This window comes from Argiope bruennichi, chromosome 8 (assembly GCF_947563725.1).
Source record: "Argiope bruennichi chromosome 8, qqArgBrue1.1, whole genome shotgun sequence".
In the NCBI taxonomy this organism is placed as follows: domain Eukaryota; kingdom Metazoa; phylum Arthropoda; class Arachnida; order Araneae; family Araneidae; genus Argiope; species Argiope bruennichi.
In genome coordinates, this window is record NC_079158.1 from 72,000,315 (window position 1) to 72,057,821 (window position 57,507).

General features: G+C 27.5%; 2 protein-coding genes across 3 annotated transcripts; both read right to left on the bottom strand.

Annotated features, from left to right (window-relative positions):
• Nucleotides 1–14,280: 14,280 nt before the first annotated feature.
• Nucleotides 14,281–24,672, bottom strand: LOC129981088 (uncharacterized). The gene is made up of 2 exons (XM_056091739.1): nt 24,479–24,672; nt 14,281–15,729 (listed from the first exon to the last, which is right to left on the bottom strand). The coding sequence occupies exons 1-2, from the start codon at nt 24,507–24,509 to the stop codon at nt 15,296–15,298; spliced, it is 465 nt and encodes a 154-aa protein (XP_055947714.1). The 5' UTR covers nt 24,510–24,672; the 3' UTR covers nt 14,281–15,295.
• A 4,275-nt stretch (nt 24,673–28,947) lies between these two features.
• Nucleotides 28,948–55,903, bottom strand: LOC129981089 (U-scoloptoxin(01)-Cw1a-like). Of its 2 annotated transcripts, none has more exons than XM_056091741.1 (4): nt 55,726–55,903; nt 41,868–41,944; nt 32,324–32,346; nt 28,948–29,559 (listed from the first exon to the last, which is right to left on the bottom strand). In XM_056091741.1, exons 2-4 carry the CDS (start codon nt 41,932–41,934, stop codon nt 29,278–29,280), a joined length of 372 nt encoding a protein of 123 aa, XP_055947716.1. In that variant the 5' UTR covers nt 41,935–41,944; nt 55,726–55,903; the 3' UTR covers nt 28,948–29,277. The 2 variants fall into 2 exon arrangements, with proteins under 2 accessions (XP_055947716.1, XP_055947715.1); XM_056091740.1 differs by lacking the exon at nt 55,726–55,903 and adding an exon at nt 47,649–47,817.
• Between the last annotated feature and the right edge of the window lie 1,604 nt (nt 55,904–57,507).

The window sequence follows — 57,507 nt, forward strand, 5'->3', positions numbered from 1 at the left end:
TTACATAGATATAACTATTCAGGTTGGTTTGAAGGCAGATATTCATTAGCTTAGTACACATTTAATCTTTGATATTCATTATATATGTATTTTTTCACTTTACAAATTTAACAAATTTCAATTTTTATATGAAGATATAAAAGAATAAGAAATAAAAATTTCATCAAATTTTCCACAGAACTTTAACAAATTACAACCAGATCATGTGGCCCAATAAACTGATTTTTCAGAAACGAGTGTAGTAAAATTAACCACCGCATTTTCTCATTTTTTATTTCTTATTAGTTGTCTAAATAAAAATCTGTTAAATTGATGAAAAATCAGAAAAATTCATGTTTCTTTTTCAATTTATATTAAAATAAGAAAAATATATTTTATTCTGTTCGTAGAATATTTCTTTAAAAAATTATATTTCTGATCTCAATAAAGACAAATGTATTTAATTGAAAAATCAATTTTGAATGTTAAAATATTCAAAACCTAATTTTTATAAAAAAGTATTTAATTATTTCCCTTAAAATTGTTTTTAAGTGCATTATTAATGTGATAGATTATGCTGCATTTTCTAGGCAAATGAACTTGTTATGAAAACTTATATTCTCTTATCAAAACATATATTCAAGATTTTTGCTGCTGGCGTATTTCTATATAAATCACTAATCGTCGAAGGATACATTACACAACATATTTTTTTTATAATCACAAAAAATGATACATTGACTGTTATCAAACAATTTTATGAATAAAAACATATATACATAGAAAAATATATTCTGTTAAATAAAATAAATATTATTCAAAGCAAACGATTCTTTCAACTTAAAAAGCTATCATTCTAATTATCATTATAAAACAATCATTGAATTTTAATAGCATGTCAAATCAATGTTTGTACAATAATCTGTTACTTTACTTGCTGAATTTAATACACTTCTGAGCAGATAAATAGTTACTATTTTAAATTTCGAGCCTGCAGTTGTATTTTTAAAATTATATTCAGATATTAATTAATAAAAATAACTATTAAATGTTGAATATTCTAAAGATTTATCAGACATTTATTATTCCTAAAAACCATCACGCTTTAAAAGCCAGTTTATCAACGTTACTAAAATATTACTGTGATCAAAAACATACAATTTAAAAATTTAATCTAAGTATGTGTTTTTAAATTTAAACTTTCAAGTTCATTGGCATTCCCTTAAAAATTCCAACAATCCTCATATTCTGAATTTGTATTCATATCACTACTTTCAACCAACAATAACTATTATTTTTATTTTTCATTTTTTCAAAAGAATTTCAAATTATAATCTTAACTATCTCATATGTTCACCCATTGTTTAAAGAAAATTTTAAAAAGAATTTTTACGTTTGATTTTAATCTTTAAACTAGTTTTGGGAGTAAAGAACCATAGTTAATATTAAGGGCATACGGATTTAGCAACAAATGAAGTCAATGTTTTCTAAAAATAAAATGAGGAACGAAAGTCGGCAATGAAATCGAATTACATCATTGGGTGTAAAAAGACAATTGCAGTAGAACACACAAAAGCGCGCTTGTTACGTTATCGCATTATCGTCTGCTACATGACGCATGGCATTATTTTCTCATTGTTTTTCACCCCTCCCTTCCCCCCTCCACATCGCCTGGATGAGTTTTTGAATGCTTTCTGTTTGTTTTCCTGTGAGCGATGAGCATATTCCGAAAAATTCGTTTAATGGGTAATTGGACCGAGAATAATCGTTCCACTTTTCACTGTTACATTACAAAATATAAACATTCTTTTTTTTTTTTTTTTTTCTCATGCTTAACTTCTAAAAATCATGTTCACACGTTTCTTTATTCTCTTTTGTCATTTTTTTTTACAAGAACATTTTTGTTGTTTTAAATAATTGAAGGGATTGAGTTAATTTATTATAGTTTTTTTTATGACGAATACCAGTTGTTCCCAATTATTGAATGTTTAGCATCTCTTCATTTCAGGGTTAAATGAGGCGGATTTGCTTTGTTGCCATTTACTACTACATCATGAATTTAGAACTTTGAGTTTATAAAAAGATCCTTTGTTTTTCCCAATTGTATTTACTTATTTTTAAGAAGACATTTTATTGTTCTATTTACAGAACACACCAGAATCGTTCTGACAGTTCCTTTTTCCTGACATTTTTTGTCATGCTTTTTCCACTTCCTTTAAGCGAATAATATATATGTAGCAATCAATGTGATTAGTCGGTTATTTTAATAATAACCGTGATTAATATTAATAATAACAGGTAATTATTATCAATGATCGTACAATGAGATAAACTGATAAATCACTTAGATTAATATCTCTACTAATAATAAAAATTAATATGCATATATGCGTATGTACTGGCGTTCCACAGGCCAGGCTGTCTGATCTACAACTACCAAATTTGGAAGAGAGGATGGAAATGTGAATCTCGGAGTTATTAATTAGAATTTTTATTAATTAAAAATTAAGCTACATTTTGACTTTTTTGCGCCATAACTACCGAAAAAATTATTGCATAAAACTCAATTTTACACCATTTCAAAATTTGTAGCTAAATTGTCTAAATAGGTGAATTTTTCACTTTTTCTTTTTAATGATACCAATTTAATAATCGTTTGAATTTTTCCTGAATTTTGGCAATTTTTTTTAAATTTTTTTTTGCCTAAACAATATACACATTGTTGCCTTGAAATTCATAATACTTTGATTGCTTCATAAAATATTTAATCGCGTGATTTCTTTAAATTGTTTTTAAAGCTGAAGAAGGAGTATTCTGTTTAATATATTTTGTAGTTTACTCAAAAAACGAAAAAATGAAGTTACAATATCGCGAAATGTAGAAGAAAGATGAACAGAATATTTTTGTTTTTAAAGCGCTATAATATTTTATGATTGGTGCATTATAAAAGGTGATATGCACAATAAACAAAGTTTAAATAAGGCAATTAAAATAATATACTCAATATCAGAAAAATTTGCTGAATTATCTGAATATAGCCTTATCTTCAAACCAGCAAAAATAAATTCGAGTTACCTTACTTTTCGTTATAAACATTATGAACATAGGAATGAAGAAAAAAAAATAAAATGATCTATGAGTAGGAATTAAAAATATTAGCCAAAATCCATTGGATTAAAAATTTGTGAAAAAAAAAAAGATTTTGTTCTTATTCTTATGTATTTCAAACCTTAATGAAAAAATATTTTCTAGTTCCTCTCTAAAATATAACAACATTTATTTTTTTGAAAAATGGTTCTTAATAAAATCTGACTTAGTAGAAAATTATGAGTTTCTTTTATTTATATGTTATAAATTAGGTTAATTTAAGAAAATTATAATATATTCATATTAATAATTTTATTCATATTTTGGAAATTAATGATAGTTAGAAGCAATCAGATTTATCACTAATTTATGCAATTTATCCCCTTTGAACCGCGAAACACAAAGAGCCGACGCATTCAGCTAAAAAATGATAAGTAAATAACAAATTTTAAGAAGTGACAGAAATAAATTTTTCATATTTTAAGTCTTTCCTTCGAATAAGTAAAACTAAATTCGAGTTTATCCTACATTTTAACCTAATATTTCTTTATCAACATTATGAATACAGGAAATAAAAACGATTAGAGGAAAAAAAAATAGAATTATCGATGAGTAGGAATTAAAAATATTAGCCAAGATCCATTAGATTATAATTTGTGAGAAAGATCTTCTGTTCATATTCTTATGTATTCCAAATTTTAATGCAAGAATGTTTTGTCGTTCGATTCTAAAATATGACAAAATTTAATTTTTGTAAAAAATTGTTCTTAATAAAAACTAATTTAATAAAAAATTCCGAGTTTCTTTTATTTACAACCTAATTTATGAAAAATAATATTTGATGGTAAGAAGCAATCAGATTTCCCATTAATTAATGCTTCATCTCCATTTAGTTCTTTATTTACTTCCTCTATGACTTAAAGCAAGAAACTTGAAATGGCATAGAGCTCACAATTTGAAGGCGGAAATTTCAATTTCAAAATGTGTAATTATTCTTACGCAATACCCAATTCTTGTAGGAAGCAATTGTTTCAAATTTGATTGAGTCAAGACAGTAGACATTTCCATTATACACATCTTAAATCTTTTATATTTTTATTTTAAAACTTCGCTCTCGACAATTATTATTTTTTCATTGAAGAATTTTAATTATTCTCATGCTATTGTTTCATCATGACAAGATAATTTGGGTTATATTGTACATTTCCAAGCAATGCATTTAAAACGGAAAAAGAGCCATACGTGCAGTATTATTAAATCTAAATGTCTGAATAAACTTGTCTCGAAGACAATGCTGTGGCCCAGTTTTAGTGTTTTTCTTCAACATATTTGGCGCATCTTGCTGAAAAATTTAATACGGAAGATAGAATAAAGTAAAAAGCATTGAAAAAAAAAAGGCGTAACCATATTCGACCTCGGTGCACGAGACTTTGGAAATACAAAACAAACTTCAACTCAAAGTTTTCATCCATGAAGTAGTTAAAATATTTGGATAGGACATGTTGAACGAACAGAAGTGATGACTTGTTTGAACATCGAGGTCGGTGTCAACATTGAACTGACTGGATTTTATTATGGAAAAGAAATTTATGCAAATATTTTATCTTCAGTTAGTTCTTTTGTTCCGGAATGACCTCCAGTTATGAATAGCCAACAGCATTCTACATGATTTAAAATTCCTTTTGCTTCGAGATAAAGAAAATATATACACAATTTACTTTTCGAATTTTGAATTCTTTTATTCCTCCAGGATATTCAAATAAAATTTTGGACAAAAAAAAATGGATCTAAATTTTGGAAATTTTTGTCACTCGTAATGAGGCAAACATATTTATGAGAACATTGGGATTTTAAATTTTGTATTTCCCTATTCCATATTATGAGCATAATAATTAATATAAAAAAATGAGTATAATATTCCCCATACTCGATTTGACTGATGAATGGAATTTATTATATATATATATTTTTTGTTTTATTCAAATTTTTACAAAAATTTCCTTTTATAAAAATACATACCATTTTAATAATTCCAAATCATTCCTTTATCATTAAATAAATCTATATTAATAATAAAGAAAAATGTGTGCATGAGTACTGGTGCTATAAAAGTTGGACCATTTCATCTAGAAAGTTCGTCAAAGTATGTCATGCCATATTTGACACGGGCATACTTTGGAGATTACATACCTAGGAGCGATTTTTTTAAAGTTTTCTTATCTTTCTTAAAGTTATATTAATCAATCAAAAAATAAACGAAATTTTCATTTGTTGCAAAAAAAAAATTCTAAAAGTATTTCAAAATTCCCACAAAATTGCTTTTCACACCGTTTTGAAGTCCAAAAAATATATTGTTATGAATCTGTGATGCGGCTTCCCAGCATAGTGGGTTCCATAGGGGGTCCCAGAGCTTGGCGACCATTTTGCGACGTGGCGACTTTGGCGCCAAAATAGATTATACCCGGAACATCGAGAATTTTCCCCAACCGTCCAGTAGGAAATGAGTTACGCCTCGAACGTTCCTGATTGGTTGACAAGCTTCTAGCCCCGCCTCCTGAGATCTATAAAAGGAGAAGCCTGCAGCTGCCGGGTGAGGTGAACCAGGAGTAGTCGGAAGCGACAGAGTCGAGAGTAGTCGGGATCGACGGTGAAGAACTGGCCTCCCAGGGATAAGCGACGTGAGTCAAGCTAGTGCTGAACTAAGCTGTGCGCTACTGTCTGCAGTAGAGACTTGTTGTATGTTGCCGTGTATGCTGCACGTCTCGGCTGAAGATAATCGTCTTCTGTGCTGTATATAGTTGTAGTCTTCGTGTAAATAAACGTCTTTGTTTTATTTTCTACTGCCGCCTGCTGATTGAGCGTTCTCCACACCATATAACTCACACTATTCAAACGAACCCCGGGGAAATTTCGTAATAATATGTTTCAATGATTTCAATTTAATTGCTATAAAATGTTTTAGTTTAGATTTAATTAACTTTATTTGCTGTGCGATTTACATTTAACTGTAAGATTTTTATTATTGTGAATAAAATTCGATATTTCCATTGTCTCTTCAAATATTTAACCACTTGATTTTCTTCCATTGTTGAAAACTAAACGAGAAATATTCTGTGCATTATCTGCATAGTTTATATGAGAAATAAGGAAGTGAAGTTGGAGTATCATGAAAGTTGGAAGATAGACGGACCGGATACTTATGTTTTTAATAGCACTATAATGTTATGTGATTTGACTCGGATCGGATATGAGGAGAATGTATATATAATGCTTTTAAAATAATACGGCTTTAATGTTTATCTGCATGAGGGGATCATGGACATGGAATTATGTCTAAGAGAATTTATTGAACTTAAATATGATCTATATCCCCGACAAACCAGCGGTTGCCGTATGTGTCTAGTTGTTAATAAACTAACATGCTTTTTGGCATAAGAGCTCCTTAAATTATTATTAAAGCCTTAAAATTGACACCACGTGATTCTCATTTCGTATGATATTGCAATCAGCTGGAAATTATAACTGCATTGTATTACGCTGTTCTTTGACGTGCCATCTGCGACGTGAAATGGATTTTACATTTAATTTAGCAATTCGGTAATTATCAAGTGAACGTGAATTTATTCTGCTGATATTAAGACTTCCCTTATCAGGAATGACTAGCAATCACCTGCAAATTGTATCTGGAAAATGTGGCGTAGTGAAGGTAACTAGCGCCTGAGGCAGAATTCCCCACCCCTTTACCAACCATCGATGGCGCCTGTGGCATGGTCTACATTTTCCCTTTAAAATATGATATTAACGTTCTGTTTATCTTCTTGGCACCCTCTAAGACTGGCACTGGGGCATCTATATCACATTTCTCCTCATCACGTAGGTATTCCATAATCTAAATGCATTTCAATTGATTTATAATCGAATTTCATAAGAAAAAATAATTAATGTATTCATCTTTATTTGAAGTATTTTATGAAAACTATCTAAATTGAATTATTAAATACATTTTATACATCAATAAATAATCTTACTCTTGGTATTTTATTTTCTAACTTGTATTTAAAATAATTAGAATGTCTGCTCCTTACTGTTATGTCGTACATGAATGAAATAAATTGTTAAAATAATTTTGCTTGTTCATATTCTGAAAAATAACACAATAGTTCAATAAATCTGAAAACTATAAAAATAATTATTTAAAGGAAAATATTTAGGTTTTATTTTTAAAAACTATAAAAATATTCCTTGAATTAATCAAACATTTAAAAACTCAATCTTATTTCATTTTTGAAAACATTTTAGGTAATAATAATTCTAGTTACAAATTCGATCAACGATTTTTCATTTCTTGAGTTCTTTAATTTACCAAGAAATCGGAAAATCGAAAAAAATGTATGTCAATCTTATTAGGTAAGTTAACCATCTAACTCTCCGACCCGCCCTAAGGCACAAGGATTTAAACCATAAAACTGAATGACCGGACCGCCGCAACAGCAATTGGCGGGAACTGTGGTTGAGTCCTAAGGGCCACGTACAACCCTCCCCGAAGGAAGTACGTCCCGTCATCGATGGGAGGAGCCAGATCCCCCACCTATTAGTGTACCCTCCAGGGTGGCGAGGTCCAACCACCATGCCGGAAGCATCTCATCCTCATTTCGAGGTGCCCCCCCCCCCAAGGGACAATCTTATTAGGTAAAATATATTTCGTTAAAATAGCAAAAAAAAAAAAAAAAGGTACTATAGAAAAGCTAACACAGTGAAAAATGCATATAAAAATTACAAAGGATTTTATTAAAAGTTTCAGAGATTTTACCGAATAAAAAATTAATATTAAATTATCTTCTGTGATTTTAATCCCCTTTGTATTAATTTTGAAGCTTCAAGACTTTATTGAAAGTTGCAAAATTAATTCGAAGATGAATAAAATGACAAAAAATAATTTAATATTGATACCTTTTTTAAATATTCCAAAGCTCGGAAGATGGGGAAGAAAATTCACCCAAAATAAGAAAACGGTAGGCACTATAAGAATTAATACGGAAGAACGAATTTCATTTATTAAAAGGTGCCAGAATCACCTTAACAGATTAATTTTATTTTCAAGCTTTACGTATAGTGGTTTGTATCCAATTAAAAAGGATTCGCTACTATACTACTTTCATACGAACATATTGATTTTCTACTGAATCAAAAATCTTTGCTTATTTTAATTTGCTACATTTTTCTTTATTCGTGTACCAGTTACTTCGAACCTGAATTCATAAGAAATTATTAAAGTTTTAATTTTGTGATCGAAAAATGCTTTTAATATTTTCCACCTCGACTCAATTAAATGACAAAATTCATCGTTGTGAAAATCAATATGCTACTGAGTGTGTAAAGAGACGAAATCGTTAAAATGCGCATAAACAAACAAACAAAATTACGAGTAATTTTTTTCCTGGAATTTTACTTGAAGCGTTCATTGCTATCTGGTAATCATACGATCATTTGCAAATGAATTATTTTTTTAATAAATGATAAACGTTTTCTTTAGTGAAATTAAAGTTTCAGTTACAGTTTGAAAATTTATATATTTATTTTGAATTGACTATATTAAAATATCGTTTGGAAGCAACACGAGAGATATTTTTGAACAGATTTTGTAGTTTTAAATCACTGTTATATGGCGTGGATGATATTTAAACATGCAGAGCCGTTGTTGGAATTTCCACACATCTTTCGATGGAAAACTTTCGATTTTTGCCTTCATTCTTATAAGTTTAAAACCAAATACTATGTCGATCATTGGTGTAATCAGATTTTAAATCTGGAACCATATCATTTGGCTCTGATTTGTTTTCACAATTAAAATTCAGATGTGGAAGAAAATATTTAAGGCTGGTTTTCTAGAAATGCAATTTCATTAAGAAAAAAAGAAAAGAAAAGAAAATGTCCTTTTTAAAACATTTTAGAGTTACAGATCTCGAATTTCTATCATCTTGAAGATTTTTACTAGGCAATAATAGTATTAGAATATTTTTTAACGTTCCTTAACATTTTTCTTTAAATGTACGAAATGTGACAACATTACTAAGAGATTACAGCAGCAAAGGTATAGTTTCTCATATTGTTCTTGAATTTTCGTATCACAATTCAAGTAATGTAGCTTTATAAGTCCCCAATTCTTCTAAAATTAAACTGTACAGTCATACTTTTAATTCCCACATCTTTTATTGAATAAACTGATGCCATAAAAGGGAATTTTCTATTAAATTTTAAATGGTACACGAAAACATATTTAAATGTTCCGAAAGCTAGAAAATTAAAATACTGGAGATTACTTATTTTAAAGACATTTACTCCTAAACAGTGTATAAGTTTTTCAATGTTTTATACCATAAACATGTTTTTTTTTACTGTACCATCCTCCTCTCATTAATATCTTTTGGATATTTTTTGTTTTAATTAATTAATCGAAAATATCATACTAAGAATGATGCACATATATAGTGAGAATGTGTCAACGAGTTTTTTTTTTTCTTTGAACACATGCTCATGCGAACACATAGTAATTTCCAGTTAACACCAAGGTTATGCATAAATTTCAGACTTTCATTGTTAGTCAATAGAGTATACAACTGTGCACATTTTCGCTTCAATCTTGCAAAATTTCACCTTATTCTTTAAAAAGAAAAAAAACCAGTGTCATTTACTTTTTGACTGAGAAATTATTCCACTGACCCATATTTGGAAAATGAATTTTTGAGATATATTCATTTAAAAAACAAGGAAATTATGATCTACTGAATAAAAAAAATGAAATTTTCATTAAATCTATTAATATTTAAAGTTCGTGTGACATTTTCTAGATTTAGATAGATTTCCGAAATAATTTAATTACTTATATTGAGAATTACTTATTGAACGATATTACTTATTTGAGCGATACAGTTTAATCGATATAATGCCATTTGGTGTAGATTATACTAATGAGAGTTCAAGAATCAGTGACTAATAGTGAAATGGAGCTGTGACATCTTCTGATTTTCAAATATTCTTCTAACACATTAGGTATCTTCTGGAGTAGGTATCGACTAGCTGTTATGTAGAATTTAGTAACAATGTCACAAATTATTGTTAAACAAGCTGCAAAGACAAATCATTGTTCAAATGCATTTGAATCTACCAATTTTTGAATAATGTTTAAGAAAGGAACAGTCTAAGTATAGAGGCCAGGCCTTCAATATTCATGATCAATGGTTTCTTTAACTGAAAAATCGTTTGATCTTACCTAGAATCAAACAGCTCTGATCGTTTATGTATTTACTTATTACTAAGAGTTCCAATGTATAATTAAGTTAATATAATTAATAAGGATTACCTTCTGAGCTATCTACTCTACTATGTAAATAATTATTTTTTAAAGAAATATTTCAATTATTAAATAATTTACTGATCTATATTTAATCATCATTCACAAAATAATTCTTGTCGACAACAATAATACTGTCTACAATAAACGAATACACTGAAACAGACCACTAGTAAATGAATTCTCTAGACTATTGACCAAGAAGCTGAATTATTTATAGAATCATTTCCAATGCTTTTGGACTACGGTATTATTTTCCCACAACAGCTGGTTAGGGTGAAAGTCCCTCGATTTTCATTCAAAAGCAAAGGAAGTAAAACGGGAGGTTCAGTCGCACAGGGAGGATGCGGATGGAAAAGAGGACGGTGTCAGTGAGGCGTGGCGGTGGGCCTTTGTTGGCGGGGGAGTGCGTGCTACCAACAGCTGATGCACCTTCCGCCTCTGGGAGTCAAGAGGCGTGACACAGGGTGGGCGCTGTTTTTTATTATCGGTTTTCTATAATGTACTGGTATCTTGGATCAGCTGTGGTTTCACTTTATGCTTTAGTAGATAGTGTAGCAAAAACAGCTAAAATTTGAATAAAATATGTATGTACTGGTGGGAGAAAGAGTTTAAAACAAAAAATATTAAAGAAATGAATGGAACAAACTTTAAAGTCACTTTAAATGCTATTAAAACTGGCGGAATTTTCTTTTGTTCGATTTTCTTGCATACTTGCAAATGAACTGCATTCCTAGTTTATATTTGTAGTAACGGGAAGAAAGTTGAATATATATTTATGATTATCCAATTAGATTCAAAATTTGAAATAAGTCGTCACTTTTGTCGTCAAAATCATATATCAAATTTTCTTTATCTAACCTCTGCATTTTTGAATTTCCTGGTTAGCATGTACATGAAGTCATATATAAAATATTTCATTCTTGCATCATATTTATACTTTCTCGTATATAAATAGTTGCAGTTGTCAAAAAATTCGACCTCGGAATCTTCTTCTTTCATTTCTCAATGAAACCAAAAAATATACAGGGTGTTTATAAAGTCCCGGACCCATTTTGATGTTTAATAACTCATAAAATAATAAAGATATAAACACACTTATGACATTTATTGATGGAATAACTCATATATTTTCCTTTTCAGGTTTGAATATTTTTACTTTTGTAAATATCGTCTGCGCGTGTGGTTAATTTCAGATAATTTCATTTTCCAGTCTAAATATCTGTACTTTTCTAAATATTGTCTGCTTATTAATTGCATTTTTCTCTCTTTTGTTTTTGTCAACTATTGCAATGTTATGTTTACTTTTGATGTGTTTGTTCTATGTAGTACTTTTGTATGTGATGTTTTATTCGAGCGGATATTAAGGAGAATGCATACACCACAAGAGAAAGCACAGATTTTATGGTGATTCATAGAAATGAAATCGATAGTGCAACCACAGAGAAATTTCAGAAGAATTTACCAAAAAGATCCTCCATCCAAAAACAGCATCTTGCGGTGGAAAAAGAATTTTCTAGAAATTGGAAGTATCGAAGATAAGAAACGTTCCAGACGTCCTTGCACAAGTGATTTTGATGTTGAGCGTGTCAGAGAGACATTTTTACACAATCCTAGAATATCTGTGAGATCAGCGGCAACAGAATTGGATATGCCACTTTTGACGGTGTACAAGGTTATTAAGAAAAAATTAAGACTGCATGCATACAAAGTTCAAATTGTTCAAGTTTTGGAACCGAACGATAGACCTAGGAGGATGGCCTTTGCAACAGATATGCTAAGGAGGATAGAAGATGCTGCAGATTTTCTGAAGGGCATTATGTTCTCCGATGAAGCATCCTTTCATGTTTCTGGCATTGTTAATCGCCATAAAGTGCGCAAATGGCTCTGTGGATGCCGACATGTTTGTCGCTACCTGGCGTGAAATTGACTATCGACTTGATATTCTCCGTGCGACGAAGGGGGCACACGTGGAAGTTCATTGACAAGGGTCATGAAACTTTTTGAGTCTATTTAACCATTTATGTTATTAATTTAAATCTATCTTTATTATTTTATGAGTTATTAAACATCAAAATGGGTCCGGGACTTTATAAACACCCTGTATATTTAAAATTATTATTATTAGCGGAACTGTGTTTTTTGTTCGATTTGTTCAGTCTTGCATAGTTGCAAGTAAATAGCATTTTGTGTTTAGTTTTGTAGTAATGAGAAGAGAATTGATTATATATTTATGATGCTTTGACTTATCCAGTTGGATTCAAAGTTGAAGATGTATGTATTGAATACATCGTCAACTTTGAAACTCAATTATTTTTCGTCAACTAATTTTCTTCAACTTCATCGTCAACTATTTTTCTTAACAATTCGACTGGACTAGAACGCTGAATTATCAAAGAATGGTGGTTACTAAGAACGCTGAATTATCAAAGAATGGTGGTTACTAAGAACGCTGAATTATCGAAGAATGGCGGTTAAAAATTACTAAGGAAACAAACCAAATCAAACAAATTATCGCAAAACATTTATGAATGGAGCTGAGAAAGCTGTCTCACTTTAAATCTTATAATTAAAATTTACTGATTACTTTTCATAATTAATTTAATTTTTCGAAGGTACTATTATTGATATTATTCATCGTATATGACTATACAGCAATGCGACAAAATTATTTGATCAGAAACTAGTTTACTAGAGAAGAAAAATTAAAGCGCTTCTTTTTCCAGCACGTAAAAGTCATTTAATTTTCACTGAAAAAGAAAACAACGTTAATACTTCTGCTCCACAGTGTTATTTTTCTTCCTAATAATTTTGTAAGAATAATATAATCGATCGCTTCTCTAAACTGCCATTTTTATGTGAACTGTCTAGGAAGATAATAGCTGTTGGAATTACTTTTATAATTACATTTGTTGAAAATAACGTTTCTCATTAAAGTTATTCTACACGGGATGCTTCAATTATCTCTTTAAAGCCATGATGGTCATGGGCGCTAAGTAATAAGATTGAGAAAATGAAATAATAATAATAATAAACAGCAGAAGGAAATTTCAATATAAAAGTAAAAATAAATAAGGCTTCCATTTCAAATTTCGGAGCTTATTGTGAGTATTTACCTTTCGCATATTTTTCCTTAAAACAAGTAATCTATTAATGTTTCTTTCCTCTGGAAATATTTCGATTTTGACTCGTAAAACTGAAACCCAAATAAATTTTTTTTTTAATAATTTTTATTTTTGTTTCAAAAGCAATGTTGTTTGCAAAAAAAGTAAAATATAAAATAAGATTATTGTTTTTAAAACATTAGAACTTTTTCCGTTCGAATAAAGATTTTTATTCTTTAAGGTTTCACATTTAACATCCTTGATTAAAATAATTTGGAATACATATGCCAAATCTCAAATTCAAAGATACTATTTTAATTAAATTACATATAGTGTAGAAAATTGTCAAAAGAAAGACAATTTAATTTTTATTTCAGCTACTTTTAAAATAGTTTTGGAAGCTCAATCACTCACAGAAATTTTAAAAAAATTAATCGTGTATCTTTAAATTCAAAGTGGAATTTCCTTTAAAACGAGAATTCAAAAAAGCATTTTGCATTGATTTTCTTACTTATGAGTATTTTTATGTTTAATTCAACATTTCTTTAAATATGCCTTTTTCAAAATTTTTGTCTATTACATATACAATATTTATAAAAAATAAAAAATATTTACTTTTGCGAAATAAAAAGTGTAGCACCAAATAGAAAGGATCAATAAATGGATGCAAAATTATTTAGGTATTTCGCACTATCATTCATATCTAATATCTAATACTAAAAATGAAGACATCCATACACAAATAAAAAACAAAAAAAATTGGAACATTATATGCTTCATAAGAAAATAATAAGCTTCATAAGAATGTTATATTCTCTGTTCATACAAACACATTAATAAACAAAAACAAAGCAAAACCCTATGTACATTAAAAAATCAAAAATTTACAAAATAATGATTTATGGTTCACAAATTGTCAGAAAATTTTAAAAGAACTTTCAGAATCAAAAAATTCTAATAAAGTGTTTGAGCACTTTATTTGACTGAGTGACTTATTCGCCAAATAATCAGATGACTTGGATCAAATGTCCTTAGTAAAATACACCAGGTTTTTATTTTTTCAAATATCCAGCCTTATCAATCAAGTCTCTTGAAATGACAATGAAACGTTATAATTATCAAATGTGTTATATTGTTGTCTTTCTTCGTTGAATTTCTCAATTTGTTCTACGTTCGCTTTCCGAATATCTTCTATAATACTTGTACTTATAAAGATAAATGCTTTCGTTTCTGAGAGGAAACTGAAATTCCACGACTAAACAGGTGACAAATCTGTTGGTAATTTATCCATTAAAACAACTTCTGATGAAATATAATTGATTACCTTATTACAAATATCAGACTTCTTTCATTTCAATCCATTATCACGTGTTCGAAGCATCCATTTGTTCTTCAAATTCTTTATCTTAAGTGAGTAAATCGTCTTAAAAGTATGTTGGTTCGTTTAAGTTAAGTTTTGTTATCGGTTTTCTACCTTGACCATATCATTTGCATGCCTATGCATATCTGCCGTAGTCGTTCATTTATTTCATGTCTATGGATGATCGAAATGTCTCATATTTTAAGGAGATGACTTTTACTAATTCATTCTGAAATTTGAATGCGATAAAAAATATTCATGACTTGGTAGAGAGCAATTATTCTAATAAAGCGAACATTCTATCTGGGAATAATTCCTCAAAAGGAGCCCTGGTCAACAGAATTATCAATAACTGATTGACTAGCTGTTACACTACTGATAATATGAACACTTTGGAGCTCATTGGACATCAGCTTATCGGTTAATCGATAAATATGATGGTGGATCTTCATACAATGGGGGACTGTCGACCCCAGTATCGCCATGATCTCCTCTTCCAAGATTTAAAGAAACATTGTCGTATTCAGAATCATCATCTTGAGGCAGCCCGTAAGTCCTATTATTACCATCTAAAATTTCAACATCAGGATCGAGTTCATCTACCCTTTGACGAATACGGTTTTGTCTATCATGACGAGGAATAGCACCATATCCAGAACCGTCTTTCTTCTTTTTCCATGACTTTCTAATACTCTGTACAACAATCATTATAATGATTAAGATTACAAGCACAACAACGATGGCGTATATCGCCACGATGACGTGCATGTACCCGGCTGATATCTGGAATGCTGACGTACTGTTTGCTGCTGGAAAGGCAGTGGCCTTACTTTCCTCCGCAGAAGGATCTGAAATTGAAGCAAATTGAAGCATTTACTATAAAGCTTTGAAGCAAAATGGTATTAAAGCATTAATAAGACGAACAAATAAAGAACTTGTAGAGAGAGAAGATTATTTATAACTTCATTATGATGAAAATGAAAGTAATAGACGAGTTTCAGGAACAATTATTTCATTATTTTCTAAGTTCTACATTTCACAAGACAAACAAATACGAAAATACACGACATTCACTTAGAATACAATCTAATAATGGCCCCCAAGAAGGATCATGGGAAATATATCTTGATGTTAATAAGGTAACGCCATCTGCTGTATCAAAAGGGAAGGTAGTAGAGTTATGTAACCGCTACAGACTTAGTTTATAATATCACGTGCAAGAAAATGAGAGAAATTGTATCGCTAGTCAGATTAATAATTTGATTGCTATCATTTAAATTAACAAAATTAAATACATTTTTTCAATTTTTATTTTTATTTATTTATTTATTTTGATAGATTATGCTAAATTTATTATTTAATTATCTACCAATTATTTCTACCAATCTACCGTTGTATTTGATCAAAATCAATTTTTCCTAACAAATGATTTAATTCGAATTTACAAACACTCTTCTTTTTGAAACAATATAAATAATCTGTCCACGGCAATATGACACAGATAAAATTGACAGTGCGTTGAAAGAATAAACATTCGCATAAATGTGGAATGATGTAATGTGCGTTTCAAGCATTTGTGGACTAATACAAGATGTTCATGAAACTAACTAAGCTCATTTTAAATCCAGAGATTTTTAATATAAGACACCAAGTAGTGTTTTTTTTTTACGCATTTTTTATTTAATTTGACTTGTTTCTTGTTTGCAAAAATGGTATTTTGTAATCATTTCTTAATGAGAAGGGAATTAAAATTTTGTAGATTTATGCATTTTTATTACAATATACTACTTTAATATTTTCAAAATTTAATTATTAATCATTAATTATCAAATTGTTATTATATTTATGGCGCCATCTATTAGCAAGCCTGAAAAACAATTGATCCCAAGATTAAAGAATAGAATGTAATTAGAATTAAAAATTTAATGTTGTTGAGTATATTAATAAAAGCGTACTTTTAAAGACTTTCTTTAATATTATTAAAATTACATTTTAGCCTGTTAGATCTTTTAAATATATTATAATTACGCTCAAGAGTTTCCACTAAATGTTAGGATAAGTTTCGCAGTTTTATTCCTGCTAAACAAGAGAATTTTTAAAAGAAATTAAAGATATATAGTTATTACATTACGAAGAAATTTTGTTAAAATAGTATTCTAAATTTGGTTTTTGCTTTCCTAAAGCAACGTGGTTACTTCAAAAATATCGAGCCAGAATTGGAGATAGTGCAAAGTCTCGAAAACACCACACAATCGGCAGAAGAATTATTTTGTATTAATTTATAAAAATTTAAGAGTTATATGAAATCAGGTAATGGTTTATAAATGAATTCCTCAAAAAAGGATATGTTTAAAGGTATGTTATTTAATTTGATGAAATTAATTGCACAAAAACAATACTTGATTATTTTAAAGATTGTTTGGAAAATTCGCTTTGAAATATAAATTTACCAAAAATAGTTGCTTTGAGATTTAAACAAAGTTTAAGTAACGTTTAAACAATAAGTAAAGTTGTGGCTTTTTACTCGTTTCTATCCAAAAAGTTAAAAAAATTTCTAATTTTCAAATATTATTCTTAATTAGTAATGATTTAGATTAATTAAAAAATAATAAAAAATGTTCGCAAAATGCTGGTTTATAAATACTAAATGAGTTTAAGTACATTGGCGAAATTACTTTACAAACGCTAACATTTAGTTAAAAATTCATGATTCATTCGATATCATTCAAAAAAATTTTTCTATTTCCCATTAATATTTTACTTATTATAAATCGCTCGTGATGCAAAAATATAAATTCGCTTGGTTCTTGTATTTTAAAATTTTTCATTTATTTTGTATATAACTAATAATTTACTTTCTCGTGATTGTCAAAAAATTCGAACTCGTGGTTTTGATGAATTTTCGCAATTCGGAAATCCTTGAATCCGAAAAACGAATCTTTTGAATTATATATGTCTGTGAATATGATAACTCAAAAACGCTTTGAGCTAGACGGATGAAATTTGGTGCATAGTCTTTATACCAAATCTGTAAATTTCTAACAAATTTTGAACGAAATCCATTGAGTGGAAATCTCTTTTCGGCTGTCCGAGAACAAGCGAATACTATAAATACAAAACTAAATAGATAAAATTTCAAGCACACTTTTAGTCGGGTAGATCCGTATGTCAAATGTGGAACCAAATTTGTTAAAGAATTGACCACCTGTCTATATTTCCGCATGCATGTAAACGCGTAAATTGAATAAAAATCAACGATCTAAATAAATGGAATTTGGTATGTGGTCTTTTTATTACAACTGTAGTACTGCATCAAATTTGTTTCAATAAATCGAAAAAAGGTGTCCAAAATACAAATTCGATTTTCTGGTTTTTATGTATTAACTCGTGCCATCGCGATGTATTATTCGAGAAAAAATCGGCAAAGATCGTTCTCTGACAGGGTCTTTCGTGTCTACTGTTTAGTCAATGGCATGCTGTTAGTGTACGAGTACGATATTTTTTTTACTCTATTACGAAGCATACAATGCAGGGCTTTGAAGTTAAAAATCTGAGCCCTCATGACATTCATGTGTTTGCTCATAAGTCTACAATTTCATGCGGGAGAAAGGGAAAACACTTTTATTAGATTTCATGCGATAAAGCTTGAGAGAGACCAAACTCATTCGTTTTTAATAAATTTGCAGTAATGTTCGGGGAATATGCTAATCAACTACGGAGAAGATTATATTTTCAGCGTATACTTAAATAATAATAATAATAGTCAATAATACTAAAACGAGTTAATTAATGAAGTTATTAATAATTAAATAATGATTCCGACAATATACTCAAATTTTAAAATAAGCTAGTACGAAATATTTAAAAACGTGACTGATTTTCGTTTTTTCTTTTTTAAATTTCATATCCTGAGAGGATATTTACTTATTATAATACCAATATTTTACTCTCATCAAATTATGTTTTCTCATCAGTAATTCTAAGTAGCTTTAAAATTACAAGAAAAAACAGAAAAAAAAATGGATAAATCCTCAATTAAAAGAAACTTTAAAAAATTGTTGTAAGTAGTGGAGTAAAGATTTCAGAAATCATTTCAAACATTGTTATTCCAATTAATTAAAAATTGCTTTAAATTTTTATAAATATCAGATGAAGATTCCTGCAAATACTGATTTATCTAGTAGATTATTATTTAATTTCAAGAAATTTTAGGACACATTTAAATATTTCTAAAACATAATTCCTGATTAAAAATTAAAAATATAATTTTTTAGTTTATTGTTGCTTACAAAATTGAACTGCTGCCAATATTTTTTTAATTTTAAAATAAAAAATGTGGTTAGTTTATTTCCACTTTGAATAAATTTGAATAAATTTATGAAATATATTTATGAATATATTTTGCCTTGAGACGTCTTTTCAATTGAGTTTTTATTTAATGTTCATTTTCAGTGATAGATGGCGACACATGCCATCAATTCTGTTTCCTTTTTTACATAATTGAATTGCTGTCAATAAAATTTTATATTCTGCAATAAATTTTTTTGTGTTTATTTTATTTGCATCTTGGTTATATCCAAGAAATATCTGTATCTTGCGAATTCAAGGTAATTTTTATTTAATATTCACTCTCATTACTAGATGGCGGCACGAACTATGTAGTGTTTTCATTCTGAAAACAAAGCTTGAACTTTTTCCAAGTTCTTAAAGACGAAATGCGTTCCAAATATGACAAATTTGCCAACTTTATAAACTTGATAATATTGTAGTTCTTTAATTTTTAATGTTTATGACTTCGATAAATAAATAGATTTTTTTCGCTGAAAATATTAAATATTTTTTAATTTAAAAATTTTATACTTTTGAGCAATTATCATAAAATCGTTTGCTTGTTTTTCTAAGTTCATTCTTTGAGAAGTTACATTGATCCTGATGTTTACATAACGTACTTTCTAATGCTATTTAGCATCGTTAAATTTTATTTTTACAAATTCTAAATTAAGCTCTGCTGTATTTTTTAAAATGCAAATTTGATATATTAATTTCCCATTATGTTTTCTGAAGTTTATGTATTAGAGAGTAAGTAATCTGTTTGTTCAGAAATATTCTATGATTTCTTAATTTTCAAAATGGAAAAAAAAGCATTGTAAATCTTTTGATATTTATCGAACCAAAATGAAAATGGAATAGTAGAAACACAGCTTATTTTTTAGTTCAAGAACTAAAAAGTAAATTATCTGCAAATTTTAAACAAGTCATTTGAAGAACTTGAACTGGAAAGTTTTTGCTTTATATTTTTTTAACCCCCTCCTTTCCCCGAATATCCAATTTTTAGAAAACATTTGACATTTAATTTATATTTTTTGTTGCATATATACTTTTTTGTGTGCATAATCTGTGTTTCTATTTTGTGCAAATATTGAAAAGTATTTCGTGGGAAAGGGGAAGAATTTAACTATTTTATAAGGTTTTACCAAAAAAAATATCATTCCGAAACTAGTTAGATATCTTTAGGGGAACTTACATAGTTAATAATATGTATGTTAAATAAGCTAAAAATTTTATACATTTTTTTTTCTTTTTTTGCACTTTATACAGTTTATTTTTGCAAGAGCTCTATACAATTAAAGCACAAGTGCTGCAAATTCTTTTATGAATAAGTTCTCTAAAAATTTTAGAAATAAGTTTTTTATAAAACATTTTTGGTATTTGTATATATTTATGATGTAATTTATTTGCCCTCTCTTCAGGTCAATCACATTTATCTTCCAAAAAATAAATTACTAGGTAAGTTGTTGAAAATCAGATGTCAGGAATTATGAATTATATTTGTTCTTGGGGTTTTTATGCGAAGTATTTTTCTAAAACTGTTACATTTCATAAAATTAATTAGAATTCTTATGGTTTATCGAATGCTGTAATTTTATTCACAATACGACAGCATAGAAAGAACAATTGAGATGAATTAAAAAAATATCTTAGATATCAATAGAAAAGATTCAACACAATATTATGACATTAGAATGTAAACAATTCCCATTTCAAATAAAATATATAAATTAAAAAAATTCTGCCAACTTTAATTTCGATACTTATTTTTTGCCTCATTGGAAACTGAAATTGGAGTACAATACGTATTCTCTATTGAGTTTAGTGCAACTTAATTAAAGATGTGTTTAACTTTATATGAAAATCAAACAAACAGCAATCTTTTGCAAAAGTGTTTCATAAAAGATATTAATTTTACGACGTTCGTTTATATCATGATTAAGACAGAATTTCCTTAGCTACTTTTACTTTAAAAGAATGATATCAAGAGCATTAATATGGTTATATTTCTGTTGATTTACAACACATGTACGATTATCTATTATACTGACATTCCTTAGAATAAAGCTTAGCTTCACAAAGTTATAAAAAATCAAATTAAAATAGAATTTTCGTAGTTTTAAAGCATGTTTGAATATTAAAAATAACATCAGTGTAAGAAATACTCTTCCCGAAATATCCATATAATGCAAATGGCAAGTTATGAGACCCAGACAGATGTATCATGTCTGTATATATGGTAAATATCTTTGTTTATTTAAAAATTTGCAATATTTTTAGATATCACATCTTTAACAAGATTTCTATAATCTGAAGTTTTTGCTGTCGCGTTACTGAGAGAAAATATAGTGATATCTAGACATATTTGACTCAGCACTTTTTTGGATTGGCAACAAAAGCATAATTTCAAGGATCTTGGAAATCAGACGATCTGCTTTATGTTGGACAGATTGTTTCAGAGATAAGTAGAAATAAAATATATGGATTCTTTTTTTCAGTTTTTCTAATGACACATCTTTTATTTTAAAAAAGAAAATTTAAATTTTATCAATGAGATTAAGTTAGTTTCTATTTTAAATGATTGTAAATGACATTGATAAAATTGTATCTGCTTGAATTATCTTTGCCATGAAAGGGCATAGTAAACATAATTTTTCTCTCTTTTTCATATTTTCTTTAATATTTTATTTCTCATATTTCCCTACTTTTTTCTTCTTCTCTTTTCATCTTTCTAATAACATTTTGTTATTTTGAAAAAATTCAACATAATTAATTTTAAATTAACTGAGTTAATCTCAGTTAGTTTCTGAATTTAATACCGAATATCATAATTAAAATAGCTTGTTACTCAAAATAACATCTAAAATACATTTTTTCTTTTAAATTCTTTTTAAAAGTGCAAAGTTAAATACTTCTAGTAGAATTATACCAAGAACATTTAGTATGTGTTCTTTGAATTCACCATATAAATAAAAATTTATTGACTTTTCAGTAGCTGTTAATTTTAAACCAATAATATTTTTGTTAACAAGCATGAAATGAAAGCATTTAAATAAAAAAAAAATCGTCTGTCTTTCTTCTAATTTATTATATGTATTAGAAAAATCGTTTGAAGAATTGATGAACAAGCATTTATTATCTGTGAAAGTTGTAATATATATAATATATTCTTAGAATATTTGAGCTCATTGATGAATTCTTTGCGCCTTTTTATAATGAAGCGTGATTAAGGTTAGTTTTTTTATTCTATTTTATCTTAAATATTTGCTATATAAATTATGAATTTTAAATATGCTATATTACAAATATGATTTTAGAAAAAGCAATAAAAATTAAGCCTAAAAAGCCTCCACATTTATTTAAAAAAGCAATAAACTCATAAAATCATAAGCAAATGAAAATGAAATGAAATGAAGGCTAGACGAAATCGTGGATACTGAATTCTTAAATAGAAATTATATGCAGTTGTAATATTATTTATATCTTCTATGAATTTAACTATTCTACTTTAGAATTTGCCAACTACATTTTTCTTCTTAAAGGGAAAATATAACTTAATAATAAAAACCCTTCCGAAAAAAATTAATAAGGAATCAAGAATTAAAGTATTTTATAGAAAAGTGAATAGATGGTAAGACTTTTTATATAAATAAAAATCTTTAAGTACACGACAATTATATATAGAATGTGAAAATTTACAGCTAAAATTTGTAACCCTAAATTTCAATTAATCTAAATTAACTTAAAATTTTTTAATATAATTAAATTTTCATTTCTTTAAGATTCTAAAATAGTACATTTTAGAGAATATATCCAGTTGGATCCTTTTATATAACACTGAAAGCATAAAGAAAATTCATGGAAAAAATAATATTTTATTGAAATATTCATATATTATATAATGAAATTTACATCAACTTTTTAAGAAGTTGCATTTTAAATTGAAGAATCTTGTAATTACATTTAGTTTCATTCCTTAAATGTAGGGTTCTAATTATATTTAATTATTCTGCAGAAATATAATAAGATCGTCATTAATATCATTTAAACATTAGTTAAAGAAAATTCCAAGAGCTATGTTAATGATATATTACGTTAATTCATGTGTGCATTAAATTTTCTAATGAAATCTTTTAAACAGTTAATCATATAATCTGTTCTTAAGTTTGGTTATATAAATTGAGAACCTATTATTATTTTTTCGTATACAAACAGTGCAAAGTGGAAGTATTATAATTGTCAAAAAAAACTGGAAATCAAGATTTTGACGAATCTAATCTTTTCAGATATTCTTCAGCCCTGAAAACTTATTTTTGGACTATGTCTGCCTGTACTGATAGTTCTAAAACACTTTGAGCTAGAAAGAAGAAATTTGATATACCGTCTTTACACCAAATGTGTAGGATTTTGTCAAATTTTGAACGAAATTCATTCTGAGAACGTCTGTCCGGCTGTCTAAATATAAGAGATCATGAAAAATATAACACAAAAAGAGTCAGATGTATGAAATTTAGAACACAGACACATATAATCCAAACACATATAATCTCGCATATAATAAGAACCCAGACACATATAATCCTTACATATAATCCAAAAGGATTATATGTGTCAAATTTGGAACCAAATCAGTAAGGGATTGATCGTTTGTCGATCTGTACTTTCACAAGCATGTAATTGAAAACTGCGAATCATATTTCAGATATTTCAACTTAAATATAAGAAATTTAGAATATGATTTTGTGACTATAATTGTATCCAGTTTTAATTTCAATAGGCCAGAAAAAAGGCCTCGTTCGGTGTTCTTGTTCCTATGCATCAACCATACTCTAGCGATTCATCGCCAAAGATTGCACACAAAAAGGCCTTTTGATAACTAATGTCATACGGTTAATAATACGCAAGTGCATTTAATAGAGTAAACAAAAATGTATCGAAAAAAAAACTTCAACTTGAATTTCAATAATGATAATAATACAAATAAATAATAATAATACAAATAAATAATAATAATAATACAAATAACAATCATAATTAGTTCAATTAGGAATTTATAATTTTAGTATCGCAATCAATATTTACCTACAAAATTTTGTTTAATTAATTGCCTTCTTTAACAATACGATATTCATTGCGATTAACTATCAGCCCATATATGACATATTCAATACATAAAATGTATAAGTATTTATTTATTTACCTCGATATATAGAGAGCAGTCAATATATTTTTATCACTATGCAATTTTTAAAAGTAAAAGTTACATACCTTCAATGAACGACTGTAAAAGTTCATTCATTTCCTTTTTTCTCTAGTAACTACACACTAGATAAACTTTATTAACCAGAGTAGAATTTTTCTTCATATTTTCCAAAAATACCAATGTTCAAATGTATTTGACCTACAAATTAAGCATCTTTCGTAATCGAGACCTTAAAGCCTTTGCCGCAATGATCGGAGAGTTTGAGAGATAGAAAATAAACAGAGCTCTCTCGTTATCTCGGTTTACGTGCGTCGATGGTCACGAGTTAGTAGTGCATATCAGCAAAGTAGGGATAGGTGAACGTAATTTGCTTTTCATTTTTTTATTCAATTTCGCATGTACAAGAAGTGATTGTATTTGAATTTTATGATGATTTAGAACTGTTGAAATATTGATTTTTTTTCATTTTTTTCACTAATTCTTTTTTTTTATATATAAATATTTACTGCTAATATATTTAATATATTTTACATATATATATATATCTTGGAGCGTAAAAATATGCAACTCGTAGATGCAATATTTTGGAGATTTTAAATAAAATTTAAATTAATTAAAAACTTAGATGAATTATGGCCTTTTTTTGCAATAACTTAAGAAAAATAGTTTTGGACAATATTGAATTTCACGCAGTTTCAAAATTTAAGAAACTGTCGTTTTTTAATGATGCCAATTCAATAGACGTGCACATTTTTACTGAATTTTTAAAATATATATTTTTTTTTTGGTACTGAAATTCAAATTATTTTCATTATTTTATCAAATGTTTAATAACGTGAATTTTTCACATTGTTGAAAGCTAAAGAAGAAGATTTCTGTTTGATATCTGAGTAGTTTGCAAGATAAATAAAAAAAAGTGATGTTGCAATACTGCGAAATTAAAAAAAAATAGATGAACCGCATATTAGCATTTTTAATAAACATCAGGGTCTCATGACATCATAGTAATATTTTTAACAGACATTTTTCTGACATTATGGTTCATGTACACATAATGAGAACTTATGTAAGACAGTTAAAATATCATGACTTTAATATCTGAAATCTAATTGAATCATGGATATGAAAATCTGACTAAAAGATTTAACGAACAAAACAGAACTAACATCCGCTACAAACCAACTGGTCGCCAAAGGGGATAAGAATAAAATAAGTTTCATTAATAAAATGGTATTCGATTAAATAATTCTGGGAGAAACAAAATAAAACATTTGGCAATTAAGTCACATGACTGTTTATAATGTTGTTGTTGTGGTAAATTAGTGAGGCCCAAAAAAATCTCTATAAAACTGAAAGCAGATAAACTCCAAGTGGATTGAACTCTACATTAATACTTACAAAAAGTAGAAATTATAATATCCATAAATTAAATCGAAAACAACAAAAATGAAAATCCTTTTGGAAAAATAATGCATATTGTATAAATTTGGAAATCAACTGTATTTAATCTTAGGTTTTGTGATTCATTACAACAGAACTCTTTGCTACGAGGAAATATCACTCCTCTTTTGATTTTAAATTGCACCTTTTAACTGAATTTCTAAAAATCGATTTAGTTAAAAATAATTTAAAATTAGATGTGCTGGTGCGTTTCCTCAGTATATCGAGTAAAACTCCGAAACAAAGACTATGTTTTATTTGTTGAGTTAATAATTTCACATGACTTGAATAACTTGCTCATTCAAGTCATAAAAAATAAGCTTAAATCATAATAAAAGTTGATAGCATTTTAATCATGTTATTATTGGTTAAAACTTATAAGTGGATACTCGGATACTTTTTACTATCCTTTAAAAGTAATCCATTTCAAATTTTAAAAAAAATTAAACCAAGAGGGCAGTATTTTAATCATGGGAAAAATATGTTTTCAAGCCATTATTTTCTTTGATTTCAGAAAAGGAAGAAATCAAACTTTTTTGTGTCAAATTTTTTAAGTAAACAAATTTTAAGTATCATTCAGAAAAATGATAAGCAATTGCTTTGCTTAAAATCAAGGTTTTTCAAGAATGTCAAAATAAAACTACACTTTATATAAATAATGACAAACACTAAAAGAATGGAAGAAAAACAAACTTTAAACTCAAAAGAAATTTCCTTGGAGAAACAATTAATTCTTCCCAGACGATTTTTTTATATCTGCTACAAAAAACTGAAGTAAGATATTTGAATTGTGGCCGAGATAAAAATTTATATTATTATAATTTCCAGAATAAAGTTTTTTAGATTAAATAAAAATTACAAACGAAAGATAATTTGAAGTCTATCTTCAGAAGTCATATATCTAACTGAAAAATTTTAGCATAAAAAAAACCCAGATGTTTTCGTTAAAAAATTTTTTTAATTATTTTTGTAAAATTGTAATCTTTTGAAATGTACATTCTAATCAAAATGTGTTTCTAATCAAGCATTAGATAGCTTTATTAAGAAATTTTAAGTATTATTGTTATTATTATTATTTAATAATATCTGTCAAACATAGATTATCTGGAATATTTTCTTCTTAATTGCACGAATCAACAATTTTTATAAGTGTTAAATCTTTTTTTTAAAACTTATTTTGCTCTTACAGAAACTGGAGAGTAGTTTAAAATTATAATTTTACTTTTGCACTTGAGAAAAACTCCTATATTTTTATAATTTTCTTCTTTTCTAAACAATCCTGCTCAAATAAAAGCGTTTCTCAACTGCAAATCAATTATATATATATTGCACAAAAAGGAATAGAACAGGTGCTGATCTGTTGCATCTGTATTACATGTCCCGCTCAATACTAAAGAAGATTTTTTTTAATAAACATATTTTTTGTTTTCACATAATGTATAAGTTTCAGCAATGGAAGTTTAATGTTTTTCATTAAGAGATAATTACTTCAACGTGCATTTGTAATTTTGAAAGGTATTGCATTAAAATCAATTTCTAATTTTAATAAAAATGTTAGGAAACATTTTTATCAAAACATATATAGAATAATCATAACTGAGTATTGCAGAATTGTCTACTGCAGTACTGATTAGTAAAATCAGTTTTTCTTTTAGCAATTTATAATATGACTTTTTATTTTTTTTATTTCATATATATATATTTAAATTATTCTGATTATTTGAAAAAATATTTATCTGTGATATTAATAGCAATTTATGTAGCTGAAGGAATTAATGTTTATAATAATGAGGAAATATATCCAAACAATGCAAAAAATAAAAATACAAATAAATGAATGTATTTGGTGAATCAGATGCTTACATGAAATATAGCTTTAAAATAAATCCATTTTTTACACTGTTTTATGGACTATTTTATATTATTTTTTATAACTTAAACTTTATATAAGCTTTCTTTGAATTATAAGCTGGAATTCAGATTTTTAAAAATATGTGAATTGTAAAATTTCTTTTAAATGCTAAAAAATGTTGCTCTTGTTGCGTTTTTATATACTTACAGTAAAACTTCTTTAGCACGTCATTGAAATGATTGCACCTAAGCGATGTATTAACAGAAATAATGAATTATCAAATGTTGAATTAAAAGTAAACATTATAATATATTTTTAATTAAATTTTACAAGCATGTTAGTATATTATTAAGCTTAAAAATTAATGTAGAATCTTTTTTAAATCTTAAAAATTCTGTTTTTTAAAATAATTGAAAAACACGTCATAATATTTGCAGAACTTTTCTTCAAATAACCCTTCCAGAATAATCACGGCTATACATATTATTCTTCTAATAGAATCCAGAATAATTATTCTATTAATATAGCCATATATTTCTTCTTTCTTGAAATTTTGCAAACTTCAAATTCTATATATAATTCTACACGCATTTAATAATTTGTATTGTATTGACAACATATCAAAAATTAATGTTGAACATATTTCGATATTTTAATTGATAAAAATTAAAATATGTCTTTTATTCGATGTTTACTTTGTTGTTTTATTTTAATTAATTTAGATTCTACAAATAAATTTCAGGCATAAATATTTTCTGCTATGATCATTTTGTTGAATAAATGCAGTATTATAAGGATTCAATAAGTTTTGATATAAAAAAAAAATCGAAGATTATAATAAAATGGCTTGTTAAACAGATTTCTTTATATAAGCAATTTAGTGTTTTCCTTTCTTTGAAAAAATGATTATCTTTTTTACAGCCACTTCTGTCTACTTTTTTACATTTTTTTCTATCTTTTTTACATTCACACTATCTAAGTATTGAAAGGAATTTGAAAATAGAATTTAAATGAAAGGAAACCCTACATTTGTCTTCCAGCTTGCCGAGAAAATTTTTTATAACCTTTTATTTTTTTTATAACTCCCAGTATTATTAATACTATCAATAAAATAAAATAGATACGACAACTTAAATCTAGATAAAAGACACATTAGAGTTTTAACATGTTTAATAAATCAACACACAAACATTCACATTTACAAAGAAATTAAAAGGCACATAACCTTTAACTTTTCTCGAACAATGAAGGTCAAAGTTCATAACATTGATAATGACATTCCTTTAATTGGCCCATCCAAGGATTAATTTAAAGAAACGCCATCATCATGGAAAATGATTCTTTTTCCTCAAAAGTAGCTCTACAATAAAGAATTTATTGTCCAACATTTCTTACATTGAAACGCTAATCCTTTACAGCAATTGATACAATATCCGAATGCATTTCAACTGATAATTAGAAAGCATTTTCCTTGAAATGGATAAACTTATTCAATGGTAAAACCTTTTCTAACCTTGCATCTTTGGAATTATTACTTGTAGTCCCTCATGTCGTTGTTGTTATGAATTTTCCTTACAAGTCGTTGTCTTCCAGTGAAAAAAAGTTGTTGTTGATGGAATACAACCCGTCGGCCGTCGAACAATCTACGTTGTAGGGATGGTCGCAAACTAAGTATGCTTGATTGAAGACTGTTTGGTTTGGGCAAAGGAAAGAGTAGTGTCCTACTCCGTATGCGCCAGGACAAATGTGGAAGACTTGACAGTTAACTTCTGGATCTGCGTAATACCCGTATGTTCGTCCTTCGCAACTGAATGAAGTTTTGGGTACTGTGTCGTATTCTGGCAAAATTTGACACTGAAAAAGAAAATGTAAATTAAGTAGCCTAAGATGAATAAAAAAGATAATGTCCTTCTCTCTAAAATCAGAAAGATGAATGAAAATTATTTAAAGATTCATTTTATTCATATTAAGATTACTTAAGAGTAACTATAAACGAACGTAATATATTCTAATGGGTATGTTATTTCAGTATTCTTTTCATTATAAAATTCTAAATATTTACTTTTTTAAGAAAAAAAACAACTAAGCATTAAAAATATTTTTTTTTTTGTTCTAAAATGCGTCTCAAATAAAATAAATTTGATTGATAACTTTATCCTATGCTTGTTCTTAATAAAAGTTTATAAAAACGAGAAATTAATATTTCATATGCTTGGAATGTTACAACAGATATAAATTATTTGGAAGTAATTGGGACAATGTAATGATGAAAGACAGCATTAAGACTGATTCGGTGCATTATTGATTTCATACTGCTTGATGCCAACTAGCCAGAAGAGGATAAAAGAAACGTATTTTTCTCCTAATTTTTACAGAAGCCAGCAATTATTTATTTAATTGGGGAAGATTGTTACAAACCGAGTTAGTAAAATTAAATAAACTAGGACAAATAGAAAACAGTAAGGAGAAAATTAAGGTTAGAACCAGTCTGTGTCAGAAAATATATTCAATTAAAGAATACACTCAAATGGTACACGCTCAAAAGGTCTAAGAAAAGTAAAAGCGTCTTCACTTGTTTATTGATAAATGAAAATAAAATATCCAAGAGCATCTACGGTACACCATATTCATACAGTGGCTCAAAAAATTGAGAGTACACCTTACTTTTACTTGATAAATCCGACTTCCAATGTAAATAACCCATTATCGGGAAGTGTAAACATGTTTTTATTTTTGCACATAACAAATGGTTTAATTTAGAGTAAAAATGAAGAAAAATCAACGAAAAACTTCTAAATCGAAAAGTTTCAGAAGCATTTTAAATAAACATACGTAGAATTTTGCCTCAAAAAATTGAGAATACACCAAGGAAATTTTTGTAATATCTCGCATAGAAACAAAGTGTCACTATTAAGTTGCATGTCTTTTGGCTCCCATAATGGCCTCTAAACGCTATGGTACCGATTCGACCCCTTTTTGATAGTATCTGAAGATATTTTACCCCATTCATCTTGCAACACTTGTTTCAAATGGGTTTTGTTTCTAATTTTGTGTTTCTGAACCACTTTTTCAAGTATGGCCCATGAATATTCAATGGCATTGATGGTATCGTGGTGTGTGTACTATGGTGGGGGGGGGGTAACTGCTGTTTACAATGAAAAAGACGCCATATTTTGGACGTTACGTGCATTCTGTTTAGAGTCGTTGCCCTGCTGGAAAATGAAATTTCCATCTAAATCCAAATTTTTAACACTTTTCTTTAGATTGCTGTGACCATATGATTCATCCAACTTGTTGCAGAAACTTTTTAAATCATAGGCAGAAATGTAAGTGTTGAATCTGTGCGAAATGCCATTAGACAAGCTGGGTATAAAAGTCCCATTGTTAAAGAGAAATCGTTTATCAGCTTGAAAATTCAGAAAAAGCATTTGAAGTTTGCAAAAACTCATCAATTGAAGCCCAATAACCTTTGGAAGAAAACCATATTTAGTAATGAAAGAAAACTCAACATTTTTGACAGTTAAGCCATCGTACTGTATGGAGAAAGCCTAATACTGCTGCGGATCCAAAAAAATGTACGTCCTGCAGTTGAACATGATAGTGACTCCGTCATGATTTGAGGTTGCATGGCTTCATCGGGAGCAGGAAATTTAATTTTTATAGATGGCATTATAAACAATATGGTTTACTTGGATATACTTCGCAGCAATCTAAAGGAAAGTGCTAAAAATTTGTGTTTAGATGGAAATTTCATTTTCCAGTATGATAACGACGCCAAACAGAATGCACATAACGTCAAAATATGGTGTCTTTTTCATTGTAAACAGAAGTTACACACACCATCACAGTACCCCGACATCAATACCATTGAATATCTGTGGGCCACACTCGAAGCGGCAGTCCAAAAACACATAATTAGGGACAGAACCCATTTAAAATAAGTGGTGCAAGAAGAATGGGGTAAAATATCTTCAGATACTACCAAAAATTGGTCGAATCGGTACCATAACGTTTAGAGACTATTATAAAAGCCAAAAGACATGCAACTAAATATTGACACGTTCTTTCTATGCGAGATATTACAAGAATTTCACTGGTGTATTCTTAATTTTTTGAGGCAAAATTCTGCGCATGTTTATTTAAAATGCTTCTGAAACTTTTCAATTTAGAATTTTTTCGTTGATTTTTCTTTATTTTTATTCTAAATTAAACCATTTGTTATGTGTAAAAATAAAAACATGTTTGCACTTCCCGGTAATGTATTATTTATATTGAAAGTCGAATTTATCAAATAAAAGTAAGGTGTATTCTCAATTTTTTGAGCCACTGTATTTTCCTATTTTACCAGTCGTTTAGCTTAATTGCTAATAAACGCAAATTTTTAATAAATTCTGAATTAAAAAAAATTTGATAGAAAAGTTAGCTCGCGCATTGAAAAAGAGTTAGGCATTAAATTTATCGACTTTTTACCAAGCCCAAAAATAATATTTCATTAAATTTACAGTTTCATATCTTAGCATCAGATCAGAATATAAACGGTTAACACATATTTCGTATTTTCTGAAAACAAAAAGATATTTAAAATATAAAGGTGAATTTTGAAAAGTTTATTACTTACTTTAGAATTCTGTAAAACTGCCCCTAAAAAAGAAGAAGAATGGATATAATGTGTGTATTCATATATACTGCTAAATATATTACTGAACATCTAAATTATGAAGTATTATCCTTTATTATTATGTTATGGTATTTTAAAAATAATTTTATGAATAGTTCTGAAAATTAATTTAACATTTAAACTATAAAAAGATTAAATTGACTTCATTTTTTTCCCCTGAGGATCGACATTTATTAAAAGCAATATTTAAATATCATGGATCAGATGGTATAGTTATTAAAGCGTGTGTCAGAAGGAAAAGATTGTAAACAATTAGATTCAAAAGTATAAATAAAAAAGACGATTCAAATATTCATTTATAAATTGTCCGTATAAATAAATCAGTCAATGAAAAACATCAAATTACTAACTGAATTATTTCAACAGAAATAAAACAGTTCTTTTGGGAAGAAAAAGGAAATATGGTTATTAAAAGTGGTAAAATAGTAATTTTAAATAATTTTATTTTGCTTGAATTTTCAAATTATTTTAAGCTTAATGAAATTCATTCTTTTTTAATAGAAAAATAAATTATCATTTATTCAATCGCCGCAATTACCAAAAATATTTCCTTCTCATTTGGCAGACGAACAGGAAAATCACTTCTAAACAATGTAACTCAGTTTATTTAATGATGAAACATCTGGAAATGAAACATCTGTCATTGTTTATCTTTGTTTTGTTTTTTCCCGCGCTTTTCTGCCTCACTGGAACATCAGTGTTCGGAAATCCAGGTCGCTCATTCTTTTGCATAGGAAGAGATCGTCTTATCAGATTACCGATTTCTCAAGTGTTGTTTCCCTTCTTTTGTGTCAAATGTTAAATAGGAGACACTTTTTCGATGGGAAACGGTTTGTATCGTCACGCTACAAAGAGTTTTGGATTTTTGTTGTATCAATCATCCTCGCATCATTTGATTTTTGTATCTGCATATTATGATAAATTAAGTTTATTTTTAAATGTCACTTTTCCTGCTGTCATATAATTTTCTTATTATGCTATATATTATTTTCTGATTATATAAAAAATTTTAGCACAATGGTATCTTGATTACATATTTTAAATGTAATCATCCGTTTAAAAATGTAAAATTAAAAAAAAATGCTTAACTGCTCGGTAATAGCCACCATCATTTAGTGGCATGCATTCATCTAGTGATTTAGCACTCCATTCAATGCTGTACTCGAAAAAAAAAATATTTTCGAAAACGAAAGTTAACCAAAAATAACTTAAATTTGATTCATAGGGTATTTAATGCATGATTATCAATTCGTACTAATCGAAAAAAGTTGCTTTCTAGTTTATAATTTCTGGTTTGAAATTAAGCGCGAATTTTTTTAAAGCTGAATTTTAAAGATTAAATGCTTTAAATAAAATATCATAGTCTTATTCTATTAATTATAGTCATATAGTGACATATTTTTCAATTAATTCGCTTATTTAAAAAATATCTCATTACTAATATCAGTTTGAAAATTGTTAAGTGCTAAATCTTAATTAGTAATACTTATTTATAATAAATAATAATAAATAAATTTAATGAATTTTTTAAACATTTTTTATGTTAAGAATACTGAAAAAATATCACATCTAAAAATGATTTGAAATAACTAAGCTATTTAAAGCAATACTTAAAATCATGTAATCAATTTTTTCTGGCAATTTACCAAATCTAGGTTGTAAGCATTATAATCTTTTATATATAAAGGAAACCATGCAGATTCGCAAAAACAGACTTAAGGTGTATATTCTACGTAATGGACAATTTGGTGATCGCTATTTTCGATATTAAAAAGCGAGGTAAATTGTCTTGCATCATCTATCAACTAGGGATATGTGTTAGAAGAAGTCTTCCATTTTAATTTCTTGTTTGCACTAAGTTCTTGTTTTGACTGAAAGAAAGAAATCGAATTTTTTCTTATAAATCCTTATAATTTTGAGTCTTCAGTTTTAAACGCAAAACTCCTTTTCAAAGCAATAAAAATTACTTACATCTTCAAATATTGTCATACCTGACATTTTACATTACAATAGGCCAATTTTCAAACAAATTCATCCATTTACCAAAATGAGGCCTATTGAATGGATAAATTTTGAGTAGATAATTCCATTCAGCGTAGAATTGGTATTTTGTAAATTTTATAGAAGCCTCGAAATTAAATGGGCAATGTAAAAGTTAATTCCATGAAGAATTCATACCATTGAAAGAAGCCCAAACCAATATTATTAAATCATGTCGCTGATTTAAAGAAAGAAGAAATCGAAAATTAATACAATTAGAAATTAATCGGAAAAACAAATCTACAATTTAGAAAACAAAACAACAACAACAAAAAAAAAAAAAAAAAAAAACGAATATCAACAGCGCAAAAGACTAAGAAAGTGTTGGGTCAGATAAGGATGAAACAATTCTACACCTTAAAATCCAGGAAAATTGTAAGTAATGTCACAGAAATATGTGCTTTCAGTGCTGCCAGAATCTAAACTTTGGAAGTTGGCAATAAATTTAAACACTCAGATTGTTCTGATAAAACTCATAAAGATTATTGCGGGTGAGAAAGTTAAACGAATTTTAAATTTAGTAATTTAAATTCGCTTAATAATAATGTTGTTTTAATAATTTGTACTTTATTTTTGTAAAATATGAGAATTTTAGTTCAGATTAGAATAATATTTAAATACTTAATATTAATGTTTAATAATAAAAATTAAAAATAATGTTTATAGAGCTCGTACGAAATAGTACTTTTATTCCTAATTCGCAAATTTCAGTTAAATGTCACATGCGTGAAATTCCCCCACGGTGTGCAAAATTATCCGCCATAGAAGGTAATAGCCTACAAATATACTTTTTAGAAAACTGATCATTTTGAAAAACGGAAACTCCTTAGACAAAAGAAGTGCTCTCGCTTCTTACTTAAGGGTTTAACTTAATGAATAATGAAAACTAGTCAATGGAAAATTACTACTGAATTTATTATTACAAAACTTTCTCACGTGTGCAGTGTGACCCCACTTTTCCCTAAATGAGATTGCAAATCCAAAATATAAGAAATAAAAAGACTGGTACTTTGAAGCTCCTTATCAAAATATATTATGGTCTTATAATCATTAATACATTTTTAAGGAATATCAGATTATTTAACTGTCAAATATAACAAATGTTTTGATGCCTTTCAAATGCCAGATATGATGATTGATTGCGTAAGTAAACACAATTTTCAGTTTTAGAACTTTTATTTCAGTTGCTATATGTCTTCTCGCGAATTTTCGGGGGGAAAACAATATTTCAGAATTAAAAGACTGAATTTCTCATGGTTTTTCATTGAATTTCAATCTGCAATGCGAAGCAAAAATAGTGAGAAATTTTCTTGATACTCATTTTTCCTAAATATTTCAATTCCCATCCATTTTAAATAAATCATGTTTATCTTGACATAGCTTTTAACTTATGACAATTTAATTCTTTGAAAATGAAAATGGTTAAAAAAAAAAGGTTAAATTAATTTTCCTGAGAATATATCAATAATAAAAAATAAAAAAATATATTTTGGTCTAGATATTTCACATTTTTGATTTTCTTGCTTATTAGTTTTATGAATATTGTTAACATACCTACAAATTAATGTCCCTGATCAAACAAATAAATAATGAATTGATTATAAATTAATAGAATCTTGATTAAATACTTTATCAGTTTTTTTAAAATTAAATTTAACGTGATATTTTTAAGCTTACTGTTAAAAGCAGAATTTTCTCAATATATTTATTATCTACAATTGTAAATACTGAAAAAAAAAATGAATTTTCATTCAATATGGTTTTAAATACAAATCACTTTGATATTAAAAAAATTTACTTTTAGAATTATATTAGATTATGTATTTGATTTCGTTTTTTAATTATAAATATAATTTTGTAATACAAATTATTTTCATTTGCTGTTCTGTATTCTTCATTTCTATCTTATATTTTGCTGCAAACAAAAACTTCCTTTTTGTTTGCTATTAAAGTTATTTTTGCTATAGTAAATATTGAAGATTTCAAAGCAGGTTTTGAGAATTTATATAGTATATCAGTAGTGTGCAATTTCTTTTATTTAAATTTAAATGTTTGAAGGTGAACAATCTTTAAACATTAGAAAGAAATATATATATTAGAAAACTTTAATTATCTGAAATAATTTGCAACTGTATTTTTAAAAGCAAAATGAGTTGAGCATACTTTTGCATTATCATTGCAAAATATGTAAAGAGAATGATTACATATTTAATCACAACTTTTTCATTTATATAAATTTTTGTGAGTTTTAATGAATTTTCTTTTAACGTTTTTCTAAAATTCCTATTTATTACGATTAAAAACTCCATTCATAATAATTAAGGGATGCATTCATTCGGTTGTTTAATAATATAATCTATATGTTTAATAATAATAATATAATGTTAATAATTATCTAATATAATAATATAATGATCAATATCATATAATTATTTCAAGAAAAAGATAAATAACTCTTTTTCACAATTTTTAATTCATTGCTAGCAACTAGTATCCAAAATAACAGAAATTCTTTACTTAACTCTTTGAAGGGCCATTTTTTTCTAGTCATATTATGTTTAAATATTTTTAGGCTTGAAATTAGAATAAGAAAAGGGATTCATTTAGCTTATTAGATACATTTAATTTGATTAATTAATTAATTTGGTTTCTTTAATAATTAAGTAACAAATCAAGACGCATCATTTTGGGTGAGATAAAGTACTGAAGCATCAAGTTTCTGTCTTTCTAAAACAATTTGTCAGAACTGATGCCAACCTACATAAATTCATACAAAGATGGATAAATTTAGTGGGAAGCATAATTTCCACGGACCTAGAAAGGGTTAATTAAGATTAACAAATTTTTCTTTAACGGGAATAATATAAATACATTTTATCTTCTGTGGTTTCTAACTGAATCTTTTTTTAAACTTATAAAACCTGCATTATATACTTATGAGCTTTATTAAAAGTAACAGCGTTAGAAACTGTTTAATGGCCAAGAAGCGGATAGTCCGAAAGGTTAAAGGTCGTAAAATGTTTTCATATTCCGTTTACACTTAATCGTCTTTCATATGACCTCCTTCACATAAAATCTCGCTACGAGATGATCTAATGACAGTTGGAATCATTGTAGCGAAACGGATTCAACATTTGCTACAGTGTATTTATTACATTCGTCAGTAAGCGATGAGATGAATATGTTTTCTCAGAGCATCGATTTCAGATATATTGTTCATTGTTCTCAAATGCAATTGCCACTTTGTACAAAATAGGTAGTACATATAGAAAATATTACAGAGATTGTACTCTAAACACCATTCAGCCACCATTTTTTTTGGGGTTGTGCAAGAGCATAGAGGAATGTGTTTATTTGATCTGGCATCGTGTGAATAACAGTAGTTGCGACAAGTGCATTCTTTATAAATCAGTCATCAAGACTTTAGAGAAATAGTTGGAAATATTTACGATTGTGAAACAATCCTTTTCACTTTTACATATACGTACTATAGAGAAAGTATCGTTAGCAATCGTCAAGAAATTTGAACTCGAGAACTTTGTCGGTTGATTTTAGTTATATTAACGCCCTGTTTTAAAGCAACACTAGGGCTATTTTGGGACGGACCTCTTAATTTTGAACCGAGGTCAGATGACGAGGACGACACCTGAGCGGACACCCCCCTCTCCACACGACGCCACACCAGCGGGAGAGAACTTTGTCGGATCCCCTCGTTTTAGACCTCCTTGAATTCGAAAAACACATTTTTAGAAAATGTCCGTCTATCTGCCTGTGACAAATATAACTCATAAACGCTATGTATTCGATGGATGAAATTTGGTATACGATCTTTACACTAAATTTTGTAGATTTTTATCAAATTTTGAGCAAATTTTGATCAGAAGAAGTCCGGTTGTTCAAATATGTTAACATGATGATAACTACAAAATGAAGAGAGCTAGATAGATAAGATTCAGTGCACAAATTTAACATATATAGAGTATAAGAACACTTGTCAAGGTTTGAGACAAAACCAAAAACAAGTTGACTGTCCTTCGATCTGCACTTTCAGAAATATAACGCGATAATTCAAAAACACAAATACTTAAATATATTGAATTCTGTATGGGATTTTGTGATTGCAAATACAGTTTTGTGTCAAATCTTATTTCAGTTGTTTGAGAAAACTCGTCTAAAGCACAAATTCGATTTTCGGGTACTATTAACTTCATGCCAGGGATTAATCGCCAAAAAAACCCTCCCAAGAATGGCACGATAGATTCAGTAAAAATGCTAAATTTACGTCAAAAGTTAATATTTAATAACTATTTTACGCCAGTATCATGCAAGGCGTTCCCTGACATTACAAGTTTTTATTAGAAAGAAAGCGAAAAAGTTTTGCGGAGACAACTCCTGCTTGTTAGTTTTTTTAAAACTGCTTTCAACAATCTTTGTGACTGTATCGTGACGTCATAATCATGTGATACAAATTACATTAAAACCTCGATTATCCGAAATATCTAGGACTGTATCACCTCTAATAATAATAATAATAAAACTGGTTAATAGAAAGGGAATTTTAAATCACGATTTCTTTTTTAATTTTTTTTACAAATTTTTTCAGCATTTTTATTTCAAATTATAATATTAAGCCACCAAGTTTTACCAATAAGAACCGGAATATTGTCCGAGTAATTCTTTCTTAGAATTAAAAGGAAAGAAGAAAACATATGTGATGCATTAGATAGATCGTTGGAAGATGCAATCTTAATTACAAAAATAAGATATCCCAAGCTACAATGAGAGTATAGCATTTTATATTCTCATATTGAAATGATTTTATCCTCTGAATGGCGTAGCATAGTCAACATCTTGGCATCCGCTCCATATAAAACCAAACTAAATCGTGTTCACGCCAACAAAAACATCTGCTAATTTACAGATTTTTGCTATTTTTTCCGACATTTCTCAAGGATTCTTTAGCTGCATTTTTGAAGAATAGTTTTCCTGCTCAATAACGGGAATTTTTCCGTCATACTTACTGTGCCAATTTTTCATGGTTATGCAGTTTGCTCTCAGCGCCATTGAGATTGTTAAAAAAAAATCCATCTCACTATGACACTATGTTTTTATTTATTTCTTTTAATAGTATGACATTTGACCCCTAACCTAACCTATTACCTAAAATATTATTTTTCTAAAACATTTTTACAAGCCTTGGCATTATGAACATTGGTACTAGAACCTAATTCGACCCCGTTTTCTATACATTGATTTCATTTTTTAAAAAAAAGGGAAACACGAATCAGTTTCCTGATACCGATTGGTTAGTAAAAACTCTGGATGACAAAAAGGTCCGGACTATCGGGACTTCTCTGTAACTGTATAAGTCTTCTATCATTGATTCATACTGCAAGATGACGTTACTTCCTTTTCTTACAGAGTATAAGCAATTTTTAGTTATAATGGAGTTTTGCATTCATATAACACCTGAATATGAATTCATTCTATTGTATCTAAGATCTACTGTCCAAAGCTTGGGAATTTGATGACCAGTCGGAGACATAATAATAAAGTTTAAAGAGAGGAATGCAAGATCAAGTGTCATCCAGCAAAGGCACAAAATCTAGAGATCTGCTTGCTCTAAAGCAGCTATATTAGCTGATTTCAGATTAAGTACAATAAGTTGCTGTCTGTGATCATTAAGCTGAAGAGAGGAAGGTATATCGATTTAAAATGTTTTTTGCACAGTTGCCAAACAAATAAATTTGTAAAAAATTAAAATTTTATGAATTATAATATAATACAAAACATCAGTATGATTTTAGATCGAAATATTTTAATTATTATTAAGTAAATTAAAGTAATTAATAACTTATTCAAAGTATATTGCCTTATTCAAAAATTCATTTAACTGGATATGTTATATTCCTTTTGGCAGGCTCTGTAAAATAATATTTTTTTTAATATTATAGTTGTTTGAAGTTTATTATTTTTGTGATTTTTCATAATTTTAGAATGCTTTTATTTTTAAGCACAAAAATCATTAATTAATAAGCATAGTTAATTTTTCATTATCTTTATTTTTTTTAGAGATTTGTCCATGATGTATATTTAAAAAATAAAAATCACATATATTTTTATAAAGTAGGGGAAATAATAAATTAATCATTAATATATTTAATCATGTTTAAAATTTGTTGAAATTTGAAAATAAGTTGATCAGTTATTAAAATAAATCATAATTTAATGAAGAATTAATCTCGAAATTTTAGAATATCAAGATTTAGTTTGGGTAGGAATGGGAAAAAGCATTTAGTTACTTTCATACCTAAATAATTTCTTATGTAAATTGTTGAAAAAGGATTATTATATGAAAAAATACCGACGACATCTTTTACCGACAACATTTTAGATTTTTTTTTACACAATTCTTTATCATTATTTTGTGAGTTTCTTTGCCGGGAGAATTTTAAAATTTTACGATTATTATAATTTATGAAGATAATTTTCTTCAAAAATCTTAATTCGTCTCGAAAATTCGATTTATTTACGCATTATGGGAAGCAATGCAAAAATTGCTTTCCTTTAGAAAAAGGTATAATCTCGCCCTGTGACAGGTTGGATTATTCTTTGAAAATTTCTATTTCTAAATACATAAAGTCGATTGAATATTATAATTATATGTCTTTTTTGGTTAAAAATTTAGTTTATAAGTACTTTCAATGATAAAAATACTTCTTAGTCAAAATATACAAAATGGATTTAATTTAACCTTAAATATACAGAATGTTCATTCTATTCATGATCGATGAGATAATTTCTAAATTATTAGATATAGACTAATACTTGCAGTTGGGAAAATGCTATACACAATCCAAAAAAATATATTTTAGATTATTTAAGTTAGTAAATGTATTTTTGAAATAAAAATTGTTACAAATTCAAATTGTTACTTTTGTTACTTTTATTCAATTCCCAATTCAATCAAATTTTCTCATGACTTTTTATTATTCTTTATAAAGCATTATTCCTATTATTTTTGTTAAGAATTATTTTAGCAGATTTTAAACCATTTTAATGACTTCTTTTTTGTGAGATTCACTAGTCAACAGGAGAGTACTCGCTAAAGATGAATTTCTGATTTGTCCAAATCCATAAAATTCAAAATTTCCGATTCGATTAAATCATTTTGTCATTTAAAACATTACTGCCTTTGAAATATTTCACTGAATTTCCCCAATATGCCCGAGAAAACAATAAATTTTATGCATCCTAATTTTTCAGATACATATTTCTTGTCGCAAGTAACATAAAATATAGTTCTTTACGTCATTTACAATATTTTTTGAAGTTGGAAATATCTGTCTATCATTATTTGATTAGCAATTAGCTATTAGCTATTAGCTGACGATTAGAATGTTTCATTGTTATCAATAAGTGGAATGTGTACAACCCAACTTACCTAGCATGAATAAAATCAACCAGGAGATCATATTTGAAGTTTTAAATACAGAGCCTAACCTATTCATGGCAATGTACCTGTAATAAAAATAAATTTAATTAGAAAACTATACATCTGAAATCTGACGAATTCAAATTCATAGCTATGAGAAAAATCTAATGAGCTACGAATGAGATAGAAGTTGTATGACAAAAGTATTATTTTGCCCATGTCCTTGATAGAGATTAAATTGATAATGACTTTTTTAAAAACACGGTTTTAAAAAAATTGGGCAAATTTTTGGATTGAAATTCATAACAATATAATATGAACATGAATAAAAGTAATATAACTACTTTATTACTTAATCATGACAGAGATGAAATTGATGCAATTTTTATAGACTTTTTTTAAAATAAAGAAAAAATATCCAATATTGAAAATTTAATTTTTATAATTTTTGTTTATTACTTCTGGAAATTTTAAAAAAATTGATATGTGAAAGAAAATTCAATTGTGCTCAGCATATCTTTTTAAATAAGTTCAGATAACCGTAGAAAATTCGTGCATCAGGTTACTGAATTTTTAAAAAAATTAAAATTGAGCTATTTTCAAATTCCGTAATTCGAAATTTGATCGAATGCATATATATATATATTTTAGTTGAATCAAACAACAAATTCTCAAAACATAATGTGTTGACTAATATGAAAGTAGAGAAATTAAAAAAATTAAACGATTGTCATCAAAGTATATTTTGCACAAGAGACTTATTAATTAACAAATACTTTTCAGATCATCACTTTCATTTAAGTATATCTATATATGCAGAAATTATACTACTACGTTCAAAAAGTTCTGAGACTTTTTTGGGGGGTAGGATGGGGGGAAGTATTAATATAGAAAAAAAATCTGTTTATTTTCTGTTTCCTTTGAAGTAACTACCCACTGTGACTATGAATTTTTGTCATTGTTCATATCAAGATAAAAATGTAGATTGTAAGACTCCTTTCTGCTGATTAGCTCAATTCTTCCATTGTTGCACTTCTGCGGTATTTGAGAAAAGTATATCTTCAAGCAATTTTTAATCCCAGTAAAAAATCACACGGATTGAATAAGCTAGTTATGAAAGTTTTTAAATGTTTCGTTTTTCCAGGTAATTGAACAATAGAAGGGAACAGAAACTGGTGCTAATCGTAATGTAGTCACAGCGATGGGAAGTTTTATTTAATTTATTTATATTTGTAAAATATTAAAGAAGTTACGAATTTTTTTTAATTCAGTAGTATTAGTATATTCTTTTAATCTTAAAAAAATAAGTTACGTGTGCTTTTATTGCGTTTCAAGAATTTATCACAGTTCGAAATTTCCATTGAGAAAATAACATGAAATGTCAAACGATTATCTACTATCATTAATATAAATCATTGTGATAATCTTATAATTTTATTACTGGATTGGGGATACATCTTTTAATAAGTTTTGTAATGTGATGGGTTTTGCATGCCTTATAGAACATTTAAGAGATTTACACTTTTATCATCTATTTGAAAATTTTTAATGCATGAATCTTATTCCATAAAAAAGGTACAAACCAGCACTTCAGAAATTATATGACTGAAATTAATTTATTAAAAGAAAGATATAATAAATTAACAACTAATTTATAACAAAGTTTCATTGACCACTTCAAAATCGATTAGACATATTTTAACTGAATTATTTTTATTCAATTTTTATTCTTCAATTCTGCACAGAAATACATTTAAATACAATATAAAAAAAACTTACAATAACAAAAGTCTTTTTCCAGAAATTATTTAACATTTTATAATTTTACAGTCCAACATCTTTTCAAACGTGGGAGGAAAATTTCCATAATATTGATTTATTATTTTTTTAATCGGCAAAAAAATTTAAATTGTGTCTAAAATTAAGCACTGAGAGATTTAAAAAAATCTTTTATTCTTTAAAATTGATTTTTGACATAAAAATGCTAGAATGGTTTAAGCCGCAATTAATCTATACGAATAATAAATTAATATATATATACATAATATGTCGTTTCTTTCTAATCTATTTTCGGTAAGAAAATCTGTTTTCAACTAAGTTTTAAAATTAAGGCTAATTTACATAAACTTCTTATTTATCTATCTGAAATGTTTTGCAAGGAAAAACACATCAATGTTTATAAATGATATAGAAACAATCAATTCAGATATCAAATTTATTAAGATCGAGCGATGAAAGGAGATGTGAACTATGCTATTTTTTTTTAACTGGAATGTAATAGAATATTAGGAGATTACGGATGTATTCAGCTAAAATTTATATTGTGTTTGAGTAAATATATTCCCTTGTTTCGCTTTGTTTGTAATATGAGTGTGGATCAATTTTTTGACGAACTTTTATTGATGGAATCCCCTTATCTTATATAAAGAACCTCCAACTAAGTTTTACTTTGAAAACAGTCATATATTCTGCCCGTTCTTGCTTTTATATAAATATGCAGCGCTTTTTTTGAGTCTGTTGAGATTATAACCTGTAGCCAAATAAACCTAAATTTATAATCGTAACTGTAAAATTTAATCAGTTAATTAAATAATTCAATATGAACCTTTTGAAAAGATTCTAATTTTAAAATTTATATCGAAAATCAATTGTTTTTTATTTATTCATTAGAGAACCATATTCAAAAAGGATTTAGAAAGCCAGGAACAGGAATCCATTTTATTATAATAGGATTTTTTTTTTTTTCTTCTTTTGAAGCAATTTTCATTACTTGCTAAAATAAAATATGTTAATTCGATAAAAAAAAAATGAATTAATCAAAAATAAATCTGGTTAACAAAATTATACAATTTGGGAGAAAGTAAATTAATGAATATTGTTTTGTGATTATCTTGAAAACAAAGCATATTCAAATTAAAAAAAAAATTTCATGTAATCATAAAAATTTTCTTTTGAACGCTTTAGTCGATACTAATAGAATTTATTCTATGACAAACGGAAATAAAATTATTTATTATTACTTCTTATTATCACTAACAAAAAATTAAGATATATATATATATATATATATACATACACGAGTAACTGATTAAAGGAAATTATAATATCGTCATGCTTGTCCCATGTCATACGAAACATGAAACGATTAGATATTCGTATTATTTCTGCCATTATTGGAGAACATTTTCATGAAGATCTCTTGATAAAATAACAAATATGGAAAAACGAAATATTACTTTTAGCTGTAATTATAATTGCTATGTTGCATTTCTCTAATTTTCAAAGATTCTGTTTATCTTTAGATATTAATCCATGGAAAAAATAGGAGTTTAAATATTTAGCAAGATAAACGAGGATGAAAAAAAAAAAACCCAATTAAGTAGTCTAAATTTTTTAGAACTTGAAATACTAATGAAACACAAACAGTTAAAAGAGTTAATTTATTTATTTTGAGTAATGAATTAATAATATTTTTTCCATGTGTTAGTATTATGAAATAATTTTTTTTAATACAAAAACAAAATATCTACTAATAACAAAGGAAAATGCTTGTATACTGATTCTCTTAGCGGTGCTCTATTGGCCATACTTTTTGACCTAGAACTACCGAATTTGGCACACAAATAGTTTAGAGGAAAAAATGGGTGCCCCAAATTCTTCATTTTTATTAAAATCTAAATTAATTAAAAATTCTGACAACTTCCAAAAGTATTCCTACACAAAAATAAATTTTACATCATTTTGAAGCTCAAAAAATTATCTTTTTTAGTGACACCAATTAAACTGCTGCAACATTTTATAGTCTACAATTAATTAACTTAAAAATATTTCTTAATATATCTTGCTATAATTGTGAATGAAATCCAAACCTTTTTCATTATTTATCAAATATTAAATAGCATAATTTTTTTTCTCATTGCTGGAAACTAAAGAATAACAATTCTGTTTAAAATTTGTATACTTTATAGCTGTTATTAGTAGAGTGAGGGGCTTCTAATTAAGGTACATTTTTAATATACATTAAAACAGTTTTTTGGGAAATAAATAACAATGAAAGTTGCTAGATTTATGATTATGAAACCTCCTCCCTTTAGTAGAGAGTTGACTGAAAAAAATAATGTATAGCATTAATTATATTAATATTAAATAAAGCCTTTACAGTGGAACATAAATTTGATCAAACTAATTTAAATTAATATTTTAATTATAAAAATTTCCTATTTTATATAATCATGCGTATATGCATCATTTAGATATGTGGAAAAAAAACTGAAACTTTATACAAAAGATTGGAAAGCAAGATAAACCGCTTTATAATTAATATTTTAATAATAAAAATTTACTATTTTATTCAATCATGTGTGTATGCTTCATTTAGATATGTGGGGGAAAAAACTGAAACTTTAAACATAAGATTGGAAAGCAAGATAAACCGCTTTAAAGTTAAACAATATTTAAAATACGTTTTAGTATTTTGCAAATATTTCGATGCTCACTATTCTCTACGAATGAAAAAGTAATTGATAATAAAAAAACATTAACTTTCTTGAATTTATCTCTCATTAATTCATTTTTATTACCTTAATAATAACAGATATGAATTTTACAAAATTCATATATGTATGAGCAAGGCAATCTCTAGTAAAGAATTTCTCATTTCAACATTCACTATTCCATTGCTTGATTTGTATATAGTATACAAACGTAATAATAACTTCTTCAAAAGGTATTAATGTAGTAAATTGTTTACGAGCCTGTCACTTTTCATGCACGATTTGACCATTTAGAACGTGAAAGTTTTCTTCGAGTATATTTCGTGAAAGATATGGAGTTCACAAAATATCATTTTTTCATTTAAATGTATAAACTATCAAGCGAAATAATTCAGGTAATTGAATTACTCTGTTTAGTCCGTTTGAAAATGCAAGATTATCAATACTATTACTAAAAACCCTAAGTAATATACATGGTGATATAAAAAAATGTACAGAATTATTGGAAGAAAAATAAAGGTAATACCATCATCCTCTTCAAAATTTATATTATCTTTAAAATATTTTAATTTTTTCTTGCTTTTAACATCATAAAAATTTTCTAGAATACTGCTAATATAATGATATTATTATAAAAATTATCCCATTTAATTTTAATGAAAAAAGAATACCCTATAAGCGATGGCTGAGCGGAGTTTATAAACAATAAAATTAATTAATGTAAGCCAAATACAAGTGAACAAAAATATAAATCCTCGTTAAGTAAGCAACACCATCTATCTCAGTTTTCAAAATGAAATTTAAAAAAAAAAAAGAAAAAAGTAAACTTTCTGCAAAGTAATGAATATTTCTGACTTTGTTTTCACATTAGAATTGAATATTCAATCTCATGAATCTTTATCAAATGTGAATAAAATTAAAACTTTTCATTACTGAGAATGAAAAGCTTTTTCCTCTTTGATTAAAGAAATTGAAATAAATAGTACTGCTTGCTAAATGAAATATTATTCTTAACAATCATGGCAAATTAAGAATTTACAACAGAAAGTAAATTGCTAAATGTATTTAACCAATTAAATAATTTTAAATCTGATGCAATAATATTCTATTTAATATTTGGCATTTCAGAAATAATCTTCCAAAATATTCAAATTGGAAGACATTAAAAGAATTTAACAACATTAAATTTTTACTGGAATTTAATGACTTCCAGTAAGTCTGTTATAGTAAAAATTTTATGAAAAGCACAAATTCTAAAATTCATTGAATAAAATAGTATAAATTTCCATTTACTTACTTTTAAAATAGTCTTTTCCCAAGATAAATTAATTAAAAAGAAAACTGTAAAATCCAAACTAAATTTTCTAAGTTTGACTCTACCAAACAAAACAAGCTATGGATACGAACTAAGTCTTCTAATGAAAGTGTCTCTCAGAACATTGGCGAAATCATTCAGTGGTGGTACTCCTTTGTCATTCTTCAACGAATGGTCATTTCTCTCGGCCATGACGGCATTAAATAAGCACCGAGGTCACGTGATAGTCCAGCCACCCACACACCAGGGACAAGACAATCCCCACAACAAAAAGTAGGTCCTAGCTGAAGACGATTAACAACACAACGAATGAAGAAACGGTTATTTCTGGTTCTGTGTTGTTGGGTTAAAGCATTCATCCAACCTTTTTCGAATCGTTATCATTAGGCTCATAACGTTATTTTATGCGGAAAATGATAATCATATCAAAACCTCTTCTGGAATAGGATACAATGTTTCTTGAATATCGAATAGCAATATATATTAAAACAATGGTCGCTTTTCATGGTTAGAATGGATTTTTAAGTGAAGATTAATGGAGTTCAGTACATTTAAATTAAAATAGTAAAGCATTTGATTCACAAATTTCCATTCATTACCATACTGAAGGGAAAAATAAAAAGAATGAATTAAAATATAATGCGATTCCTTCTAATATGACTATTCTTTTAATCTATTTTAAGCGATATAAATAAAGGTTATTTTTTCCGGTACTGATTTACTGAGATAAAAAATGATTTTTTATTCATTTCGAGTAAATTTTGGTCAGCATATATAAGATACATTTTACATATATACATATATTTGATCTCCTATTTACCCCTTTATAGATATATGCTGATCAGAGAACGTATGAACTTTTATAGTTATAATAATTCCCAGGATGATTTACTTCCTAAAACTATTGTCAACAAATACTAATCACAGATTACTTGATTAATAATAAAGGGAATAAGTGAGTTAATAATAAAGTGATACCTTATTCGGTTACATTTTTAAATATATCCTGTATAGTCAGAATTTAGGTATTTCTTAAAAGAATATCGAAAAATAAAGTTAATGGGATATTTTTCCCTCCCTGAGGTTCGTTTCGGAGATAGATCTTTTTCCGTAATTGTTGCGCAAAAGTCTGGAGAAAGAAGCTCCAGCTCTTAGAGACAACCTCATCATCTGATGACTGCTCAAAATCACAACTTCTGTCTTCTGTCTCAAAACAGTTTTAATGCTGTTTTATTCAAATTATGTCTATGAAATAAATATATTTCAACTATGCTTTTTTTTCCAGATGCATTTATATGATATGACAGGTTTTGTTTAGTAGTATAAATAGTTCAAAGAATCAAATATGCATTTAAGTATTTTCCAACCTGTATATTGAATATAAAATTTGTTAACGATTTATAATAAGGATGCGAAGGTCACAGTCTAAATTTCATCCGTCTAGCTCTTTGCTATTTTTGAGTTATGCATACATGCCTACAAGCATAATTTAAAAACTGATTTTCTTTTTATTCAGAGAGGTCTTAAACAAAGATTCTCTTTAGATTCATCAAAATCTCTAGATCGGAAGATCTTAAGATTTCAATGCAATGGATTCCCTTTATTTACCCTGCATGCGAGAAAGTAATTTACTGTCTTAAGAGCGCTAAATCTTGGTGATGCACATTTCAAAACAAGATAAAATATAAAGTACAAGTTTAAATATGAAATAAAAAAACATTGGGGCAGTGAATTCGTTGCATGGCATTGGTGAGTGATAGCTACGAAATATAGGTCTTTGTCGAGTATTTAACGTTTTTAATGAATCTATCATAAGAATATGTATTTTGAATTGCTCAGTCGATTGACATCAAAATTTTACACGAAACTACAATTGTAGTCACATATTTATTAATTACTGCTTTTACATGTATGCGAAAATACAGATTGATAGACGGTCAACGCCTTGATGGGATTTGGTTTAAAACTTGATAAGAATTTATATTTTAAATGGTAAATTTGTTTAAAACATTTCATTCAACAGGGTCTTGACACTTTGTAGTTATATGCATACGATCACTTTTACTCTAACAGTCAAATAGACAAATTTCTGTGAAGTTTTTTCTTTCAAAATTAAATAGAAATCTACAGACTTGGTCGTAATTCTATGCACTAAATTTCATGCATCTAGCTCAAAGGGATTTTGAAGTAGTATGTTCACAGACAGGCAGACTGCCTACACACTGACAAGCATAATGTCAAAAATATGTTTTTATTCTCAAAGATATTTGAAACGTGGAGATTCGTCAAATTTTGAGTTCGAATTTTTTGACGATAACGTTATTTCTTCTATACATAGTATACCAGAAAATAAAAATAAATCATAATGCAGAAAAGTGAAAAATTTCTATTATAAACATAATTTAATCACCATTTTAATGTAGTGAAATTATTTTATCGGGACGCATATTAATTACTAACTGCAAACTATATAATATGTGAGCAACAAATACTAACAACTGCTATAAATCCCCAAATGACAGTTAGATAAGATTTTTCTTTTGCCAGCTGTTTCTTCTCCTTTTAATCTTGAGTAATACTAGAGATCTTAGTAATCAGTTAGTTGTTCATCCAACATATTAATAGCTCTAGTTCACTAATATGAATACATAAAGTTGAATCTCATCCTATCACTACAAAAAAATATTGCTTTAAATGACATTTGTATAATAAACACAAGGTATTTTTATTGGTTAGTTATGGGTATAAAATTACGAAATTAAAAGGCGAAGAAATTAGTAGAATTGGCCCCAGAGCGGTTTTAGAATTTTATTTTGAAATATTCCTCGGAAATGGAGGGGCTAGAAGGACAGAAAACTATTAATTTCTTTTCTAATATTTCTTGACTTTTCATACGAAAAAAATGGTGAAATTAGTAAAGAGATGGGGTTAGGTAACTCCCTCGTGTGTTTCCTCTCTAGCGAAAGTAAAGGGAAGCAGTGGTTTTGAAATTTCGTTCGCAAAGAGCAGGTGATGATTAACATGACAGCATTTGTGACATATATAGTGACCATGACCTTTAGTAAGAAACAAAAACTGGCGAAATCAGGACAGTGGTTGAAGGTAGAGGAGTAGTTCTTTAGTTTTCTCAGTTATTTTAAATACGTAAATATATTGCAATGGTTTTCATGATACACCGCTAAGAAAATTATTTTTAACGCTGTCTCCGTTTTTTCTTATGGACACGATAGTTAGAGTAACTGTGAGTGAATCTGAAACACCAATTAAAAAGTAAAAAAGAAGGGAAGAGTCTATTGATGGATCATCCAGGTCAAATTGCTGTAAATGGTAGTGGTTTGAAATTTTCTTTACTCTAACTTCCATACAATTTGATATATAACGATAATTCAATTGAGCAAATTACCTCATCATAATGAGCAACTTTTGTTAGGGAAGATTTTTCGACAGTCACATGGAAATTAGAGGAAATTAATGATTTAACCCTTAATTTCCACTGCTTTTTTTAACCCTAACCTTTGACATTTTATTAGCTTAGTTTAGTTTTATTAATGTCCCAAACAGAGAAATACTAAGCCTATTTTGGAACCTCCATCTTAACCCTTTTTAGAGTCATAGTAAGTATACTTCCCACCAAATTTATCAATCTTTGTACGAAATTATGTAGGTTCGCATAAATTCTGACAAATTTTTTTAGTAAGTCAGAAACTTAGATACTTCAGTTCTTTATCTCAGACAAAATGATGTGTCTTGATTTGTTACTTAATTATTAATTAACCAAATTAATTAATGAATCAAATTAAATTTATCTAATAAGCTAAATGAATCTCTTTTCTTATTCTAATTTCAAGCCTAAAAATATTTTAACATAATATGACTAGAAAAAAAATGGCCCTTTAAAGGGTTAATCTTGAACCACGATCAGACGATGAGAACAACACCTGAAAATGGCGTAAATCACCTTTAACAAGATCCGTAATTGCATGTGAATGCTGCACCAAGACGAAAATATTTCCACAATAAATAAAGAAATAAATAAACACAGCCAAAAAAATATTTTCGGCGTGCGTGATAGATTTAACATTCACATTCTATCTTGCTCTTTAAAAATTTATTTACTTGCAACTTTGTATTTGCTGGCATTTTTTAGTATCATTTTAATGTCTTCCTATTATTATTATACTAGCCGCCTTTGGCGACCAGCCGGTTCGCCAATCTTAATGTTCGTTAAAATTTTAATAATTAAATATTTTATATAATTCCTACTTTAATAGCTTCTTCATCAAAATGTTTTAAAACTTCAAATTTTGATTGTCATATAATTCATTCATAATATTATAAAGGCCTTCAGTCATAACGTAATATGTATCTCTCTAATTTTCTGTTAACACCCGTAGAATTTATGCTTTAAATTAAAGTGGAAAGAATTAATCTGCAATTAATATAATAATATTTTTTACTGAAACAAAGCATTTTTTTTTTATAATCTGATTACTGAAAATAGAGTCACTCAGTGTTTAAACTTTATGGGCACTAAAGAATATCTTTTTTAATTTATGTAATATCTCAAGAATTTGTCACCAAAATTTTCTTAGATTCATCATGAACAGATCAATTAATTAACAATGTTTAATTTTAAATGCATCAAACACTAAGAAAGTAAAGTGAATCGTTTAAAATAAACGGTTGAAAACAGGTTTTAAAAAAACTACTTAAAAAACGATGTACTTAAAACTATAAGCATATACAAAAAATATATAACTAACATAAATACATTTTAATTACAAAAGCATACAACGAACCGAAAAATAATTTAAATCCAGTCCGCATCTGTTGATAATAATTGTCAACACAATGCGGAATTCAGAACACAATGCGCATGCGTGAATTTTCAACGCCGGTTACGTAACGCAAATACCTGATTTTTTCTACGCCAGTTGGGGTAACGCTATGCGGATTAGAAATTTTTAATTTCCTTTATTCTGTTTTATTTTAATTCAAAAGTACTTCAGAATGAATCTGAAAGATCGATTAATTAACAATGTTTAATTTTAAATGCATCAAACATTAAGAAAATAAACAGAATCGTTTGAAATAATCCGCCGAAAAATATTAACCCTAGCCTCATTACTGTTGGGAGAAGAAAAAACTGAAGCCTTACTCATTTGGCGGTGGGGAAAATGGAAGATTTTTTTGGCGGAAAAGTTGGCGGTGGGGAAAATGGAAGATTTTTTTGGCGGGAAAGTTAGTTTTTAATTAATAATTAAAATTCTAATTAAAAATTCGAAAAAAGGAACCCCAGGTGCACATTCCCAGCCTCCAAGGTATACATGTACCAAATTTGGTAGCTGTAGGTCAAACGGTCTGGCCTGTAGAGCGCCAACACACACACACACCCACACACACACACATTGAGCTTTATTATAAGTATAGATAAAGTGTGTTGTTATAATTTAATGTGGTACAGCAAAACTTTGAATTGTAAAAGAAAATCAAGGAAGCCGTTCAAAATTTATCAAACAGAAAAATAATGCACAACGAATTTGAAAAAATAAAAAGCTTCTATTAGTAAGTAAAATAAAAAGCTTAATGGAGTACTAGCCACCATTTGGCGATCAAATTGCAATAGTTGTGCTTAATTTCAATTAAATTTCTTATGCAGTACTTTTTATTCAGGATTTCCCATTAAAGTGTTTTTAAGTTTCAAATTGTGATTGACATTGAAACCGTGTTATTTTAATGCCCTTATACGTATACTATTTTGTTCTTAATGGAGTAAAATTCTCATAAATTCATAACGTTGATAAAATATACTTGACGATTTATCCGCACATTGTCTTTCTCGATGTTGTAACTTCACTTTCTTATAACTAGTGGAAACCGTATAGATATTAAATAGAATTTTCTTTCTTCGCTTTTAAAATAGAGTAAAATGCACGATTAAATGCTTCGAGATTCATTGCAACTATTGTTGTTATTTCTAATGGCACTTGCCGTGGACAAGCTCACTGACGGAGACAACAATTTTAAGCCAATGGAGCGTGTCTTATTTTTAGTAGCTCCAGCTAGGGCCAAGAATACGTCTTAGCTACTCATGCATCACATTCGCTTGCACAATCTCTTTTTTTACATTCACACATCTCACAGATAGAACAGCTGAAAAGCAACCATGCCCGAACCCAGGAGGCGCAGATCACGGGAAAGGCGCACTACCCTTATGCCAGGACGCCAGTATTGCAGCTATAAAATCTATTGTCAAAAATTATGTAAAAAAAAATTAATTTTCAATATTGAGGGGAAAAATTGAATAACAACTATTTTTGATAATAATTGAATAATAACTCTATTTTTTTTAAATTTTACAATTATATAATAAAATATTTTTTGGGGGAAATGTTAAATTCCCGCTTAGCAATTAATAAACTAAAATCTCAAAGAAATCGTCGAGAGGAAAATGTCCACTTTCAGGAGTCTATTTTGTAAAATAAAATGTTATGCAATAGGCAATTTATTTTCTTTGTTTCCTTTGTCGATTAATGCAATTATGATTTTCGTCTTTTGGATTATGGTAACTTTACTCCAAATTAAATCTTTTCTTGGTTCGATCAGTGTTTACTAAAACCATAGTATTCCCAATAATTCTTTCATTGTTTCTTTAAAGAATGAGCGTGAAAATATTAGGTCATTTTTTAACACGAACAAAAGGAAGGCTGCCATCCGTCTTCTTCAAATCGTATTTTTAGAAGTCGTAATATACAACCCGATCACGAACAACGGATTTTCGCTTATTTTATGTATCTCGGCATCAGCACTGCTTTCTCCTGTCAGCGGCTGTAACTTAAAAGACAATTTTGAAAACTGTTAATTTTAACTCCACATTGTTGCAGAATGTAAGCGATGGTCAAGTTCGGAAGGTCATAAACTGATTATGACCGATATTAGACATTTTTTTTTCTCTTTTAAAGATGGTCGTGATGTAAAAAATGTGTATAAAAAAAGAGTTAGTAAGTATCTTATTAAAAGAATCCCAACTGTCAAAGTAGTAATCATATGCGAAGAAGAAAAAGTACTTTCTCTCTGATAAAAGCAGACGATAAAATAACTGGAATCTTTAAATATATTTTGTTGGAAATCATTCCATGTATGTGCGTGCGCCTGTGTGTTTGCGTGATATAGCTTTGATTTAAAATGTTTTATATCATCTTTTTTCTGTCGGGTTACTAGAAAAGATTTTAAAATTAAGCATCGTTTTAGATGTAAAAATAATTATATAATGAAAGCTTTAATTCTTATAAGTGAAAGAAAGTGAATCAAAACATCACTTCAAGTGAGTTGCTATAGTTCCGGATTTTCCATCCTTCTCAGGTTCTAATTTCTGTAACTTTAACTTTTCCAGCGTGACGTCAAAATATCGTGTGAAAATCACGCAACTAAAATAAATGCTACCTTAGCTAAATTCAAAATAAAAAAAATTTCTTGAAAATATATAAGTTCTGAATATTTTCATGCTGTTCACTTTTTTTATTTTTATTTTGCCTAGCTGCGATGAGTATATCGATCAATTTTCCATTCAAAGAACTTCTAAAAAATGCTAATAAATTGCACATTCTGTTTAACGATAAAGAATTGCATAAAGCTACGGTTTAATGTCTCTTGCTCATTTACCAAAAGTTATATAACATGCATAGAAACACAAACACATACGTATATACGTATTCCATAAAAACATTATACATATCGGTTTATTCTTATTTAAATATAAATATATTTAGAGAGAAAATAATTTATAAAATCTTTATTGTTCCTTAAACATTTGTGAATGTTTGCAATAAAATGTATAGAATTTTAATTTTACGACGAGAAATAATAAAAAAAACTTTATAAATTACAAAGTCTTAACTTCCATAGACGTAAAAAATCGTTTTCATTTTTAAATAATAAAAGCAAACATTCCACATACGAAAGAACAAAAAAAATAATAATGAACAGCTTTTGTTCGGCAAGATAGAAAATCCGAAAAATGAAAACTGTGATAAAAAGATATAATAAAAAATTTTCTTACCGAGATTGACCCCAAGCGCCGTGAAGACACAAACGGTATTATGCGTGAAAAGTAGAATAGTTAGAATAATAAACTTGATTCCTTTGTTAGCTAGTTCGCTAATCAAATGGATTTCAATATAGAAATCTGATAACACTCTAAAGTTCTCACAATACACGGAAATACCTGGCTTCTAACTTCTTTTTAAAGCAAAACTTTCTTTTTAAAGAGTATTGTTCGTACTTTGGGAAAGAATATATATTCATTACATTGCACAATATGGGAATTCTCGATATTTTGTCCTTCAAAATTTTCGAAACTTCTATGCTATATTGATAATTATTTTTAAATTGCACGAAAACAAAATATTTTCAGAAAAAAAAATACTGCAATAGACTATTGATTCAATAAAATATAAACTTCTATTTCATCACATTAAAATCAATAAACAGCGTTTAATTAATTTTAAATGTATGTTAATTACGTTTATTTAAGAAATTTGATATTAAAATACTATAGCCTTAATGCTGGAATGAGTACTTATACTAAAAAAAATACTTAATTTATACTAAAAATTATACTTATTTTATTAATATAATAATGAATATAATAAAATAAATAATTAAATAATGTATTCATTAAAAGCACTCATTGATTTCAACATCTACATAATAAAGAAAAACTCGGGTTTATTATACTTTGACAATTTTACTAGTAATTTTGCAATTAATATGCTCATGAAAAAAGGATCTTTAACTACATATAATTTGTGGGATATCTTTATTTGTAATGATTTTATTTTTGTTTCCTTAATTCAATCATTCGATTTTTCCCATAAAAATCACATTTTTTTAAAAATAAGCAGTAAATTCTATAAATGATTATAGCGTATACTGCTCCGATATGTATTTTGATTTAGATTAATGTTAATTTTAGAAAAATGCACAAATTAATTAGATTCTTATTTTGTTATGGTTCCAAAAATGAATTAAATCGTCATTAAATAAGATAAAATAATTCGAAAATACTTTTACGTTAAAGCAATGTTTCATATATTTTACAACTACATATATTATTATGTAGTATTATTAAATTTTGAATCGCAATCATTTCTGAAATTTGGTGCATATGTTACGGTAAATATAATTAATACGGTGATTATGTATAATTATCGGTGATTACCCAGTAATATATATATTATAATCAATTAATTAAGGTCATATATAATAAGATATATATATTATAATCAATTAATTAAGGTAAATTCAAAATAATTGAATTTACCTTAATATATAACTATATAATAAACTTCGTTTTAAAATTATTTATAGATTTATAATTTTTGTACGAAGATTATATATTAAAAATCACTATTTAGTTTGTTACGCTTTTGAATCATCATGTTTATACATTCACAAATAGATATATACATTGACAGGCATGCAATCCGTTGATGAATTAAGCTCAAAATTTATTTCTATTAAACTGCTTCAGCCATATTATCTAGTTTGGTGCATTGTTAAGTTACTGTGTTTTCATGCACACAGATAAATAAATTGTGAGATGGTCGATCCTATTAAAGATTTCTCTAAAAATTTGATAAAAAATCAACAAATGTATTAAAATTAATTACTTGATAAATGTATTAAACCGCATACAAAGTTTACCCTCGATTTGTCTAAAATGTTTTGATTCATCAATATCTCGTGATCGAATTTTTTTGACTGATGAACAATACTTTGTATCATAAAGTAAAAAAGAAAATCTGAAATGTATTGTTCCAATACTTTGTTTCATTCAACA

Bases quoted from the DNA above. Each gene is read 5' to 3' on its own strand.
- LOC129981088 (XM_056091739.1), bottom strand. From the start codon at position 24,509: ATGAATGAACTTTTACAGTCGTTCATTGAAG. The intron at 15,730-24,478 runs GTATGTAACTTT...CTTCAATTTCAG, and splicing joins TTTACAGTCGTTCATTGAAG to ATCCTTCTGCGGAGGAAAGT.
- LOC129981089 (XM_056091741.1), bottom strand. From the start codon at position 41,934: ATGAATAGGTTAGGCTCTGTATTTAAAACTTCAAATATGATCTCCTGG. The intron at 32,347-41,867 runs GTAAGTTGGGTT...CTTCTTTTTTAG, and splicing joins GTTGATTTTATTCATGCTAG to GGGCAGTTTTACAGAATTCT. The intron at 29,560-32,323 runs GTAAGTAATAAA...TTTCTTTTTCAG, and splicing joins CAGTTTTACAGAATTCTAAA to TGTCAAATTTTGCCAGAATA.